The 72,089-nt window shown below is 36.8% G+C and overlaps 2 protein-coding genes across 2 annotated transcripts; one reads left to right on the top strand and one right to left on the bottom strand.

Annotated features, from left to right (window-relative positions):
• Window positions 1-19,127: 19,127 nt before the first annotated feature.
• On the bottom strand, window positions 19,128-62,168 carry LOC308608831 (charged multivesicular body protein 1B2-like; the record flags this gene model as incomplete). The annotated part of the gene is made up of 10 exons (XM_081222165.1): window positions 19,128-19,172; window positions 19,582-19,654; window positions 22,376-22,419; window positions 27,193-27,300; window positions 27,387-27,455; window positions 27,843-27,989; window positions 33,945-34,048; window positions 61,429-61,529; window positions 61,715-62,007; window positions 62,157-62,168. The coding sequence occupies 10 exons, from the start codon at window positions 62,166-62,168 to the stop codon at window positions 19,128-19,130; spliced, it is 996 nt and encodes a 331-aa protein (XP_081078291.1).
• On the top strand, window positions 25,511-26,794 carry LOC308609044 (heterogeneous nuclear ribonucleoprotein D0-like). Its single transcript, XM_081222524.1, has one exon. It carries the CDS (start codon window positions 25,526-25,528, stop codon window positions 26,591-26,593), a length of 1,068 nt encoding a protein of 355 aa, XP_081078650.1. The 5' UTR covers window positions 25,511-25,525; the 3' UTR covers window positions 26,594-26,794.
• Window positions 62,169-72,089: the final 9,921 nt, after the last annotated feature.

The raw sequence follows: 72,089 nt of genomic DNA, 5'->3' as shown, positions 1-72,089 counted from the left end.
CCTCCTGTTTCAAAGACACTTTTGATGAAATCTTAATTTTATTTATTATTCATTTTTATTTTTAAAATGTTTATTTTTAATTGTAGATACAATCACATATCACTAAATTTACCATCTTGTGGTTAGCACTCTGGACTTTGAAAAATAATTGTAAAGTTAACCACATTGGTATTAAGACTTCACTGAAACAGAACAATTTAAGGCAATATGGAAAAAATGAAGAATGAAGATTCTTTCTTGGATCAGCTACAAAGACTGAATGCTTCAACTCCAAAGTACACCATTGCCTTTGAAATCACTTTCACGTTTTTATCCATTGTTTAAGGAGATGCACAATTGAAATCCTGTCCTTAGATAGGGTAGGTAGGAGCCCAAATAATGCCAGCAGATTCCCCATGTGTTTGCACAATGCACTAACTAGAGCCAAAAGAGGATGCCTCAGACATCCTATAAATGTAACCGACAAGAGGGGAAAATGGGTAGGAAAAATATCTAAGCATTAATTATACCTCCTAAAATCCTCAAAGTCTTCAAGGGTCAATAATATCTGGATCCTACCCCAAAGGCTAGGAGAGATGGGATTATGGTGAGGAGGGACTGCCAACCAGACACATCTTTAGGGCCTAGTCATCTTGGGAGGGTCTCAGAAAGATCTCTAGGAATGCCTACAAGGCAAAAAGGAGAAATAAAATCATAGCTTGGATGCATGAGTCTGTAGGAGAGTAGTCATCTCTATTACCTCCTGCAATGTAGTGGTTAAATATGTGGATTGTGAAGCCAAGCTGGTACAAATCCCAGCTCCCCACTTTAGCTGTTTATTGTTGAGCAAATTACTTAATATCTCTGTGCCTCAGTTTCCTTGCCTACAAATTGGGAATAATAGCATATCTTTATCTCATAAGGTCATTATGAAAATTAAATAAGCTGATATTTGGAAAATGGTCAGTGCCTATTATAGAAAGAACTATGAGAGTGTCTCTTAGTTAAATAACTTGGTGTTCTTAGAAACAGATTCTTTAAAGTAAATGTTGATGTGACAGTTATTAGAAATATGATAAAAATATATTGAAGGATGCCAACTAAAAGCAAGAGTATGAGGCATGTAAAGAAGTTAGTAAAAGGTGGCATCTGTTTTGTGTGTTAGCTCCTTCACCAATCAATGGTGTGGGCCCTACCTCATGCTCAGGCTTGCCTATGCCTCTGACTGGATGACAATCAAAACAAAACCAGGATTAAATGATTACAAAACAAAGCTCCTGGGGACTAGGATGGAAAGAATTGATGAACAGAAAATTCAAGAGCCAAGGAGCGTCAGGAGTAGATGGCATCAGGAAGTTCAAGAGCACCAGGCAGGTTTCTTGATCATTTTCTACTTCTCCCCCAGAGAGCCAGCCATTCTCAAACCTGTTCAGTCCCTTTGCTCTTGCTCTCTTGCTACTTGAAACACCCTCCCTTTCCTCCAGCACCCATTCTGCGAGGTCCATTTCCTTCACAAAGCCCTCTCAGCTTCTCAGATTCTTCAAAGCCACAACTGCAATATAATGAAGTGTTAAAAACACTGAAGGGAGACAGAGAGTTTACACCTTTGCCTCTGCCACTTTCAAGCTGCCTGATCTCTGGAGAGTTACCGAATGTCTCTGAGGTTCAGTTTCTTCAGTTAAGTAGGAATAAATAAATACCTACTTGATCAGGATCTTATGGGAATTAAATGAGACAATGTATATACAACACAGTATAATTACACAATAAATGACAGTTCTATATTTTTATTGTAATTTACCCCTTCTCTGAAATCATGCTATTTGTACTCTTAAGGCTGAACATTTTGTACTTTGTATTTTAATTATTTGTTAAATCACTTATCTCCCTATGAGCCCCTGCTGACAATGATCACTTATGTATGAGTCAAAAAATTCTATTTGCAATTGATAGAAATTCAACTAAAACTGGTTTTATCAATGAAAGAAATTTATTTATAACTGAAAACTCTAGGAATACTCAGGGACTCAAAAATGTCACAAGCATTTAGTCTCTCTTTTTCTTTCTCTTTATGTATATCTGGGTAGCAGAGGGGTATGGGGTGGGTAGCCCTTAGCAGATCTATTCCTATATCTAACCAGCTACAAGTCCAATGGAAAGAAATGGTCTCTTTCCAATAGTTCCAGCAAACGTTCTGGAGTTAAGTCTTAGACAAACTTACCCTTCCTAAACCAAATATCTATAGTTTAGAGGGCAGTGATTCTGATTTCCCAGATCTGGGTCATGTGACAACCCTACTTACTACAGAGTGATGTCAGCCATACTGGGTTCACACAGACTGAGAGTGAGAAAGGGATGTTTCCCCAGAGGAAAATCAATATGTGTGACTATAAAAAGAAGGAATGGATGATTATAAAGAAAAATAATACTGACACATTGTAAACCACACCCTCTCTCATAAATGTGGAAGGCATCATAGCCAATATCCTTGGTCTCCTGCAATCAGTCTCATCCTAAGTGGCCTTCAAGTCCATATACACACAGAAGACTACATACTGCACAACTATAAAGGGAAATATCTTAAAGCATCTATCTTGGATATCAGATCACATTCGATTCCCTCAACTTCCACTTCTAGTCCAAATAGAGTAACAGGGGCCAGATTTACTCTCCCGCTTGAAACAAACAAGAAAGACAGACAAACTATATAAAATAACAGTTTTTAAGATACTAGATATCAGGCAAAAAAGGGCAGTGATATCTGAGAGATGAAAAACAAATGAGATAAGCTCTGTGATTGCCCCAGGTTATTATTTTGAGAGAGTTTCCAGGCCACAGAACAAAGAGAGGGAACACAAGCAGAGAAAATTCCCTGTGTTAAGGAAATGGAGCTGAAAGTACAGGGAGATCAGGTTGGCTAGAGTTCACAAAACAAAGTACCAGAGAGGAAAGAGCTACAGAGAAAGAACCCTGAAGAGTTGCAGAGGGTATTAAGCAGAGTATTCATCAGTGAATGCATGTAAGTAAACTACTGGAGAAATAATTATCTGATAGGATTACAAAGAAGAGTGCTCACACAGGGCTAGAATTAGTGCATATTACTACCAGTGATATTGGAAAACCTATAATTTATAGGCAAATAGGTACTCAGAAGGCATTTGCCTCAGTGGTGAGGAATAATGTCTTGAGTCTATATTCCAAACTAAATGCTATTCTTGTCCTGCCTAAAAAATCTTACAATGAAGATCTGGAATGACCAAAACTCTTTTCAAGTAACTTAATGGTAGCCCAGAGTAAAGTTCAAGAATATTTATAAGAATACAAAAATATCCAGCATTGAAAAAGGTAACATTCACATTTGATATCCAATCAAAAACTACCAGGCATGAAAAGAAGAAAAGGCATGCCATAAATGAGAAACATTAATCAAACAAAAGTGATTCAGAAGTGACATACATGTTAGAATTAGCAGAAAAGGATGTTAAAATAGTTATTGTAACTATATTTCATATGTTTAAAAAGCTGAGTAGAGACATGAATGCTATAAAAAAAGATCCAAGTTAAACTTCTAAAGAAGAAAACTACAATGCTTGAGATTTAAAATTCACTGGCTGTGATTAGCAGCAAATTACAAAATTTCACATCTCAGAAGAAAAAGTTAGTGGACTTGAAGACACTGCAATACAAACTATTCAAAATAAAACAAACAGAAATTAGAATCTGAAAATGTGAAAAGAACATCAGTAATCTCTGGAACAACTTCAAGAGATTCCCAATATATGTGCATTTGAAGTACCCAAAAGAATGGAGGCAGAAAAATATTTGAAGAAATAATGGCTAAAAAGTTTCTAACTATTGTTAATATCATACAAGCTTTGTTGTGAGGGAAAACAGAAAAAATGCTGTTCTCACAATGTTTGCTTGTACATGTCAGTAAGAAAAGTGGCCATTTTGATCCCATGCAGTAGTAGAAGCAAATCAATTTTAACAACCGACTCTCTGAAGACAAATAAAATGAAAAACTCCTGATTTGTCTCGGTGTATGTTTCCCATCATGGCCAATTTCAAGCTACTTGCTCACAAATTTTCTAAAAACGTAACAATAAGCTCTCATGAGCCTGTCCCAGCCAGCTTCAGCATACCACTGATTCTATGCTATCAAAATGCGGGTATATATTTATCTTATTCCTGCCAAGTGGTTCTCTTTTGCAAAAAACATATTTAGAACTGTTGTTTGGAATTTAAACTCTGAAAAATTATAGGGCACACATATGATCTAGGGGCTATAAATGAAACTGCTCTAACTTTGAAATGGGATTTCTAGTGGCACTCCACACCCCCTTCTTCTTTATTGAATAATTTAGCCTTTCTTTTGGCCTTAATAAATCTAAACACCTGCTGCCTGAATCAATAGAAATCTGATAGGACATTAAAATTTCACCATGGATATTGAGTATGACTGCAGAAGATGAAAGGCCAGACCTTTTGGGATATCCAGAGTGACTCTATTTGTTAAATTCTTGAAAGAAAGTTAGTGTAACTCTCATAGATTTTATCAACTTCCAGGTCATAGCAATTCGTCTCAGCCCTTTCTAACAGACTGGAACTAACGTGTAACACTGTTGGAGGGCAAATTAAGGTTTCTCATGATGATTTTTAAAGGAACTATTGATATAGACTGACTTTTAAATTAATTCATTGTTTACTTATATCTTTTAGTGTGTGTGGCAGGGAAGGAGAGTGGAGATGCTGCTGGATTAGATGTTTTGCTCTTTTCAAATTATTGTTGGATAGGTACTAGGTGCTTTCACACATGCAATCTCACGTATGAAATGGGATAGTGATAATAAATAGAAAATTGTGGGATTTCAGGCACCATACCTTAAAAGTCAGGGAGATAAATTCTCATAAGTGTTACTTTTTTTTTGGGGGGGACACATTTTTATTGCTTCAGAACAAATGATTACATTCAAAACATACACATATATAAACCCTTCCGTGTCCTTCAGATCTTGAGTTCTCCTTCATAAGAATGTCACATTTTACAGAATTATATTTAAAAACACAGCCTGTACTCTCTGAAGGATGGCCAGGTACCAGGGCACATTTGATCCTTGCATCAGCTGTTACTTTTAAGTGACCACACACAATCCTGCATTTTTAGCCAATTCCTTTGGCCTATCTGGCATAAGACCAGCCTTAACCTTAGGACTTGACACACCACCCTCCCTTCAAACCACCTGTAACCTCCAAACAGTGAATTTTTTAAACTATAATCTAACCTGACAAGAAACAAAGATGATCATGTCTCATCTGTAAGCTACGTAAGAGAGGGGAGATAAGTCCTGATCTGAGTATGCAAGTTTTCTATTAAGTGTGTCAGGGAGTTGAGACCATATCATGCTATACATTTTTTAATAGATCTTTATTGGAGTATAATTGCTTCACAATACTGTTAGTTTCTCTTGTACACCAAAGTGAATCAGCCATATGCATACATATGTCACCATATCCCCTCCCTCTTGAGCCTCCCTCCCACCATCCCTATCCCACCCCTCTAGATGGTCACAAAGCACTGAGCTGCTCTCCCTGTGCTATGCAGATGCTTCCCACTAGCTATCTATTTTACATTTAGTAGTGTATATATGTCAATGCCACTCTCTCACTTCGTCCCAGCTTACCCTTCCCCATCCCTGTGTCCACAAGTCCATTCTCTATGTCTACAACTTTGTTCCTGCCCTGCAAATAGGTTCATCAGTACCATGTTTTTTTTTAGACTCCATGTATATGCATTAGAATACGGTATTTGTTTTTCTCTTTCTGACTTACTTCACTTTTTATGACAGACTCTTTGTCCATCCACTTCACTACAAATAGCTCAGTTTCGTTTCTTTTTATGGCTGAGTAATATTCCATTGTATATATGTGCCACATCTTCTTTATCCATTCATCTGTTGATGGACACTTAGGTTGCTTCCATGTCTTGGCTGTTGTAAATAGTGCTGCAATGAACATTTTGGTACATATCTCTTTTTGAATTATGGTTTTCTCAGGGTATATTCCTAGTAGTAGGATTGCTATGTCATATGGTGGTTCTATTTTTAGTTTTGTAAGGAACCTCCATACTGTTTTCCATGCTGGTTGTATCAATTTACATTCCCACCAACAGCAGAGGAGGGTTCCCTTTTCATCACACCCTTTCCAGAATTTATTGTTTCTAGATTTTTTGATGATGGCCATTCTGACTGGTGTGAGGTGATACCTCATTGTAGTTTTGATATGCTTTTCTCTAATAATTAGTGATGTTGAGCATATTTTCATGTGCCTCTTGGCCATCTGTATGTCTTCCTTGGTGAAATGTCTATTTAGGTCTTCTGCCCGTTTTTAAATTGGATTGATTTTTTGATATTGAGCTCCGTGAGCTGTTTGTATATTTTGGAGATTAATCCTTTGTCTGCTGTTTCATTTGCAAATATCTTCTCCCATTCTGAGGGTTGTCTTTTTGTCTTGTTTATGGTTTCCTTTGCTGTGCAAAAGCTTTGAAGTTTAATTAAGTCCCATTTGTTTATTTTTGTTTTTATGGGTATGTTCACCTTCAGTTGACAGATGAAGAAACTGAGGCACAGGAGCTAGATAACACTTTGTCAATGTGTTAAGCATGTTACATGGATCACCTCCCTTAGTCTTTTCAATGACCCTTTGAAGACCTTTATGGTAGGTAATACAATTATTCACATTTTACAGTACAGATAAAGATATTGAGGCACAAAGAGCTTCAGTGATTTGCCCATGGTCACCTTGTAGCAAGTGCCAGTCTGGTTTCAGAGCCTTGCGCTTAAAAATTATGTCATATATTGATTGTCTCTCTCATAAGAGCATAAATGGAGTCTTCCCTTTGGGAATAGGAGATAAGGATTGAAGAAGAAACATCCAGAATTAGCTGCTCTGCCACATGTGGGATCTTCCCAGACCAGGGCTCGAACCCATGTCCCCTGCATTGGCTGGCGGATTCTTAACAACTGTGCCACCAGGGAAGTCCTAGGTGGGACTCTTTAAACATTACATTAAATTGGTGAAATTTATTTTCAATTTTTAAGCTTTCCAGGTGATTCTAATGTGTAGTCAGGGTTCAGAACAAATGTTGAGTCTTGGCTGCATATTGAAATAATCGAAAGCTTTTAAAAATTACCCAAGTGTCCAACTTCCAGGAATTCTGAAGTAACTGGTCTGGAGTTTGACCTTGACTCTGGGATTTCTATAAGCTCCCAAATGATACTAATGTAGAGCCATGATTGAAAGTCACAGATCTAGAGTTAGCTGAGATACACTACAGACTCCATCATTTAGTAGCTTGGGCTAATAACTTAATCTCACTGACATAGTTTCTTCATCTTAAAAATAGAGGAAAAAATAATACTTTGTGGATTTATTCTGAGAATTAAATGAGATATGCCTTGTAATGGGTCACTATCTGGCACGCTTACTACTATAAAAGAAAAATAGCTATAATAATAAGCTACTATGCAGGATAAAAACTAACTGATAAACTAATTCCTACTAAGGAAATGGCTCTCAAACTTTAGCATGCATCAGAATCACCTGTAGGCTTGTTAAAACACAGATTGCCTCTCCCCACCCATTCTTTAGGTCTAGGGTGGGACCAATAATTTGTTTTTGTAACAAGTTCCCAGGAGATGCTGCTGCTGGTGGTTTGAGTATTACACTTTTAGAACTACTGTTTGAGCTTTAACAGTTTAAGTTTCCCCTCCAAAAGAGTACTGATGCTTTAATACACCCCAAGGATATTATTATGGTGGAACTTAAGATACCTCAGTTGACAGTAGGGACATATTCTGGGGCAGGAGACATCCTTGTAGGAAGCTGACTATTCCATTTCATTTTTAAAATTTTAATTTTTTTTTTACTTTGGGGTATAGTTGTTTTACAGTGTTGTGTTACTTTCTGCTGTACAGAGAAGTGAATCAGCTATATGTATACATATATCCCCTCTTTTTTGGACTTCCTTCCCATTTAGGTCACCACAGAGCAGTGAGTAGAGCTCCCTGTGCTATACAGCACATTATCATTAGTTATATATTTTATACATATTAGTCTATGTATGTCAATCCCAATCTCCCAATTCATCCCACCCCCCTTTCCCCCCTTGGTATCCGTATGTTTGTTCTCTACGTCTGTGTCTCTATTTCTGCCTTGCAAACAGGTTCATCTGTACCATTTTTCTAGATTCCATAATTTTAAGGTGAGTCCTTGTCAGCTTCTCTGCTGTTTTCCAAAGCAATGGACAGATCAGAGGCTGCTCTCAATGGGATTTTTGTAACAGAGTAGAGGAAGCTTTGGAAAATTTTTTTTTCTTTCTAGCACTATTTAATGAGAGCTGCCCTTTCCATTCCTTCACATTCTCCTTTAATTTGGAAACTATGCTGTTAAAATGGCACACATTTATAGAAGGATTAAATTCATGTCTGAAAGTATGTTAAGGCTTGTAAAACACATCAAGATGGTTGGGATCTGACTATTTCCCACTGAAAAGTGTCAGAGAAATTACGTTTTCCAGTATGACTGGGGAGGTTATGACAAATAGACCAAAGATGGCAAATTTGTGCCCCAGTCTTGACAGCTACTGAGGTCCTCATTTCTGTGAGAGATGACACACTCTGAGACCAATGGGGAATTTGGCAAAGCTTGTCTTCAGCATACTCTTCCCACCACTCCTTTTAGTGACTACCCAAACCTGGCTTCCTAATTCTCCAACACTCTATTTCTGGGCAGTGGGCATTATCCATGTTAAACCTCACCCAAGTCAATATCTATTTTTGACTTAATTTCTGTTTCTCTAATATCTGGCTATGCTGAATTTAGATACAGAAATTCAATATGAGTATGTGAATAGCTGATACTGCTTAATGGGATATTTATTTCAAGGAATTTGTATGAAAAGAAGAAGCTCAAAGGAATGCATCAAATAGTGGAAAGTGAGGCATTGTGACTGATGGCAGAGTTTTGTTTGTTTGATTTGTTTTTGTTTTTTTTAAGTTTTTTTTTGATGTGGACCATTTTTAAAGTCTTCATTGAATCTGTTACAATATTGCTTCTGTTTTATATTTTGGTTTTTTTGGCTGCAAGGTATGTGGGATTTTAGCTCTCCAACCAGGGCTCTAACGCACATCCCCTGCATTGGAAGGCGATATCTTAACCACTGGACTGCCAGGGACGTCCCTGTTCTGTTTTCAATATGTGTGTGACATGGTGGGGGTGGGGGACTTTGAAACTTTTCTCACATATTCTCTCCATTCTTGGGAGCAGGTAAGATAATTTGCTTGCTAGGTGGTATTTGGGCAATAGGGGCCAATATTCTCTAAAGAGAAAAGAAAGTAGGGAGAATCCTAGAAGCTTAGGACCAAAGGTAGGTGGGTTTGACATGGAGAGACCACTCAATATCTTTGCCTCCAGATACTGTTCTATGAAACAAAGTTAATAATATCCTGCCCTGCTTTCTTCTTTTAGGGTTGTGAAAATGAATCTTTCATGGCACATGTGAAAGCATCCTGTAAATTAGTAGGTGTTAGAGAAATTAAAGTTTTTGAATAATGATTATGATGCTGAAAATAATAATAATAAATCCTTGCCATATGAGTTTTAACAAATAAGATAGCAACTAATTTGGAGGGGCCAGAAAACAATAGGTTGAATGTTAGTAAATTTTTCACTCTAGAAAAGTTATACTGAATTAATTTAAAAGTGCTTTTTTGATGTAAATTAATTAAAAAATATCATTCCTCATATCTTAGAGCCAAGAAAGCTCACTGATTTGATGTGGATATAGCATATTTTGTAGATATGTCCTTCTCTAGGTCTCAATGTCCCCATCTGTTCCATGAGGACGAGGCCCAGACATTCATAGATAGCATGGTTTTCTGGGTATTCACAGGGAGGACAGAAGCCCAAGATGAAGAAGGTTGCCACCGTAGCCTCCTCTCCTGTCCAGGAGGGGTAGTCCGAGGGCCAGAGAAGAAACAGTGACCCTTTGTAGAGGTCTGTACTCTGGAGGGAGGCTACATGGAGAACCCTGGGCGGCTCACTGCTGCCCCCTCCCAGTGAGCTGCTTTCAGTGGAAGATTCACAAGTTCTAAAGACACTCCAGGACAGTGAAACAGTAGTCCACACTGGCTCAAAGCTCCAGGCAGTAAGTATGAAATGATTGCTCAATCAATAGCACATATTCCAAGGCCTTGAAATGATCCAGGATCACTTCTCTTTGAATCATCCACTGGGTAAAAGAAGCAGCTAATTTACAGGAGAGCCTCCCAGCCCTCGGCCACCATGTCCCAGTACTGAATTAAATGAGTAGAGACTGTTCATGCAGAGGCTTAACACAATGAAACTGTATGTTCAACCTCAAAGGCCCTAACAGCCTGCCATCCTCAGAAAAGCAGTGACTCCTAGCTGGTCAGACTGAGCTTCCATGGTTATCCAGCACAACTTGTTCCAGGTGAAAAAGCAAAGGGCTGCAAATGAAGAGACAATCATCTCTGCATAAGGTGGGCATCAAGAGTAGTTCCATTGTTGCACTGGGGCTTAATTTAGGGAATGAAGTTGGTCAAGTGGGTAACAGAGAACCTGTTTCTAAAATTTTTTTCTCCACATAAGCAAGAATAGGGATGCTTCAGACAGGGATAGCCTTATAAATAGATGCATTATAATCTCCCACTGAAAAATATCTTCTTGTAAGCCTTGCAATCATGCCCCAGATTCTACTGGCAGCACTCGTGTTAAGCAGTGCTTGTGTTAAGCATTGCCTTCTTCCTAAGGCCTTAAAATGGAAAGCAGTTATTAAGAGCCAAGTTTCCAATTGGGACTCAGCTATTTACTAACTCTTCATCCTAGGCAAGTTGCTTAATTTCTCTAAAGTTCAGTTTCCTCATCTTAAAAACAGGTAAAGAATGGTACCTTCCTCTAAGGGTTGTTGTGATGATTATAGAGATAATATTATTAAGTGCTTGACACATGGAACATTTTTTTTTTAAATGGTAGATGTTATTATTACCTAAAATCCAAATTCTTTTGCAGGAGAGTTCCCAAAGTCTCCATGAGTGAGTTTGGCTGATGCCTCCTTTTCAGAGTCAGTTTGGCAGAGTGTAACACAATGGGCTTTGGATTCAGATGTGTGATTAAATCTGGGCTCTGTCACCCTAGCTCTGAGACTCCGACTAAGTCACTTTACCTGTCTGAGCCTCAGGCCCAGTCTGTTGTAAAATGGGGATTAACATCTCACTTTATGGGACTGTTGTGAGAATTATGAGATATTTGTGACATGACTGGTACATAGTAAGTGCTCAACATGTTAATTCCTTCTCAGGAAAGCAATGGTCTCTGACACATGATGAGAGGGAGGGTGCTGAAAGTAGGGTGATCGGTGTTAAAAGGAAAGCCAGGAAACTGGAGACAAATGTATGCCTTCTGGGCTTGACTTGAGATTTGAGTAGTCTACCATCAAGATAATGGAAAAGGTGTAAGGACCTAGTGACATAAAAATGTTAGTACACCATAATAAAAAAAAGTGACATGGTATAAGCATATATGGGCTTAAGGGTCAATGTACAGGACAGGGCATTTAAGGTGTTTCCCATTCTCACTGTATCCTTCTGAGGGCTTCCTTATCCTTTGGTGACCATCCCATTCAGCAGTATATAAAGGGCTTGTCAATTGGCATGAAAACTTTGCCCAGTAGGGGGCCTAGAGAGATGGTAACTGGCTGAGTCCATCAGATCCTCTCTTGAATTTGGTAGTGAGGAAGGAGTATTAGGGACATGGAAAACAGAAAAAGATTGGTTATGGCAATTATGGGTGCTGACTGAAGCCATAGAAACAGGTAGAGTAAGCTAATAATGGTGATCACCAAATGCTGTAACATTAGGGGCAGGAGAAACATAATAGTTTCTGAGGGGAACTTTTAGTAGAGGTATTGATAATCCATCTCTCTTATTAGACTGCTAGAGCTACTGCTGTATCTTGAATATGTAAAGGTTCCAGTTACCTGTGAGGCCTGGTTGTATGGTCATCAAAATGGTGTACTGACCTCTGTATTTCTCTACATATTTTTATAATAAATCCTCTTTAGCAGACGTGATCTAAGCTTATCTAGGTTCCTTGCAAACTAAAATAACTTAAATATATTGGTGTGAATTTCAGCCCTGCCACTTACTAATTTCTTCATCTGTAAAATGGAAGTGACAATTAAAAGAGTTAGGAGCATTTAGAATAGTGCTTGGCATATAGCAGATATTCAAAAAGTGTTAATTACTATCATCATTACTTTGGACAAGGCCTGAATTTTTGTTATCTGTAAAATGGGATTATATTCACCTCATGAGGTTGTTGAGGGGATTAAATGAAGTAACAGGTAAAACAGTAATAGTTATATACCCGGTACTTAATATATGTTGGTTATCATTTCCCTCCCCTCAAAAACAAAACCTCTAGGGCTTCCCTGGTGTCGCAGTGGTTGAGAGTCCGCCTGCCGAGGCAGGGGACAAGGGTTCGTGCCCCGGTCCTGGGAGATCCCATATGCCGCGGAGCGGCTGGGCCCGTGAGCCATGGCCACTGAGCCTGCGCGTCTGGAGCCTGTGCTCCGCAACGGGAGAGGCTACAACAGAGAGAGGCCCGCGTACAGAAAAAAAAAAAAAAAAAAAACCTCTAAATATTTTGAATCATCGAGCATCCATCTGGGCAGTATAAGTAAAGACAAGTTTGGGCCTTGTGCATAGTAAGTGCTGAAAAAACAGTTATTTAATGTGAAAATTTCCTACTTCAATGAGTGTTGCCGTTTTGAACCTCTTTCTCACTCTCTAATCTCACACACAACGTCAGAAGAATTGGGGTGTCTCAGATATGGTTCTACTTGGAGATTTATAGCAACAGGAAGGTTTTTCCACAGGGTCCAGACCTTCTTGGTCAGTTAAAAGGAAGCAAGAGGGAGGAGATATGGGGATATATGCATATGTATAGCTGATTCACTTTGTTATAAAGCAGAAACTAACACACAATTGTAAAGCAATTATACTCCAATAAAGATGTTAAAAAAAAAGCAAGACAATTTCAAGTCCTTTACAAGTGGAATGGTGGTGTTATCTTCACCCGAGCTAAGTAATGCCTCTACTTTATGAAGCTTACAATGGGTGTAACATGAATGGGAATAATGAACTTAGCTTTCGATTTCCTTTCTTCTGTAAATAGGCAATTCCACCTCGAGGGCCTCAAAAAGGCATAATGAGCTGGGAAATCGCTATAGATTTTGGTAATTGGAAATCTTTCTTTTCTTCTCATTACCTGGAAAAGTATCCTCCATCATCTTTCATTTAACCCCAGAATGGCTCTTAGACTTTGTTTGATTGAATCTAAAGAAGAAATTATCAAGATTCCATATAATTATTGTTACTTCAAACCCAAATCCCTTTATAGAAGTAACATAAAATCACTGTGCGATGTTTTCCAAAAGTTTTAATCTTTTTCCTGCCAATTATTTCATGTCATTTTGATAAAGCAAAAGCTAAACATGTCAAGCTCTGGCATGATCAAGTTTGAGTAAGATTTCTAAGAAATGGACACAGAGTCATTTTATGAACCTTCACTTGGAACATGGGACCCAACTTTATTTTAATGACCAAGCAAGATATTGAATGAAGACATTTTTTCCTTCCCTAAGTTAGAGAACAAACATTAAACAGAATAAGTTATTTTACTAGGCATACATTTTCCTTTAACATTCTATTTGGACTTTTCTAACTGAAGGCTGGAAGGCTTTTACCGGTCTGGCAGACGAAATAACTCATGAGTTAGTGGTTAATATATAAATTATTAAGCACCACAGGTACAACAGTCATTTATTTGTAGTGAGGCACTTTCAAGAACTTTGTACCTGCTAGTACAGTAGAGAAGTAGTATACTGACAAGAATATAGACAGTATCATCAGTAGGCAGTAGGCTGGATAGATTTTATTCTTGTAATTTTAGTCAAATGACTTTTACCAATATATCTTTTTGCTTGGGAGCTTTTGCCAGTGTGGAAAATGAAAAGCTTGAGTATGAATACAACTTAGTTAACTTTGCAACAAATTGATTCCATTTGTTAACTTATGGAAAAACGGCTATGATTTCCAAACTGAAATAAAATCATTTTTTCTGATAGCTCAAACTGGAGAAGAAAGAAATAGGACAAGAAAGAACCAATCTCCACCTAGAACACCTATTTGTCTCAGGATGAACTACCCTCTAGTCAAGAATTTGATTAGTTGCTTTTACTGTCTCAGCAATAAAATCAGAAAATTATATACTGGGAATAGAATGTGGATGAGGTATAACAAGACTTCTCTTGTAATTCCAGTTAGAATCCAGTACAGTACAGTGTCCTGAGCACTGAATTTGAAGTTAGACATATCAGTAATAAAGTCCAAGCTCTGTTTCTCAGTTGCTGTATGACTCTTCACCATCTACTTCAACTATCAGCCTATTTCCTGTTCTCTAGAAATTGGGATAACAATCATCCAACTGCTCACAGTATTTTGAGGATTAAATAAACCACAATATATCAAAGTACCCAGAACCATTCCTAACACATAGTAGATGCCCAACAAATGTGGTAGATCTGAACCTCTCTGGTTTCCTCTTCTGTAAAATGAATTATGGGGTGGATTAGATGTTCTCTAGCTCTCCTGAGACAAAAGACTCTAAGACTCATAACATCTTAACACTGCATTTAGCAATCTTTTGGGTGAATAGTAGAAAACAGAAAAGAATGGAGGTAATGTACTGTACTACAGCAACTCACTTCAGTTTATGCAACCAATGTACTCTAAAAAGATTTGTAGAAAGGGAATATAAGGCCCAGATGGGGGTAAGAGAATTATCTAAGTTAGAAGTCAGTATCAGAGCTAGAGCTAGAAATCCAAATCAATCACTGTAGATCAGATCTGGGGCTTTTTCCTCTACAGTCTACACTAGAGCCAATTTAAGACTCTCTTGGAACAGTTATTTACTAACAGTTATTTACTAACTTGAGCAAATCCACCGAAAATTAGGCTAGGTTTGTCTTTGGCAACCTATCAATCATTTTCTTATTTTCTTTATAGATAACTAGTACCCTTAAGACTCTCTTCAGATAGTCCATCCAGATGTTCCTTTCCCATAACTTTCTAAATTGTAAAGAAAACTCATCTCTCATCATAATTTACCTGTTTTATCTCCTATTTGTTTCTTTGTAGCAATGACTGGTAATAAATTAGCAGTTAAAATAATCCAGCCCACAATGCTTACATAAGAAAGTGGAAAATTTTAGGCATTGAGGCATATAGGAGTAGGGATATAATTTTTGTCAGGGGTCCTTTTTAAGATTGCTTTAAATAATAGCCATATCATCTAAAGGGTGAAGGTGCAGCAAAATGTTTCTGAGCTTTTAACCTTATACATTTTACCAAATGATATAATCAAATACTTAGAAAAAATTCTGGAGAAAAGTAGATTGATAGGGAACTAAAACTGAAGGTAAATGAAAGGTGCTGTGATGTCTACTTTTCATGATAGTATAGTTTGATGTGTTACTTTTCAATGATTGAATCACTTATCAAAGTAGAAATATAATTTGTACTAACAAGGTAAGAAAGAGTTCACAGGTTGTGGGGCTGTTGGTCTAAGAACAAATTATAAGAAAGAAAAATTTATTATAAGATAATAGATTAATCCAAAAGCAAAACTTTGTGTCTATCAGAGAACAATAGTTTTAAAAGACAAATCTGATTCAGTTGTTAAATAAAACTATGGGCAGTTATCTTTAGATCAGTGTCATTTATATTTCTAGATGTAAGTAAGCCATATTTGCAATTTAACAATTTGCATTCAAGTCAAAAAAACAAAAACAAAAAAGCTACAATTCCCACCGATGGAAAATAAGAAAACTCTATTTAATAGACATTTTTAGTCTGTAATAATCTCTTCTATGCTTCTCTGGGATGTTCCAAATGTAAATAAATAAACTTACCCTTTAAGTAGAAAAGACAAAGCATCAATGATAAACAAAATGGAAGATTACCACATTGAAGTCACATCATATAGTCAAATGATGAATTACCAAGAAAGTTAAATAGGTTTAACCCAAACATAGCAAAAGAGTAATTTCTAATTTCATTAACCAGTGAAAATAATCTTCATTTATACATGCTCTCTTTTACAATAGGAAACATCACATATGAATGGTGAGTACTTAGCAAAAAAACGAATCGATGGAAAAAGGATTAATCTCCAAAATATATAAACAGCTCATGCAGCTCAATATTAAAAAAAACAAAGAACCCAATCCACAACTGGGAAGAAGCCCTAAATAGACATTTCTCCAAAGAAGACATACAGATGGCCAAGAAGCACATGAAAAGCTGCTCAATATCACTAATTATTAGAGAAATGCAAGTCAAAACTACAGTGAGGTATCACCTCACACCAGTTAGAATGGGCATCTTCAGAAAATCTACAAACAACAAATGCTGAAGAGGGTGTGGAGAAAAGGGAAGCCTCTTGAACTGTTGGTGGGAATGTAAATTGATACAGCCACTATGGAGAACAGTATGGAGGTTCCTTAAAAAACTAAAAATAGAATTACCTTATGACCCAGCAATCCCACTACTGGGCATATACCCAGAGAAAACCATAATTCCAAAAGATACATGCACCCCAATGTTCATTGCAGCACTATTTACAATAGCCAGGTCACGGAAGCAACCTAAATGCCCATCAACAGACGAATGGATAAAGAAGATGTGGTACATATATACAATGGAATATTACTCAGCCATAAAAAGGAACAAAATTGGGTCATTTGTAGAGACATGGATGGATCTAGAGACTATCATACAGAGTGAAGTAAGTCAGAAAGTGAAAAACAAATATAATATATTAACACATATATGTGGAACCTAGAAAAATGGTACAGATGAACCGGTTTGCAGGGCAGAAATAGAGACACAGATGTAGAGAACAAACATATGGACACCAAGGGGGGAAAGCAGCGGGGGGTGGGGGTGGCAGTGTGATGAATTGGGAGATTGGTATTGACATATATACACTAATATGTATAAAATGGATAACTAATAAGAACCTGCTATATAAAAAAATAAATTAAATTAAATTAAAAAAAATTTTTTTAAAGAGCCTCCATAATTGCACTTTGAACGAAGATTACCTAAACAGATGTTCTCTTAATAGAATTTCATGAAATACTGGCATTCTTTCATGGATCAATCATACATTAAGTAAGGAAAAACACCTTACCTACTTGACCTAGATTAGTAGTACACTTTCTAAAATCTAACTTGGTCACTTCTCCACATTTGAGACTGCTACATCAGAAAAGTGCAGGCACATGTTAATTTGTTCATTTTAGTTGGGTAAAATATAGATATTCCTGGGGAGATGGCAAGTAGTACAGCTGGTCATCAAATACTTTCCCCCAAGGATCCTGGCCTTCCAGAGTCTAGTCTTCTTTACAATCTTATGAGTTTTCTGCCCACCCTGCATGTTATGCTCCCAACCTCCATTAGGCTGGAAGTTATTTGTATAGCTGGGCAAAACATTTTATTCCAATTTATTTATTTTCCACTTCACTTCTTCCAGTTATGAGAGTTGTTTAAGGTAAAAGAATGAACACATTTAACCAGGACTTATAGTACAGTTGATCCCTGAACAACACAGGTTTGAATTGTGTGGGTCTGCTTATACACAGATTTTTTTCAATAAATACTATAGTACTACACAACCTGTGTTTTGTTGAATCTGCGAATGTGGAACCACAGATACAGAGGGCCAACTATAAAGTTATAGGCAAATTTTCAACAGCAAAGGGGGCTTGAAACCCATAACCTCTATGTTGTTCAGGGATCAACAATAGTTGTAACTTGAGTTGGTTCAGTTTTGTTTTGTTATTTTTTGTTGGTTGGTTTAAAAACACAGGCCAAGATTTTTGAAAACCAATCAACAATTCTGTGAGAAATGTAAATGATATTAAGGCCATGCAAATTAATCTCCTTTTAAAATACAACCTAACAAGGGTTGAGTGCAAATTAGGGAATCATTAAAAATGTGTTTCACTTTCATTTGAAGGTATGAAATGTTGAATTTCTTGGAGAGTCTTAACAGTGATATTTACCAAAGAGAAAAATATTTAATGAGCAAACCTTAATTTCTTTGATTTAATTTTGCAGATTTTTTATCAATGAAAAATTTTTTATTTAAGGAATTCAATTAATAGTCATTAAATTACTAGGTAAAGATTCTCATAGTAATCTAAATTTAAAAGTTGATGAATACAGATTAAAAGTCAACTGAATTTCCGCTTGAATACCAAAAACAAACATAAAACACAAAAAGTAGCACTGTCCATTGTATGACGCTAAATGAGGTGTTTTGGGTTATGTAAACATATTAAGTAAACATATTTTCCCTGTTTTTATTTTTATGCATCACATGTGAATGTAGACAGATATTTAAAACTACCTTGAGTTAAAAAGAAACCAAAACTTTTATTCTATACTTTATTCTGTAGTACGTTGGTCCTCGATTTTTTTTTTTGCGGTATGCGGGCCTCTCACCGTTGTGGCCTCTCCCATTGCTGAGCACAGGCTCCAGCTGCTCAGGCTCAGCAGCCATGGCTCACGGGCCCAGCTGCTCCACAGCATGTGGGATCTTCCCGGAACGGGCCACGAACCCGTGTCCCCTGTATCGGCAGGCAGACTCTCAACCACTGCACCACCAGGGAAGCCCTGGTCCTCAATTTTTTAATGTAATTTTTGAGTAAGATATTTCACATACAGCAAGTTAATGCTAGCTCAGTCTAAGACACCTACAAAAAAACATCTCTTGCACTTTTCAACATAATATACAAAACTGTAAAATCTGTCAAGGTGGAAACTCTCTGGAATTAAAGTACTGGAAAGTACAGCAAGATAAAAGAAAGCATTATATACAAATAGTGTTAAGCATTCTGTAATGTATGGCATTCTTAGTGTAATTTGAGTGAAACTTATCTATACATACACACAAAATATTTCAGAAACCAGTGAAGTAAACAAAAGTGCCAGTTCTTTAAATTACACTTGATCACATAGACGAGCAAGTCTCTGTGATAGTTCATCCTGGAGAAAGCAAAGATTAAAAGTCACAGGGCTGTGACAAATATAAATCACTAATATTTTAAATAGCTCATATTCAAATAAGGTTTAAAATCTTGTCTCAAAAATTCACACAAAAATATTAAGAATTTACTTTTTCTAAACATTTCAAAATAAATGGAGAACTTAATAGAGCAGAAGGCTATGAAGGGGAACAAATTCAATCGCTAAATGAAATATGCATGCAGTGTCCATCATTAAAGAGTTAAAGGCTAATTACATCTTGCTTATTTACGATGATGTTATATTATAGTAGAAAAATACTCTTTATAATAGATAAAAGGAGAATATATTTGCTTATATATAAATATAAATACACATATTTAATTCATTCATCAAGTTCATACAAATCAAGATAAAATCCAACTTCTACCTGTTCCATGGAAGTAACACTTGTGCCAAAAGAACCTGTTTGACCTTGTGGTAGTTCCATACTGAGATCAAGGCTACAATTTTAAAATAATTAACATAAATGAATGTTAATATAAACATTTTTCTCCTTATCTAATTATAACAAGCTTATAATTGTTATTATAAATTACAAAAACATGCTTATTGCAAATTTGAATATTCTACTTAGCATTTTACCTTAATTTAAATAAACATAATACTGGTTCCATTTTATAGATGCAAATAGAACTTAAAAATATTCTGGGGACTTCCCTGGTGGTGCAGTGGTTAAGAATCCGCCTGCCAGTGCAGGGGACATGGGTTTGATCCCTGGTCCTGGAATATCCCACATGCAGCGGAGCAACTAAGACCGTGTGCCACAACTACTGAGCCTGTGCTCTAGAGCCCATGCGCCCAGAGCCAGTGCTCTGCAACAAGAGAAGCCACCACAATGAGAAGCCCTCGCACCACAATGAAGAGTAGCTCCACCCCACGCCGCAACTAGAGAAAGCCCATGCACAGCACAAAGACCCAATGCAGCCAAAAATAAATAAACTAATTAATTCAAAAGTGCATATTCTGAATGTCCACCTTAGGATAAATGAATTACTAATTTTAAAGAGCTTTTGTTGAGCCCTAGTGGCAACCCATGTGGATGATAATCTTATGATAGAAAAGTGAATAAAATATAGGATAATGATCTGGTCATCTGAACAAAAAGAAAGACCAAAACAATGGTTATCCAATGTACTGAATTTACCGGAGATTACTATATGTCTTCTACTGTAAAGAAAATTAATGTGTCAAAAAAAGATAAAACAGGCTAGACATATGTAGTCTCAGGATCAATATCCATATCTAACATTTGAGCTAACTTCAAGTTCCGTGTTTAGATCCTGAGCTACCCTTGCTAGAAATCATTACTTGCATCTACCCATGTAACTGAAGTTTAGAAAAGTTAAGTATGCTTGCCCAAGATCACTCTAGTGACAGATAGGATTCAAATCCAGGTTTGTCTCCTTCCAAGGCCACGATTTTAATCTCCATTATAAATACTCCTGTAGGATACAAACTACTCTTTCTGCCTGTCTCTAGATGAGTGTATGCCAACTCCAGTTTGAAAACACTACAGTGAATACAGTAACTTCATCATTAGGAGATTCTAGAGACAGATTGTTATTTAAAAGGTAAAGATATGGTATACTAAAATTTTACTATGCTAAAACAGAATTTTGCTATACTTAAACATCTATAAGGATGGGTATTTTGACATCAATGGTTCTACCTATTTCTACTGCTCCAGTCACCACACATTATTGACAGAAGTAATCACTTGATTTTGACTCCCTACACTCAAGGAACATTTGTCAATGTATGGAGGCATTTTGGGCTGTCACACCTGGGGGGAGGGGTGATATTACTTGTGGGTAGGTGCCAGGGACACTACTAAACATCCTATATACATAGGACAGCCCCTAGGATTATTAGCCCAAAATGTCAACAGTGTCAAGTTTGAGAAATCCTACTCTAAATCTTATAAAAAAGTTGTCCTCTGAACTTGATTTCCACTGAGTGTCAGTAAGGTTGTGATATGGCAATATTCGTTTTATGAGACCTCCCTTGCTCTATTTTCAAGCCCAATCTTCTTATTTCGTCTTTGGTACAAACAGAAACAAGTTCTTAGCCTCATATTAATAAAATGGAGTCTTCTTACACATGCCTTAGTCTCTCCTATAACACTTTAAAATCATCCTTCTTACTCCTTGTTGGATATGGGCTATATTAGGATACTAACAAAGCAAATAGTGTACCACTTACCCCCCAGCCCTGTTCTCAAATATTGCAAACCTGATTTATTAACCTAGGTTTTAATCCACTAATGAGAGATACAACAGTGAACTAAAGAGCTGATAACTAATAAAGTTCTTTCTAATTAAGCATTAGTTTCGACACTAGAATAATATTCATCAACTCTATTTTCCAGGTGTCTTCAAGAACCTTATTTCAACCTACTACTCTACCTTTGAAGATAAAGCATAAAACTTTAGTAGCACCCAGTTGTAATCTTTATCTTTGAAAAAAATATTTTTAATTCTTTACTATAATGTTCTCTTGAACTAAGTAAAATACCAGAGAATACTGACATAACATGACTTCTGTAGCACAGATAATATTACAGTCAAGTCATTCCCCTCAAACATGAAGAGCCTAAAATAAATAGCCTAACAGATACCCTATTTCTAATAGCTGTGCCAGAAAGGGTGTTAATTATTTACTTTTGTAAACAACAAATAACCATCTACAACAATGAAATGCTGCCATCTTTTGAACTCCTTGGATGTTTTGCACATATTGCTCAGTTTGCAGGACTCAAACTGGGCTTAAGACTTAATGGCCTGATCATAGTAAAATTCTTTTGGAAGATCATATTAAAAAAATTAAACATTTGATATATGCTGAACACAGACGGTACAGAGGAAACTTTTTAAACACTCCTGCCTCCCTCAGCCACCTTCTTTCATTTCTTATCACACACTAACCGAATCTATCTCCAGAGATTTTTAAGAAAATACTAAGATGATTGGAACAAAGTCACATTTTTGTGAGCATGACAAAGAGCTGGATGTTCTAAAGGTCCTTGAAGCACTAAATTCTAGGATCAAAAACCTAACTCTGACCATTGGTGGTAAAGACATATTTTTATCCACATTACATAATTGTAGGACTTGTAGATATTAAATCAAGATTATTTAAAAAGCATCTGAATAATTTCTTACCCAGCTTCATCTGCCATTTCTTGAAGCAGCATATCCACCTGGTTCTAGAATAAAAAAATGAGAATTTGTATTTGAATGGTATTTGCTTTTCGGGTAGTTTTTGTTTCTGACCTAGCTTTAAAAACGGGGAACTGATCTACAGTTTTTAAAAGAAAGTTAAAAAAATTGTTTTACCACCAGAGGGAGCTGAATTATCTCATAAAATGATTTATTTATGAATAATGTTAAGTTATAAAGCCTTAAACTATGAGGTTATGTGAAAAATATTCACAGTGATATTCACATATAATTTGAATCTGAGTAATGTAGCTCTCTAATGGAGCGAACCAACTTTGTTCATATTTAAAATGTAACAGATTTAAATTTTAGATTAATCATAACTGTCCTTTCTGCTAGTTGATGCAAATTTGATATTAAGGATTAATTTTTAAAGTATCTAGAGATGAATAAAATATAAGTATTGAGATATTTACAACAGTACAGGAGTTCTCAGGGAATACAGTCCAATTAATTTAAAAAAAGCTTGTTTTTAACTTATTTAAAATATTTAGAACATACAGGTAGGAGCTCTAAGATGTAGTTACAGCTCTACCACAAGGTGCCAAATTTTAAGCAAACCTCTAATAATGCTGTTGGGCCTTAGTCTCTCTTGTCTTTCATTCACCTTCAAAATACAAAGAAGTTCAGAAAATAATAGATCAAATACTTCTGTGCATTTAGATTGTGTTGTTTTTACTTCATATCTATAATACCATTATTTGTGTTTTTAAAATTTACTTAAATGGCATTATACTAAGTATACTATCCTGCAACTTGTTTTTTTAATTCAACCTTATAAGATCTAATTATATTGAGATCTAGAGCTCTAGTTCATTAACTTTCACTCCTGTATAGTACTGTAATATAAAATATTCTCAACTGTATTTATCCATTTTATTTCTGGACATTTAGACATTTTCCCCTAATTTCTCCTGATTATAGACAATAGTGCAATGAACATTCTTATGTAGAAGTATGTTTATACACATGTAGGTTTTTTGTGTATAAATTTAAAAATAGAAGTACTAGGTTATAGGTTATATGCATTTTCATATACTCTGATTTATTCAACAAATACTAACTGAGCACCTACTTTATGCCAGATATCATTTTAAGTGCTAGGGATACATCAGTAAACAAAAATAATTAAAAATATCCCTGCCTTCATTAAGCTTACATTCTAGTGTGTGCACATGAAAGGGAGGGGCAAATAAAAACTTTTAAAATTATGTGGTTTATCAGAAGGTGATATGTACAATGAAGAAAAATAAAGCAGGGATGGTAGATCCACGGTGGATGTGCCACTGGTGTACTTCTAAGTAGGATGATCATAAAAAACCTCACTGAGAAAATGACATTTGAACAAAGAACTGAAGCAGGTGGGGGAGTGGGCAATGAGGATGAGTGCAAGACAGATGAAGAAGATTCAGGCAGAGGAACCTGCAAGTGAATGGCTTTGAGGAAGAAATGTACATGGTGTGTTTGAGAAATAACAAGGAGCCCAATATCTTAGTAGAGTGATGAGCAATAATAGGAGATAAGGTCAGAGAAGCAGGATGAGGCAGATCCTAGAGGGCACCATCGGCCACCATAAAGAATTTGGCTCTTATTTTGAGAGACATGTAGAGCCACTGAAGGGCTCTGAGCAGAAGAATGACATGATCTGACTTGTTTTATCAGGATTGCTCTGGCTGCTATGTTAAGAATGGACTGTAGATATTACCACATTGCTTTTCCAAAGTGAATATGCCAATTTAAATTCTAATTACTCATTAGCAAGGTATGAGAATTTGGGCATCTAAGCATGTCCATTTCTGTTGTAAATTCTGGTTGACTCTTTATGAAAAATGTTTTGTATATACTTGAATATCCCCAGCACCTAGCACAATACCTGACACAGGAGAAGGTGCTTAGCAAATGTTAGGTGAATGAATCTCAAGATTTTTCAGAGCTAAAAGGCATTTAGATATCATCAAATCCAACCCTACATTTTACAGCTATGAATACTGAGACCCAAGGTATTGAGTATCTTAAGGTCCCAAACTTAATTAGTGGCAGAGTAGGGATTAGAAATCCAAGTGTCCGGACTTCAAGTCATTTTTCCAGTTACCTTGTGTTTTCCTAATCTTGACCATAAAATCACCTGGAAATCACCTAAGGTGCCTGAATAAGAATCAGAAACTCTAGGACAGTGCTTCTCAAAATCAGGGCATAAATATCACCTGTAAATCTTATTAAAATGATTCCAATTCAATATATCTGTGGATAGGGTCTGAATTTCTGCATTCCTAATAAGCTCCCAGATGATACAGATGTTCCTGATTTTTGCACCACACTTTGGGGAAGCAAGGCTCTGGAGGAGGTATAAAAGTAATGGCTAAATATATGCTCTCTATAAGACATACACATGAATACTTTCTTCTTAACTCTAAAACCTGAATATAAGCTTGTTCTCTTATTATTTACCTCTTAGTGAAAGGCATCACCTTCAGTAAAATTTTGATGGATGGCTATTGATTTTCCTCCTAACCTGTTTTGTAAATTATCCATATTATCATCTTATGTAATGATAACAAGTTTTTTGTTTATTTGATGAACAATATGATAGGTGCTGGGATCAAAAAGAAGAGTGGTAATGATATAAATCTTCTATTTTAATATTCAAGTTTCACAAAAACTTTATTTCTGGCTCACGTGACATCCAAACTAGCTTCAAATTTAATTTTCTCTGTAGCACATCTCTAAGTTGCAGATGCAACAACATCCTAGAAAACATCCTAGTTTTCTGAAAAATAATTGATCTTGTAATTTACTATTTGTTCATCTTGATCTGTGCCTAATAACATAACTAAAGAGTAGGCAGGGCCGCTGCTTCTTATTCTTTTTTAGTGCGGCGGACGAGAGTGGGAGTGCGCGCCGCGCGAGAGTGGGAGGCAAGGCGGGCAGGCCGGGGAGAGGCGCAGGAGCCTTTGCAGCCACGCGCGCCTTCTCTGTCTTGTGTGCTTCGCGCGGTAGAGCGGGCGCGCGGCAGCGGCGGGGATTACTTTGCTGCTAGTTTCGGTTCGCGGCAGCGGCGGGTGTAGTCTCGGCGGCGGCGGAGGCAGTAGCACTATGTCGGCGGAGCAGTTTGGCGGGGACGGGGCGGCGGCGGCAGCAACAGCGGCGGTAGGCGGCTCGGCGGGCGAACAGGAGGGAGCCATGGTGGCGGCGGCGCAGGGGGCAGCGGCGGCGGCGGGAAGCGGAGCCGGGACCGGGGGCGGAACCGCGGCCGGAGGCACCGAAGGAGGCAGCACCGAGTCGGAGGGGGCGAAGATCGATGCCAGTAAGAACGAGGAGGATGAAGGCCATTCAAACTCCTCCCCACGACACTCTGAAGCAGCGACGGCACAGTGGGAAGAATGGAAAATGTTTATAGGAGACCTTAGCTGGGACACTACAAAGAAAGATCTGAAGGACTACTTCTCCAAATTTGGTGAAGTCGTAGACTGCACTCTGAAGTTAGATCCTATCACAGGGCGATCAAGGGGTTTTGGCTTTGTGCTATTTAAAGAATCGGAGAGTGTGGATAAGGTCATGGATCAGAAAGAACATAAATTGAATGGGAAGGTGATTGATCCTAAGAGGGCCAAAGCCATGAAAACAAAAGAGCCTGTTAAAAAAATTTTTGTTGGTGGCCTTTCTCCAGATACACCTGAAGAGAAAATAAGGGAGTACTTTGGTGGTTTTGGTGAGGTTGAATCCATAGAGCTCCCCAATGACAACAAGACCAATAAAAGGCGTGGATTCTGCTTTATTACCTTTAAGGAAGAGGAACCAGTGAAGAAGATAATGGAAAAGAAATACCACAATGTTGGTCTTAGTAAATGTGAAATAAAAGTAGCTATGTCGAAGGAACAGTATCAGCAACAGCAACAGTGGGGATCTAGAGGAGGATTTGCGGGAAGAGCTCGTGGAAGAGGTGGTGGCCCCAGTCAAAACTGGAACCAGGGATATAGTAACTATTGGAATCAAGGCTATGGCAACTATGGATATAACAGCCAAGGTTATGGTGATTATGGAGGATATGACTACACTGGTTACAACAACTACTATGGATATGGTGATTATAGCAACCAGCAGAGTGGTTATGGGAAAGTATCCAGGCGAGGTGGTCATCAAAATAGCTACAAACCATACTAAATTATTCCATTTGCAATTTATCCCCAACAGGTGGTGAAGCAGTATTTTCCAAATTGAAGAATCATTTGAAGGTGGCTCCTGCCACCTGCTAATAGCAGTTCAAACTAAATTTTTTGTATCAAGTCCCTGAATGGAAGTTTGACGTTGGGTCCCTCTGAAGTTTAATTCTGAGTTCTCATTAAAAGAAATTTGCTTTCATTGTTTTATTTCTTAAAAAAAAAAAGAGTAGGCAGGACGCAGAATATCTGCAAAGAGATGACCTAACTGGGGTTAGGATAATACCTAATACCCACTGGCCTCAGTGAGTCTCTAGGTCAATGCTTTCATCAATAAAGACCACTGGCAGCAGAGCAGAACCAAGTTCCATACTCTCTAGACATGTGACCTATAATAAATCTTAGAACTTCAAAACAAGATAGGAAGTGTCATCTTCTAACATGTCCTTAGGAATCCAGGGTCAGAGCATAACTTCCTACTTGTATTTTGGGGATATACCATATTTACTTCACATTCTAGAGATGATTTAGGTTCACAAAGCCATTATATTTTGAAGTTGGGTAATTTTTACAAGTTAGTGTAAGTAGAGAAACTATTCTTACTTGTGGTATTGTTAGGGTTGTAGTACTACTCATTGTGTCTTCCATTTGTTGCGTTTGAACATCCAGTGTTTCAAACTGCTGTTCAAATTTGTCCATCAGGGCAGAAATCTGCAAAAATAAATATGGTCATAAGAAAAAACTTACTCTGAAAAGATCCTATCTGAACATCAATTTATTTATTTATTTATTTTTACCTTTTCAAGGTTCATACTCCTCAATGTAGCATCCATAGACTTAACTACACCTGCCATGGACTTGGTTACCTATTGGGAGTATAAAAAAAAAAAAAGACTGAGAATCCTATAATAAAAACAACCTCAAAATTTATGTAGTTTCTTATATTACTTGTAGATCATCTTATAAAATTTATCTACCGTTTCCTTAACAGTAAAAGTACACTATGTATTTCTGGTCTAGGCATCGACTATCTTTTATCTTTGACTATTCATTGGAAGACAACTAATTAGACCTTAGCTGAAAAGCTACTGCCAAAATCGATTTCCTCACTAAGCATCTTGACTATCTTTCTCCTGCTCGGGAATGTGAGTACTCTTGTAGCACTTTGCAGTAGATTTAGATTTCTGACAACTCTTAATACCTCCAATAACTTAAATCAAGAGTTCCTATTATTTACAGATATTAAGGCTTACCTTGCCCATTGTTACTGCAGTTTGAACTCTGGCTGCCACAGCATCAACCCTAGCACTCATTCTCAAGAAATTAATTGTTTGGTTCTTCTGGCGGATTGCATTTTCAGCATGTATTCTTGCAACTTCTGTATTGCCTTTCTGAATGACCTGTTTTAAACAGAGCAAAAGTAAACAGTGAAGACAAACACCAAAAATAAATATAGGGAGCAAAAGTAGATATTTTAGAAAGAGGAAAACAATGCCCAACTAACATATTTTTAATATTTAAGAGCTTTTACAATTAGTATTTTTAGGAAATAAAAGGAGAATTAATAGTCCTTTAATTTTTTATTTATGATTAAAAGATATATACTCATTAACGTTTTAAGAAATTAGAATATAAAGTTTAAAAAAGTTCCCATAATCACTCAGCCATTACCACTATTAATATTTCAGTATAAAGTATTCCAAGTACATAAACCTATTTATTGAAATATTACAATATAAATTACAAGAGTACATGCATCAGAGCATACTGTTTTCTCACCTAATTAAATTTTTTTAAGTCAATAAATATATAACTACATCATCACTCTAAAGACTGTGTTGAAAGAAAAAAAAAGACTGTGGTGTATGGATGCACCATTAATCAGGGCTTTGCTCGTGTGAGGTACAAACACTACTGATAGTACATACAATGATTTTAGATGTTACACAGACATAAGTGTCTTCATTTTAATTATGCATTTATTTAAATGTATATCTGAAATGGATATAACTAGCACAGATCCATGCTTTCTGCTATACTGTAATAGCTATGGCCAGGTGTGAAGTTAAAAGTCAATTTAAAGAAAAATGTTAAATAGCTCAGATGGTACCCCAGTATAGCAAAATCGATAGGGTACATAAGTGACTGAAATTAGAGCACATGGATCAATTAAGATCCCTGTTTGCTGGGTATTTAGTTTGTTTCCAATTCTTCAATAATATAAACACCAATGTGATAAATACATTAGTATATGCAACCTCAAACACTTTCCAAGGTTTTTTTCCTAGTTAACATCCATAACCACATATAGCTACAATTTTTTTCTCATGATGAGAACTTTTAAGATCTCTTAGCAACCTTCAAATATACAATAAAGTATTATTAACTGTAGTCTCCACGCTGTACATTATATCCCCAGGACTTATTTTATAACTGATAGTTTGTACCTTTCAGCCATCTTCACCCATTTCACACACACCCGCCCACCTCCTTCCTCTGGCAACCACAAATCTATTCTCTTTATCCGTGAGTTGTTTTTTTTTTAAGGTTCCACATAAGTTAGATCACATGGCATTTGCCTTTCTCTCTCTGACTTATTTCACTTAGCATAATATGCTCAAGGTCCATCCATGTTGTTGCAAATGACAGGATTTCCTTGTTTATGGGTGAATAATATTCGACTTTATATATATATATATATATATATATATATATATATATATATATATTCCAAATTTTCTTTTTCCATTCATCCATTGATGGACACTTAGGTTGTTTTCATGTCTTTCTTTAAAAATTAATTTATTTTATTTATTTTTGGCTGCATTGGGTCTTCGTCATGGTGTGCGGGCTTCTCATTGCAGTGGCTTGTCTTGTTGCAGAGTATGGGCTCTAGGCGCGCAGGCTTCAGCAGTTGTGGCATGTGGGCTCAGGAGTTGTGGCTCACAGGCTCTAGAGCACAGGCTCGGTACTTGCAGCACATTGGCTTAGTTGCTCGGTAGCATGTGGGATCTTCCTGGACCAGGGCTTGAACCCATGCCCCCTGCATTGGCCGGTGGATTCTTAAGCACTGCACCACCAGGGAATCCCCTCATGTCTTGGCTATTGTAAATAATGCTGCAATGAACATGGGGGTGCATATATCTTTTTGAGTTAGTGTTTTTGTTTCCTTCAGATAAACACCCAGAAGTGGAATTGCTGGACCATATGGTAGGTTCTAATTTTCAGTTTTCAAGGAACCTCCATACTGTTTTCCATAGTGGCTGCACCAATTTATATTCCCACCAAGAGTGCACAAGGGTTCCCTTTGCTCCACAACCTCTCCAACACTTTTTGCTTTTTGTCTTTTTGATGACAGTCATTCTAACAGGTGTGAAGTGATATCTTATTGTGTTTTGATTTGCATTTCCCTGATGATGAGTGATATTGAGAACATTTTCACGTACCTGTTGGCAAATTGGTATGTCTTTTTATGAAAAGTGTGTATCAAGATCCTCTGCACATTTTTAAATCAAATTGTGTGGTATTTTGCTTTTGACTTGTATAAATTCTTTACATATTTCAGATGTAAACCCCTTATCATCTGTATGGTTTTCAAATATTTTCTCCCACTCAGTAAGTTGCCTTTTAAATTTTTTCATGGCTTCCTTTTCTGCACAGAAGCTTTTTTGCTTGATATAGTCCCACTTGTTTATACTTGCTTTTGTTGCCTCTGCTTTTGGTGTCAATTCCAAAAAATCACTGCCAAGACCAGTGTCAAGGAGTTTACCATCTCCGTTTTCTTCTAGAGTTTTATGACTTCACGTTTAAAGTTCAAGTCTTTAATCCATCTTGAGATAACTGCTGTATATGTTGTAAGACAGTGGTCCAGTTTTATTCTTTTGCATGTGGCTGTCCAGCTTTCCCAACACTATTTACTGAAGAGACTGTCCTTTCCCCATTGTATATTCTTGGGTCCTTTGTTGCAAATAAATTACCATAAATGTGTGGGTTTATTTCTGATTTCTCTATTCTGTTTCATTGATCTATGTGTCTGTTTTTATGTCAATATCACACTGTTTCATTTACCACAGCTTGGTAATATAGTTTGAAATCAGGAAGCATGATGTTTGAGCCTTGTTCTTTCTCAAGATGGCCTTGGATATTCAGAGTTGTTTGTGGTTCCATACAAATTTTAGGACTGTTTGTTCTATTTCTGTGAAAAATGCCATTGGCATCTTGATAGGGATTGCACTGAATTTGTAGATTGCTTTGAGCAGTATGGACATTCTAACAATATTAATTGCTCTAACCCATGAGAATGGAATATCTTTCCATTTATTTGTGTCTTCTTCAATTTCTTTCATCAATGTCTTATAGTTTTCAGTGTAGTCTTTCAGGTCCTTGGTTAAGTTTCCCTAGGTATTTTATTTTTAATGAAATTGTAAATAGGATTGTTTTCTTAATTTCTCTGATAGTTCATTATTAGTTATAGAAACACAACTGACTTTTGTATATTGATTTTGTATCCTGCAACTTTATTGCATCTGTTTATTCTAATGGTTTTTTTGGTGGATTCTTTTATATATAATGCCATGGGTTTTTTATATGTAATACATGTTATCTGCTAATAGAGACAGTTTTACTTCTTCATTTCTGATTTGGATGTCTTTTCTTTTTCTTGCCTAATTGCTCTGGCTAGGACTTCCAGCAGTATGTGGAACAGAAGTGGTAAAAGTCGGCATCCTTATCTTGATCTTAGAGGAAAACCTCTTAGCTTTTTTCCTTGAGTATGATGTTAGCTGTGGGCTTGTCATCTATGGCTTTCATTATGTTGAGGTACATTCCCCCTATATCCACTTTGTTGAGAGCTGTTATCATGAATGAATGTTGAATTTTGTCACATGCCTTTTCTGCATCTATTGAGATGATTATATGATTTTTATCCTTCATTTTGTTAATGTGGTATATCACCCTGATTGACTTGTGGATGGTGAACCATCCCCACATCCCTGGAATAAATTCCATTTATTCATGATGTATGACCCTTTTAATGCATTGTTGAATTTGGTTTGCTACTATTTTGTTGAGGATTTTTACATCTATGTTCATCAGGGATATTGGCCTATAATGTTCTTTTCTTGTAGTTTCCTTGTCTGGTTTTGGTATCAGGGTAATGCTGGCTTCATAAAGTGAGTTTGGATGTGTCTCCTCCTTTTTAATTTTTTGGATGAGTGAGTTTGAGGTTGATTGGTATTACAGTTGACCCTTGAACAACATGGGGCTAGGGGTGCCAAACCCCACTCACTCAAAAATCCATGTATAACTTTACAGTTGGCCTTCTGTATCTACAATTCTGCATCTACGGATTCAACTGACCATGAATAGTGTAGTACTATAGTACATCTTGGTTGAAAAAAAATTGTGTACAAGTGGACCTGTGAAGTTCAAACCTGTGTTGTTCAAAGGTGTACTTTAATTCTTTAAATGTCTGGTATAATTCACCAGTAAAACCATCTGGGCCTGGACTTTGTTTGTTGGGAATATGCATGTTTTAATACTGCTGTGCTTGCTGGAGATTTGAAAATTCAAAAATTATTTTTAGATTATTTCTAATTTCTTCAATATATAAAAATGTTAGACCAAAATCTTTTTTATGCTTTCTCTTTCCTTGAAATAGTTGGGCTTATACTTTTAGAAAAGGATGATGCTAATACATCAATTTTAAGTATTTTTTTCTTCTAACTCAGCCTAACTATTTCTATCTCCTTTTCTGAAAGTTTTCTTCCCATAAAGTTTTCTCTATTAAGAGCATAGACAAAATACCCAAAGTGACTCAATTTAAGTGTAGGATATACGCTATTACCTACCAAAGATCAGAGTAATTTAATAAAATATTAAAAATAGATATATAAATACACATGTGCAGAAGAGAGTTAACACAGCAAGCCTGAGTCTGCTGTCCTTTGAAAGGTCTATTTGCAAGTTTGGCATGTAACTAGCATCTAGGAACTTGGATTTGGGGAAGGTTTCCATCTTTCCCAGAACAGTTAAGAGTGGCTCACTGTGCCTAAACTCTTTATACAAACAATGTGGTTTATGCCAAACACTGGATTTCCTTCTGGGAGACTGGAACTTTGGTGTGTGCTAGGCAGAGGATCCCTGTGTGACTACCAATAAAAGCCCTGGACTCCTAGTCACAGGAGAACTTCCTTGGTAGACAACATTTAACACATGTTGTCACAATTTGTTGCTGCAGGAATTAAGCTTGTCTTGTGTGATTCCACTGAGAACTCTTGGAAGCTTAAGACTGGATTCCTCCAGACATCGCCACATGTGTTTTCCCTTTGTATCCTTTAGTGTAATATGCCATAGCCATGAGTCCAACTATATGCTGAGCCCTGTGAATCCTAGCAAGTACACAATACACAAGTCACAATATACATTAATGCTATGTACTATGTATATATAAAACTTATATTCAATGGAATATTACTCAGCCATAAAATGAAATGAAATTGAGTTATTTGTAGTGAGGGGGATGGACCTAGAGTCTGTCATACAGAATGAAGTCAGTCAGAAAGAGAAAAACAAATACTGTATGCTAACACATATATATGGAATCTTAAAAAATAAATGGTTCTAATGAACCTCAGGGCAGGACAGGAATAAAGACGCAGATGTAGAGAATGGACTTGAGGACACAGGGAGGGGAAGGGTAAGCTGCAACGAAGTGAGAGAGTAGCACTGACATATATACACTATCAAATGTAAGACAGCTAGTGGAAAGCAGCCGCATAGCACAGGGATATCAGCTGGATGCTCTATGACCACCTAGAGGGGTGGGATAGGGAGGGTGGGAGGGAGACGCAAGAGGGAGAGGATATGGGGATATATGTATACAAATAGCTGATTCACTTTATTATACAGCAGAAACTAACACATGATTGTAAAGCAATTATACTCCAATAAAGATGTTAAAAAAAACAAAACCTTAGCGACTACAGAAATTCAAATGAGCCAAAAAATGTGAAATATTATTCTTACATACAGGCTTTATACTTCTCAGTAACAGTGGTTCTGGCTACAAACCAAAGGACAGTCATTAGATGTAGGCAATAGAACAGTTAGGTAACAGTACAGTTATACTTTGTATTATGAGCCATACTTGCACACATAAGTAGAAATAAACAAGAAAAGCCATTATTAATTATGTCAGATAATAAATAATTTACTTACATAGATATTTGGCTTAAAATGCTAAAGCCAGTAATCTTTCTTCAATGTAAAATAAACTAAAACAACCACTCTTCCATCATATAACTATGCTCATTTCATGAGTTTAAGAAAAAGTAAAAAGATTAAATATTACTTACCCTTTTAATCTTGGCCTTTTCAGCCTTTTCTTCTTTATCACATTTCTTGGCATTCCTATTAAGTTCTTTTGCAGCAAACTTCAAGTTAAATAGGTGTTCGGAAATTATATGTTAAGGTTTAAAAAAAAAAGTCACTTCCCAACCTAATTACCTGAAAACAAGATGTTAAAATTATAAAACTTATCAGATTATGCTATTTAAACCAAATATTCACAAAGTATTTGAGAAAACAGAACAATTTTTATCTCTTCCACATTTGTTTTGTTAAAATTAAGTTAATTATTTTAAGAAATAATTTTAGAAGAAAATAAATAAGAAAAAGAAATAAAACTTAAAAATTTTAAGAAACTTAATTATTTCTATTAAAACAAACTTATGGTTATCAAAGGGGAAAGGTGGGGGAGGGATAAATTAGGAGTTTGGGATTAACATACACACTACTATATATAAAATAGATAATCAACAAGGACCTACTGTATAGCACAGGGAACTCTACTCAATACTCTGTAATAACCTATATGGGAAAATAATCTGAAAAAGAATATATGTATATGTCTAACTAAATCACTTGGATGTACACCTGAAACTAACACAACATTGTAAATCAACCATACTGCGATATAAAATAAAAATTTTAAAAATTAAAGTAATGGCAAGAAAGATTAATTACAAAGGGAAAAAGAGCAACTTTATAGTAGAGAAACCTGGCAGATACCACCGTACCAAGGATAATATCACCAGTAATAAAACATTTCAACACCATTTACCTTCTGAAATGATGAACTGGGAAGAGTACAGCATACTTATATGGTGGTGGTGTCAAAAACATAACCTCAATTTACTCCAGAGAAACTGTCAGGCAATCCTGAACTGAGAGAGACATTCTAATGTAAGACACAACTGACCAGTGTTCTTGTCAAGCATCAAGTTCATGAAAAGCAAAGAAAGACTGAAGAACTGTTATAGAATGGAGAAGACGAAGGAGCCATGCCAACTAAATGCAATGCGTGATTGGATTCTGAAACAGAAAAAGGACATTAGGGGAAAAACTGGTGAAATCCAAGTAAGATCTGTAGTTTAGTTAATACTGTAGTGATGTGGACTTCCTTTGGTTGATGATTATGTTTATGTAAGGTGTTAACATTAGGAGAAGCTTGGTAAAGGGAATAAAAGAAATCTCTGTACTATTTTTGCAATTTCTCTTTAAGTCTAAAACTATTTTAAGATTAAACATTTTAAATTAAAAACAACAAAAATATAATGGGAATAAGACCCAAATAAGCAATACCACAAATCTTCCATTTTCATGACACAAGCAAAAACAAATATAAAGTAATGCACATGAATCTGACAAAGCAATGTGGATTATTTCAAAACCAACTGCTTTGTATCATGATTAAATCACTATTAAGAATAATTCTATGTGTTTTCTGCCCTTTAGAAAAAGGTAAAATCTATTTTTTTAAACCCTGATTCTATATTTCTTTGGGACATTTATAAAGGATGCAGGGTTCATTTTTTTGAAAGGCCCACATACACTATATAGTTTAAAGAGCTAATAACTGTTGGTTTGATTATATCACTATCAGAAAATAAACATTATTCGATTATTTACCAAAGCTAAACCATAAATTAACCTTGTTCATCTCTCAAAGGCTTCATGGTTCTAATTTAACACCTTATATTTATGGATAATGAGAGGGATGACTTGCTACCGTGAGTATTTTTCATCAACAACAGATATAACTAGAATTGTTAAGAAAATAAGTATATATGTATGAATTTCTGGGTAGTTTTAATGTATCATATACGTTACATTTTTAAGTTAAGATTTATCAATTTCAGCTAGGTAACTGAGAAAATTACAGCTCCTTTTATAAATAGGGTTTTTTAACCTAAGCACTACTGATATTTTGGGCTAGATAATACTTCGTTGTGGGGGATGTCCTATGTATTCTACGAAGTTTATCAGCATTCCTGGCCTTTACCCACTAGATGACACTAGCAACCCCTCTGTTCCCCGAATTACAACAACCAAAAATGTCTCCAGACATTATCAAATGCTACCTGGGGAGGGGGGCAAAATCGAACCCTGCAGAGAACCTGAATCACTGAGATAGATGGAAATAAAGAAAAAAAGAATGAATTTTTTATTTTTCAAATCATCTCCCAAATAGAATTGCTGTCTCTGTAGAAAAAGTCACTATTGTTAAAAGCTGAATTAAGAAGCCAGCTATTTTAGAGGAATTCATATAATTTATATATCCATTGTTTTTAAAGAATGTTTTCAGTTTCCCTTAAACCTGAACTTTACTACAAACTGCAAATACTGAGGACTGACTACCTACTATAGCCAACTCTAATTTAATATTAAGGGTTAAGAATGGTCATGATATAAAATATTAGCCAAAAATATTAATAGGGGATCCATTACAAGTCAATTTAATACCATAAAGCTTTTCCCCCTTTATCCTAAAAAGACATGAACCACTTCCATTAATATGGAGGCCTACATATTTATAATAACACCTTGAAATACTGGATAAACTACAACAAATTCCCTTTTAAATACAGAGCTTAGATTGTAAAAATGGAAGGAAAATCCTCAGGAAACAGAAACAAGGAGGAAGAAGTAAATATCAGTAGTAGGTAAGCACTGAAGCCCCTGAAGACAAAGCCCCCTGTGGAGCCCATGAGATGAGACACTGGAACTGAATTTTCTGAATAAACCTAGAATCTTAAAGGCTACAACATTAGCATAAGGGTGACATAGAAAGAAGTCTTATCAGCTGGCAAAGGAAGATGAGATGACAATGTTAACTGTCATTATGGGCCTTGGCTCACAGCTGGGGGTGGAGCAAACTACATAAAAGAAAATTAAACAAAGCTGAGGAGAAAATTAGCAAACTGGAGAGGCCCGCGTACCACACACACAAAAAAAAATTAGCAAACTGACTATAGACCTGAATTAAGATTAGAGTGAAAAAATAAGGTTAATATGAAAGAGAGGACAAGAAATAAAGAAAACAGAATAAAAAGGTCTAATATCTGCAATACCACAAAGATATAATAAAGACAATGTGCAAAATGTTACATTCAAAGAGATAATACTTGAGAGTCTTCCATAACTGATGGGAATAAAATCTTTGGACTCAAGAAGCATAAACAAACAAAAAATCAAACAAAAAAACAATCCCAAGCAGGACATATAAAAATCAATCCAGAGAGGCGGAGTCAAGATGGTGGTGTGGGAAGACGTGGAGTTAGCGTCTCCCCACAACTAGGGAGCCTGCCAGCTGTTGGTGGTGTATTCTAATGCCCAAGGAGACGGGAGGAACCCCAGAGTGAACCAGCTGGCAGGATCTTGGTTCACAAGCCTGGGGTTAGGCGGAAGCTACTGTGGTGGGAGCTCCAAGTCCGAAACACTGGACTAACAGAGAACCTAAGACCCCAGGGAATATTCATAGGAGAGAGGTTGCACAGAGCTCCCCATCTCAGCACCAAGACCCATCTCAGCTCTACCCAGTAGCCTACAAACTCCAGTGTTGGAAGCCTCAGGCCAAACAACCAGTAAAACAGGAGCACAATTTCACTCAAAATAAAATAAGATGGCAAAAAATATGCCACAGATGAAGGAGCTAGGTAAAAATCTACAAGACCAAATAAATGAAGAGGAAATGGGCAATCTACCTGAAAAAGAATTCAGAGTAATGACAGTAAAAATGATCCAGAATCTCAGTAATAGAATGGAAGCACAGATTGAGACAATACAAGAAATATTTAACAAAGATCTAGAAGAACTAAAGAACAAACAAACAGAGATGAACAACACAATAACTGAAATGAAAAATACACTAGAAGGAATCAATAACAGAATAACTGAGGCAGAAGGACGAATAAGTGAGCTGGAAGACAAAATGGTGGAAATAACTGCTGAGGAGCAGAATAAAGAAAAAAGAATGAAAATACTTCAGAACAAGCACAGACACCTCTGGGACAACACTAAATGCAACAACGGTTGAATTATAGGGGTCCCAGAAGACAAAGAGAAAAACAAAAGGTCTGAGAAAATATTTGAAGAGATTATAGTTGAAAATGTCCCTAACATGGGAAAGGAAATAGTCACCCAAGTCCAGGAAGCACAGAGAGTCCCATACAGGACGAACCCAAGGAAAAACACAACAAGACGCATATTAATCAAACTAAAAAAATTAAATTCAAAGAAAAAATATTAAAAGCAGCAAGGGAAAAACAAAAAATAACATATAAAGGAATCCCCATAAGGTTATCAGCTGATTTTTCAGTGGAAACTCTGCAGGCCAGAAAGGGGTGGCAGAATATACTTAAAGTGATGAAAGAGAAAAACCTACAACCAATATTACTCTACCCAGCAAGGATCTCATTCAGATTCAATAGGGAAGTCAAAAGCTTTTCAGACAAGCAAAAGCTAAGAGAATTCAGCACCACCAAACCAGCTTTACAACAAATGCTAAAGAAACTTCTCAAAGCAGGAAACACAAGAGAACAAAAAGACTCGCAGAAACAAACACAAAACAATTAAGAAAATGGTCATAGGAACATACATATTGATAATAACCTTGAATGTAAATGGATTAAATGCCGCAGCCAAAAGACATAGACTGGCTGAATGGATACAAAAACAAGACCCATATATATGTTGTCTACAACAAACCCATTCCAGACCTAGGGACACATACAGACTGAAAGTGACGGGATGGAAAAAGATATTCCATGAAAATGGAAATCAAAAGAAAGCTGGAGTAGCAATACTCATATCAGATAAAATAGACTTTAAAATAAAGAGTGTTACAAAAGATAATGAGGGACAGTTCATAATGATCAAAGGAACAATCCAAGAAGATAAAACAATTATAAATGTTTATGCACCCAACATAGGAGCACCTCAATACATAAGGCAAATGCTAACAACCATGAAAGGAGAAATCGACAATAACACAATAACAGTAGGGGACTTTAACAATGGACAGATCATCCAAACAGAAAATAAATAAGGAAACTCAAGCTTTAAATGACACAATAGACAAGATAGATCTAATTGATATTTATAGAACATTCCACCCCAAAGTGGCAGAATACACTTTCTTCTCAAGTGCACATGAAACATTTGCCAGGATAGATCACATCTTGGGTCACAAATCAATCCTCAAAAAATTCAAGAAAATTGAAATCATATCAAGCATGTTTTCTGACCACAACGATATAAGATTGGAAATCAATTACAGGAAAAAAAATTGTAAAAAACAAATACAAGGAGGCTAAACAGTGTACTACTAAATAACCAAGAGATCACTGAAGAAATCAAAGAAGACATTTTTTAAAAATACATAGAAAAAATTGACAACGAAAACACAATGACCCAAAACCTACGGGATGCAGTAAAAGCACTTCTAGGAGGGAAGTTTATAGCAATTCAATCTCACCTCAAGAAACAAGAAAAATCACAAAAAAAACAATCTAACCCTACACTTAAAACAACTAGAGAAAGAAGAACAAAGAAAACCCAAAAACAGTAGAAAGAAAGAAATCATAAAGAACAGAGGAGAAATAAATGAAATACAAATGAAGAAAACAATAGCAAAGACCAATGAAACTAAAAGCTGGTTCTTTGAGAAGATAAACAAAATTGATAAACCCTTAGCCTGACTGATCAAGAAAAAAAGGGAGGGGAGGCAAATCAATAAAAATTAGAAATGAAAAAGGAGAAATCACAACTGACACTGCAGAACTACAAAGGATTATAAGAGACTACTAAAAACAACTAAATGCCAATAAAATGGACAACCACAAAGAAATGGACACATTCTCGGAAAGGTACAATTTTCCAAGACTGAACAAGGAAGAATTAGATAATATCAACAGACCTATCACAAGTAATGAAATTGAAACTGTAATTAAAAATATTCCAACAAACAAAAGTCCAGGACCAGATGGCTTCACAGGTGAATTCTATCAAACATTTAGAGAAGAGCTAACAGCGAGCCTTCTCAAACTCTTCCAAAAACTTGCAGAGGGAGAAACACGCCCAAATTCAATCTACAAAGCACCCGTCACTCTGATACCAAAACCAGAAAAAGATACCACAAAAATGAAAATTATAGACCAATATCACAGACGAACACAAATGAAAAAATCCTCAACAGAACACTAGCAAACAGAATCCAACAGCACATTATAAGGATCATAAACCATGATCAAGTGGGATTTAACCCAGGGATGCAAGGATTCTTCAATATATACAAATCAAACAATGTGATACACCACATTAATAAATTAAGGAATAAAAAACATAGGATCTTCTCAATAGATGCAAAACAGCTTTTGACAAAATTCAACACCCATTTATGATAAAAATTCTCCAGAAAATGGGCATAGAGGGAACATACCTCAACATAATAAAGGCCATATATGACAATCCCACAGCTAGCATCAAACACAATGGTGAAAAATTGAAAGCATTTCCACTAAGATCAGGAAAAAGACAAAGATGTCCACTCTCACCACTCTTATTCAACATAGTTTTGGAAGTCCTGGCACAGCAATCAGAAAAGAGAAAGAAATAAAAGTAATACAAATTGGAAAAGAAGAAGTACAACTGTCACTGTTTGCCAATGACATGATACAATGCATAGAAAATCCAAAAGATGCCACCAGAAAACTACTAGATCTAATCAATGAATTTGGTAAGACTGCAGGATACAAAATTAATGCACAGAAATCTCTGGCATTCCTATACACCAACAATGAAAAAACACATAGAGAACTTAAGGAAACACTCTCATTTACCACTGCAACAAAAAGAATAAAATACCTAGGAACAAACCTGCCTAAGGAGGTGAAAGACTGGTACTCAGAAAACTATAAAGCACTGATGAATGTAATCAAAGATGACATAAACAGATGGAGAAATATACCATGTTCTTGGATTGGAAGAATCAATATTTTGAAAATGACTATACTACACAAAGCAATCTACAGATTCAATGCAATACCTATCAAACTACTTATGGAATTCTGCACAGAATTAGAATAAAATATCTTACAATCCATATGGAAACACAAAAGAACCCGAATAGCCAAATCAATCTTGAGAAAGAAAAAACAGAGTCAGAGGAATCAGGCTCCTGGACTTCTGACTATACCACAAAGCTACAGTAATCAAGACAGTATGGTACTGGCACAAAAACAGAAATATAGACCATTGGAATAGGATAGAAAGCCCAGAGATTAACCCACGCACATGGTCACCTTATCTTTGATAATGGAGGCAAGAATATACAAAGGAGAAAAGACAGCCCCTTCAATAAGTGGTGCTGGGAAAACAGGACAGCTACATGTAAAAGAATGAAATTAGAACACTCCCTAACACCATACACAGAAGTAAACTCAAAATGGATTAAAGACCTAAATGTAAGGCCAGACACTATCAAACTCTTAGAGGAAAACATAGGCAGAACAATCTATGACATAAATCACAGCAAGATCCTTTTTGACCCACCTCCTAGAGAAATGGAAATAAAAACAAAAATAAACAAATGGGACCTAATGAAACTTAAATGCTTTTGCACAGCGAAGGAAACAATAAAGAAGACCAAAAGACAACCCTCAGAATGGGAGAAAATATTTGCAAATGAAGCAACTGACAAAGGATTAATCTTCAAACTTTACAAGCAGCTCATGTAGCTCAATATCAAAAAAACAAACAACCCAATCCCAAAATGGGCAGATCTAAATAGACATTTCTCCAAAGAAGACATACAGATTGCCAACAAACACATGAAAGAATGCTCAACATAATTAATCATTAGAGAAATGCAAATCAAAACTACAATGAGATATCATCTCACACCAGTCAGAATGGCTATCATCAAAAAATCTAGGGCTTCCCTGGTGGCGCAGTGGTTGAGAGTCCACCTGCCGATGAAGGGGACACGGGTTCGTGCCCCGGTCCGGGAAGATCCCACGTGCCACGGAGAGGCTGGGCCCGTGAGCCATGGCTGCTGAGCCTGCGCGTCCAGAGCCTGTGCTCCGCAACGGGAGAGGCCACAAGATTGAGAGGCCCACGTACCACAAAAAAATAAAATAAAATAAAATCTAGAAACAATAAATGCTGGAGAGAGTGTGGAGAAAAGGGAACACTCTTGCACTGTTGGTGGGAATGTAAACTGATACAGCCACTATGGAGAACAGTATGGAGGTTCCTTAAAAATCTACAAATAGAACTACCATATGACCCAGCAATCCCACTACTGGGCATATACCCTGAGAAAACCATAATTCAAAAAGAGTCATGTACCAAAATGTTCATTGCAGCTCTATTTACAATAGCCAGGATATGGAAGCAACCTAAGTGTCCATCAACAGATGAATAGATAAAGAAGATGTGGCACATATATACAATGGAATATTACTCAGCCATAAAAAGAAATGAAATTGAGTTATTTGTGGTGAGGTGGATGGACCTAGAGACTGTCATACAGAGTGAAGTAAGTCAGAAAGAGAAAAACAGATACTGTATGCTAACACATATATATGGAATCTAAGAGAAAAAAATGTCATGAAGAACCCAGGGGTAAGACGGGAATAAAGACACAGACCTACTAGAGCATGGACTTGAGGATATGGGGCGGGGGAAGGGTAAGCTTTGACAAAGTGAGAGAGTGGCATGGACATATATACACTACCAAACGTAAAATAGATAGCTAGTGGGAAGCTGCCGCATAGCATAGGGAGATCAGCTAGGTGGTTTGTGACCACCTAGAGGGGTGGGATAGGGAGGGTGAGAGGGAGGGAGATGCAAGAGGGAAGAGATATGTGAACATATGTATATGTATAACTGATTCACTTTGTTATAAAGCGGAAACTAACACACCATTGTAAAGCAATTATACTCCAATAAAGATGTTAAAAAAATTCCACAAAAACAAAAACTAGAACAATCATCATCCTTAACAGTGAATAATTAGAATTCCTTTTAAAATCAGTACAGTCATGCCTATGTATCCGTGGGTTTGCGTCTGCGAATAGAGGCCAATCTAAAAGATCTGCATATCTGCAGATTTGGGTATCTGTGGGGGGAGCGGGGTGTTGGAAGCAATCCCCTGCAGATACCCAGGGATGACTGTAAGAAGAATGTGACCATGATATATATATATATATATATATATATATATATATATATATATATATATATATATATATATATATATATATATATATATATATATATATTAAACATTGTTCTGGAGTCCTACCAAACATGATAAGAAAAATAAACGGTATATAGATTACAATTGAAATCATCAAAGAATCATTACTTGAAAATACCCATAGTCTCCAACCCAGCAATCCCACTCCTAGATAAATACCATAGAAAAACTGTCCAAGCTGACACAGGAAATATGTACAAGAATGATCATAGCAGTATTATTTATAATGACAGAAAAACATGGAAACAACCTAAATGTGCATCACTAAATAGAATGGATAAATTATGTGATATTTCTACAATAAAGCAATTATACTCCAATACAGATGTTAAAAAAAAAGGTACAGATGTTAAAAAAAAAAAAAAACTACATAGACTTCTGGGTAAGATGGCGGAAGAGTAAGATGCGGAGATCACCTTCCTCCCCACGGATACACCAGAAATACAGCTGCACGTGGAACAACTCCTACAGAACACCTACTGAACGCTGGCAGAAGACCCCAGACGTTCCAAAAGGCAAGAAACTCCCCACATACCTGGGTAGGGCAAAGTGGAGAGATTCCCGCACAGAGGATCGGTGCCGAGCGGCACTCACCAGCCCGAGAGGCTTGTCTCCTCGCCCGCCGGGGTGGGCGGCGCTGGAAGATGAGGCTCGGGCTTCGGTCACAGCGCAGAGAGAGGACTGGGGCTGGCGGCGAGAACTCAGCCTGAAGGGGGCTAATGTGCCACAGCTAGCCGGGAAGGAGTCCAGGAAAACTCTGGAGCTGCCGAAGAGGCAAGAGACTTTTTCTTCCCTCTTGGTTTCCTGGTGCGCGTCCTAGGAGAGGGGATTAAGAGCGCTGCTTAAAGGGGCTCCACAGACGGGCGCGAGGCGCGACTGAAAGCACGGAGCCCAGTGATGGGCGTGGGACGCTGGGGCTGCTGCTGCCACCGCCAAGAAGCCTGTGTGCGAGCGCAGGTCACTGTCCACACCGCCCTTCCAGGAGCCTGTGCAGCCCGCCACTGCCGGGGTCCTGGGATCCAGGGGCGGCTTCCCTGGGAGAACGCACGGCACGCCTGGGGCTGGAGCAACGTCACGCCGACATCTACCACAGCAGGCTCGCCCCGCACTCCGTGCCCCTCCCTCCCGCCCGGCCTGAGTGAGCCAGAGTCCCCGAAGAGGCTTCTCCTTTAACCCTGTCCTGTCTGAGCGAAGAACAGACGCCCTCCGGCAACCTAAACGCAGAGGCGGGGCCAAATCCAAAGCTGAGACCCAGGAGCTGTGAGAACAAACAAGAGAAAGGGAAACCTCTGCCAGCAGCCTCAGAAGCAGCGGATTAAAGCTCCACAATCAACTTGATGTACCCTGCATCTGTGGAATACATGAATAGACAACAAATCATCCCAAATTGAGGAGCCAGGAGTCAGTGCTGTGCCTCTGAGGTGGGAGAGCCAACTTCAGGACACTGGTCCACAAGAGACCTCCCAGCTCCACATAATATCAAACGGCGAAAATCTTCCAGAGATCTCCATCTCAACACCAGCACCCAGCTTCACTCAACGACCAGCAAGCTACAGTGCTGGACACCCTATGCCAAACAACTAGCAAGACAGGAACACAACGCCACCCATTAGCAGAGAGGCGGCCTAAAATCATAAAAAGTCCGCAGGAACCCCAAAACACACCACCAGACGTGGAACTGCCCACCAGAAACACAAGATCCAGCCTCATCCACCAGAACACAGGCACTAGTCCCCTCCACCAGGAAGCCTACACAACCCACTAAACCAACCTTAGCCACTGGGGACAGACACCAAAAACAACGGGAACTACGAACCTGCAGCCTGCAAAAAGGAGACCCCAAACACAGTAACATAAGCAAAATGAGAAGACAGAAAAACACACAGCAGGAGAAGGAGCAAGATAAAAACCCACCAGACCTAACAAATGAAGAGGTAATAGGCAGTCTACCTGAAAAAGAATTCAGAATAATGATGGTAAAGATGATCCAAGATTCTATTTCCCAGATCCAAAATCTTGGAAATAGAATAGACAAAATGCAAGAAACAGTTAACAAGGATCTAGAAGAACTAAAGATGAATCAAGCATCGATTAAAAACACAATAAATGAAATAAAAAATACTCTAGATGGGATCAATAGCAGAATAACTGAGGAAGAAGAACGGATAAGTGAGGTGGAAGATAAAATAGTGGAAATAACTGCTGCAGAGCAAAATAAAGAAAAAAGAATGAAAAGAACAGAGGACAGTCTCAGAGACCTCTGGGACAACATTAAACGCACCAACATTCGAATTATAGGGGTTCCAGAAGAAGAAGAGAAAAAGAAAGGGACTGAGAAAATATTTGAAGAGATTATAGTTGAAAACTTCCCTAATATGGGAAAGGAAATAGTTAATCAAGTCCAGGAGGCACAGAGAGTCCCATACAGAATAAATCCAAGGAGAAATACGCCAAGACACATATTAATCAAACTGTCAAAAATTAAACACAAAGAAATCATATTAAAAGCAGCAAGGCAAAAACAACAAATAACACACAAGGGAATCCCCATCAGGATAACAGCTGATCTCTCAGCAGAAACTCTACAAGCCAGAAGGGAGTGGCAGGACATAATTAAAGTGATGAAAGAGAAAAACCTGCAACCAAGATTACTCTACCCAGCAAGGATCTCATTCAGATTTGATGGAGAAATTAAAACGTTTACAGACAAGCAAAAGCTGAGAGAGTTCAGCACCACCAAACCAGCTTTACAACAAATGCTAAAGGAACTTCTCTAGGCAAGAAACACAACGAAGGAAAAGACCTACAATAACGAACCCAAAACAATTAAGAAAATGGGAATAGGAACATACATATCGATAATTACCTTAAATGTAAATGGACTAAATGCTCCCACCAAAAGACACAGATTGGCTGAATGGATACAAAAACAAGACCCATATATATGCTGTCTACAAGAGACCCACTTCAGACCTAGAGACACATACAGACTGAAAGTAAGGGGATGGAAAAAGATATTCCATGCAAATGGAAACCAAAAGAAAGCTGGAGTAGCAATTCTCATATCAGACAAAATAGACTTTAAAATAAAGACTACTAGAAGAGACAAAGAAGGACACTACATAATGATCAAGGGATCGATCCAAGAAGAAGATATAACAATTGTAAATATTTATGCACCCAACATAGGAGCACCTCAATACATAAGGCAAATACTAACAGCCATAAAAGGGGAAATCGACAGTAACACAATCATAGTAGGGGACTTTAACACCCCACTTTCATCAATGGACAGATCTTCCAAAATGAAAATAAATAAGGAAACACAAGCTTTCAATGATACATTAAACAAGATGGACTTAATTGATATTTATAGGACATTCCATCCAAAAACAACAGAATACACATTTTTCTCAAGTGCTCATGGAACATTCTCCAGGATAGATCATATCTTGGGTCACAAATCAAGCCTTGGTAAACTTAAGAAAATTGAAATTGTATCAAGTATCTTTTCTGACCACAATGCTATGAGACTAGATATCAATTACAGGAAAAGAGCTGTAAAAAATACAAACACATGGAGGCTAAACAATACACTACTTAATAACGAAGTGATCACTGAAGAAATCAAAGAGGAAATTAAAAAATACCTAGAAACAAATGACAATGGAGACACGACGACCCAAAACCTATGGGATGCAGCAAAAGCAGTTCTAAGAGGGAAGTTTATAGCAATACAATCCCACCTTAAGAAACAGGAAACATCTCGAATAAACAACCTAACCTTGCACCTAAAGCAATTAGAGAAAGAAGAACAAAAACATCCCAAAGTTAGCAGAAGGAAAGAAATCATAAAAATCAGATCAGAAATACATGAAAAAGAAATGAAGGAAACGATAGCAAAGATCAATAAAACTAAAAGCTGGTTCTTTGAGAAGATAAACAAAATTGATAAACCATTAGCCAGACTCATCAAGAAAAGAAGGGAGAAGACTCAAATCAATAGAATTAAAAATGAAAAAGGAGAAGTAACAACTGACACTGCAGAAATACAAAAGATCATGAGAGATTACTATAAGCAACTCTATGCCTATAAAATGGACAACCTGGAAGAGATGGACAAATTCTTAGAAATGCACAACCTACCAAGACTGACTCAGGAAGAAATAGAAAATATGAATAGACCTATCACAAGCACTGAAATTGAAACTGTGATTAAAAATCTTCCATCAAACAAAAGCCCAGGACCAGATGGCTTCACAGGTGAATTCTATCAAACATTTAGAGAAGAGCTAACACCCATCCTTCTCAAACTCTTCCAAACAATATCAGAGGAAGGAACACTCCCAAACTCATTCTACGAGGCCACCATCACCTTGATACCAAAACCAGGCAAGGATGTCACAAAGAAAGAAAACTACAGGCCAATATCACTGATGAACATAGATGCAAAAATCCTCAACAAAATACTAGCAAACAGAATCCAACAGCACATTAAAAGGATCATACACCATGATCAAGTGGGGTTTATTCCAGGAATGCAAGGATTCTTCAATATACGCAAATCAATCAATGTGATACACCATATTAACAAGTTGAAGGAGAAAAACCATATGATCATCTCAATAGATGCAGAGAAAGCTTTTGACAAAATTCAACACCCATTTATGATAAAAACCCTGCAGAAAGTAGGCATAGAGGGAACTTTCCTCAACATAATAAAGGGCATATATGACAAACCCACAGCCAACATTGTCCTCAATGGTGAAAAACTGAAACCATTTCCACTAAGATCAGGAACAAGACAAGGCTGCCCACTCTCACCACTCTTATTCAACATAGTTTTGGAAGTTTTAGCCACAGCAATCAGAGAAGAAAAGGAAATAAAAGGAATCCAAATTGGAAAAGAAGAAGTAAAGCTGTCACTGTTTGCAGATGACATGATACTATACATAGAGAATCCTAAAGATGCTACCGAATAACTACTAGAGCTAATCAATGAATTTGGTAAAGTAGCAGGATACAAAATTAATGTACAGAAATCTCTGGCATTCCTGTACACTAATGATGAAAAATCAGAAAATGAAATCAAGAAAACACTCCCATTTACCATTGCAACAAAAAGAATAAAATATCTAGGTATAAACCTACCTAAGGAGACCAAAGACCTGTATGCAGAAAATTATAAGACACTGATGAAAGAAATTAAAGATGATACAAATAGATGGAGAGATATACCACGCTCCTGGATTGGAAGAATGAATATTGTGAAAATGACTCTACTACCCAAAGCAATCTACAGATTCAATGCAATCCCTATCAAACTACCACTGGCATTTTTCACAGAAGTAGAACAAAAAATTTCAAAATTTGTTTGGAAAAACAAAAGACCCCGAATAGCCAAAGCAATCTTGAGAACGAAAAACGGAGCTGGAGGAATCAGGCTTCCTGACTTCAGACTATACTACAAAGCTACAGTAATCAAGACAGTGTGGTACTGGCATAAAAACAGAAAGGTAGATCAGTGGATCAGGATAGAAAGCCCAGAGATAAACCCACGCACATATGGACAACTTATCTTTGATAAAGGAGGCAGGAATGTACAGTGGAGAAAGGACAGCCTCTTCAATAAGTGGTGCTGGGAAAACTGGACAGGGACATGTAAAAGTTTGAGATTAGATCATTCCCTAACACCATACACAAAAATAAGCTCAAAATGGATTAAAGACTTAAATGTAAGGCCAGAAACTATCAAACTCTTAGAGGAAAACATAGGTAGAACACTCTATGACATAAATCACAGCAAGATCCTTTTGGACCCACCTCCTAGAGAAATGGAAATAAAAACAAAGATAAACAAATGGGACGTAATGAAACTTCAAAGCTTTTGCACAGCAAAGGAAACCATAAACAAGACCAAAAGACAACCCTCAGAATGGGAGAAAATATTTGCAAATGAAGCAACTGACAAAGGATTAATCTCCAAAATTTATAAACAGCTCATGCAGCTCAATAGAAAAAAAACAAACAACCCAATCCAAAAATGGGCAGAAGACTTAAATAGGCATTTCTCCAAAGAAGATATACAGACTGCCAACAAACACATGAAAGAATGCTCAACATCATTAATCATTAGAGAAATGCAAATCAAAACTACAATGAGATATCATCTCACACCAATCAGAATGGCCATCATCAAGAAATCTAGAAACAATAAATGCTGGAGAGGGTGTGGAGAAAAGGGAACACTCTTGCACTGCTGGTGGGAATGTGAACTGGTACAGCCACTATGGAGAACAGTATGGAGGTTCCTTAAAAAACTACAAATAGAACTACCATATGAACCAGCAATCCCACTACTAGGCATATACCCTGAGAAAACCATAATTCAAAAAGAGACATGTACCAAAATGTTCATTGCAGCTCTATTCACAATAGCCCAGAGCTGGAAACAACCTAAGTGTCCATCATCGGCTGAATGGATGAAGAAGATGTGGCACATATATACAATGGAATATTACTCACCCATTAAAAGAAACGAAACTGAGCTATTTGTAATGAGATGGATAGACCTAGAGTCTGTCATACAGAGTGAAGTAAGTCAGAAAGAGAAAGACAAATACCGTATGCTAACACATATATACGGAATTTAAAAAAAAATTGTCATGAAGAACCTAGGGGTAAAACTGGAATAAAGACACAGACCTACTTGAGAATGGACTTGAGGATATGGGGAGGGGGAAGGGTAAGCTGTGACAAAGCGAAAGAGAGGCATGGACATATATACACTACCAAACGTAAGGTAGATAGATAGTGGGAAGCAGCCTCAGAGCACAGGGAGATCAGCTCGGTGCTTTGTGACCGCCTGGAGGGGTGGGATGGGGAGGGTGGGAGGGAGGGAGATGCATGAGGGAAGGGATGTGGGAACAGATGTATATGTATAACTGATTCACTTTGTTATAAAGCAGAAACTAATAAAAATAATAATATTTAAAAAAAATTAAACACAAAGAAATCATATTAAAAGCAGCAAGGCAAACACAACAAATAACACACAAAGGGAATCCCCATCAGGATAACAGCTGATCTCTCAGCAGAAACTCTACAAGCCAGAAGGGAGTGGCAGGACATAATTAAAGTGATGAAGGAGAGAAACCTGCAACCAAGATTACTCTACCCAGCAAAGATCTCATTCAGATTTGGTGGAGAAATTATAACGTTTACAGACAAGCAAAAGCTGAGAGAGTTCAGCACCACCAAACCAGCTTTACAAAAAATGCTAAAGGAACTTCTCTAGGCAAGAAAGACAACAGAAGGAAAAGACCTACACTAACGAACCCAAAACAATTAAGAAAATGGGAATAGGAACATACATATCGATAATTACCTTAGATGTAAATGGACTAAATGCTCCCACCAAAAGACACAGATTGGCTGAATGGATACAAAAACAAGACCCATATATATGCTGTCTACAAGAGACCCACTTCAGACCTAGAGACACATACAGACTGAAAGTAAGGGGATGGAAAAAGATATTCCATGAAAATGGAAACCAAAAGAAAGCTGGAGTAGCAATTCTCATATCAGACAAAATAGACTTTAAAATAAAGACTACTAGAAGAGACAAAGAAGGACACAACATAATGATCAAGGAATTGATCCAAGAAGAAGATATAGCAATTGTAAATATTTATGCACCAAACATAGGAGCACCTCAATACATAAGGCAAATACTAACAGCCATAAAAGGAGAAATCAACAGTAACAAAATCATAGTAGGGGACTTTAACACCCCACTTTCACCAATGGACAGATCATCCAAAATGAAAATAAATAAGGAAACACAAGCTTTAAATGATACATTAAACAAGATGGACTTAGTTGATATTTATAGGACATTCCATCCAAAAACAACAGAATACACATTTTTCTCAAGTGCTCATGGAACATTCTCCAGGATAGATCATATCTTGGGTCACAAATCAAGCCTTGGTAAATTTAAGAAAATAGAAATTGTATCAAGTATCTTTTCCGACTACAATGCTATGAGACTAGATATCAATTACAGGAAAAGAGCTGTAAAAAATACAAACACATGGAGGCTAAACAATACACTACTTAATAACGAAGTGATCACTGAAGAAATCAAAGAGGAAATTAAAAAATACCTAGAAACAGGGCCTCCCTGGTGGCGCAGTGGTTGAGAGTCCGCCTGCCGATGCAGGGGATACGGGTTCGTGCCCCGGTCCGGGAGGATCCCATATGCCGCGGAGCAGCTGGGCCCGTGAGCCATGGCCGCTGAGCCTGCGCATCCGGAGCCTGTGCTCCGCAACGGGAGAGGCCCGTACAGTGAGAGGCCCACGTACCGCAAAAAAAAAAAAAAAAAAAAATACCTAGAAACAAATGACAATGGAGACACGACGACCCAAAACCTATGGGATGCAGCAAATGCAGTTCTAAGAGGGAAGTTTATAGCAATACAATCCCACCTTAAGGAACAGGAAACATCTCGAATAAACAACCTAACCTTGCACCTAAAGCAATTAGAGAAAGAAGAACAAAAACATCCCAAAGTTAGCAGAAGGAAAGAAATCATAAAAATCAGATCAGAAATACATGAAAAAGAAATGAAGGAAACGATAGCAAAGATCAATAAAACTAAAAGCTGGTTCTTTGAGAAGATAAACAAAATTGATAAACCATTAGCCAGACTCATCAAGAAAAAAAGGGAGAAGACTCAAATCAATAGAATTAGAAATGAAAAAGGAGAAGTAACAACTGACACTGCAGAAATACAAAAGATCATGAGAGATTACTATAAGCAACTCTATGCCAATAAAATGGACAACCTGTAAGAAATGGACAAATTCTTAGAAATGCACAACCTGCCAAGACTGAATCAGGAAGAAATGGAAAATATGAAGAGACCAATCACAAGCACTGAAATTGAAATTGTGATAAAAAATCTTCCAACAAACAAAAGCCCAGGTCCAGATGGCTTCACAGGCGAATTCCATCAAGCATTTAGAGAACAGCTAACACCTATCCTTCTCAGACTCTTCCAAAATATAGCAGAGGGAGGAACACTCCCAAACTCATTCTACGTGGCCACCATCACCTTGATACCAAAACCAGACAAGGATGTCACAAAGAAAGAAAACTACAGGCCAATATCACTGATGAACATAGATGCAAAAATCCTCAACAAAATACTAGCAAACAGAATCCAACAGCACATTAAAAGGATCATACACCATGATCAAGTGGGGTTTATTCCAGGAATGCAAGGATTCTTCAATATACGCAAATCAACCAACGTGATACACCATACTGACAAACTGAAGGAGAAAAACCATATGATCATCTCAATAGATGCAGAGAAAGCTTTCGACAAAATTCAACACCCATTTATGATAAAAACCCTGCAGAAAGTAGGCATAGAGGGAACTTTCCTCAACATAATAAAGGCCATATATGACAAACCCACAGCTAGCATCGTGCTCAATGGTGAAAAACTGAAACCATTTCCACTGAGATCAGGAATAAGACAAGGTTGCCCACTCTCACCACTCTTATTCAACATAGTTTTGGAAGTTTTAGCCACAGCAATCAGAGAAGAAAAGGAAATAAAAGGAATCCAAATCAGAAAAGAAGAAGTAAAGCTGTCACTGTTTGCAGGTGACATGATACTATACATAGAGAATCCTAAAGATGCTACCAGAAAACTACTAGAGCTAATCAATGAATTTGGTAAAGTAGCAGGATACAAAATCAATGCACAGAAATCTCTGGTATTCCTATATACTAATGATAAAAAATCTGAAAGTGAAATCAAGGAAACACTCACATTTACTATTGCAACAAAAAGAATAAAATATCTAGGAATAAACCTACCTAAGGAGACAAAAGACCTGTATACAGAAAATTATAAGACACTGATGAAAGAAATTAAAGATGATACAAATAGATGGAGAGATGTACCATGTTCTTGGATTGGAAGAATCAACATTGTGAAAATGACTCTACTACCCATAGCAATCTACAGATTCAATGCAATACCAGTCAAATTACCACTGTCATTTTTCACAGAAGTAGAACAAAAAATTTCACAATTTGTATGGAAACAGAAAAGACCCCAAATAGCCAAAGCAATCTTGAGAACGAAAAATGGAGCTGGAGGAATCAGGCTCCCTGACTTCAGACTATACTACAAAGCTACAGTAATCAAGGCAGTATGGTACTGGCACAAAAACAGAAAGATAGATCAAGGGAACAGCATAGAAAGCCCAGAGATAAACCCACGGACATATGTTCAACTTATCTTTGATAAAGGAGGCAGGAATGTACAGTGGAGAAAGGACAGTGTCTTCAATAAGTGGTGCTGGGAAAACTGGATAGGGACATGTAAAAGTATGAGATTAGATCACTCCCTAACACCATACACAAAAATAAGCTCAAAATGTATTAAGGACCTAAATGTAAGGCCAGACACTATCAAACTGTTTGAGGAAAACATAGGCAGAACACTCTATGACATAAATCACAGCAAGATCCTTTTGGACCCACCTCCTAGAGAAATGGAAATAAAGACAAAAATAAACACATGGGACCTAATGAAACTTCAAAGCTTTTGCACAGCAAAGGAAACCATAAACAAGACCAAAAGACAACCCTCAGAATGGGAGAAAATATTTGCAAATGAAGCAACTGACAAAGGATTAATCTCCAAAATTTATAAGCAGCTCATGCAGCTCAATAACAAAAAATCAAACAACCCAATCCAAAAATGGGCAGAAGACCTAAATAGACATTTCTCCACAGAAGATATACAGACTGCCAACAAACACATGAAAGGATGCTCAACATCTTTTCTCATTAGAGAAATGCAAATCAAAACTACAATGGGATACCATCTCACACCAGTCAGAATGGCCATCATCAAAAAATCTAGAAACAATAAATGCTGGAGAGGGTGTGGAAAAAAGGGAACACTCTTGCACTGCTGGTGGGAATGTGAATTGGTACAGCCACTATGGAGAACGGTATGGAGGTTCCTTAAAAAACTACAAATAGAACTACCATATGACCCAGCAATCCCACTACTGGGCATATACCCTGAGAAAACCATAATTCAAAAAGAGACATGTACCAAAATGTTCCTAGCAGCCCTATTTACAATAGCCTGGAGATGGAAACAACCTAAGTGTCCATCATCGGATGAATGGGTAAAGAAGATGTGGCACATATATACAATGGAATATTACTCAGCCATAAAAAGAAATGAAATTGAGCTATTTGTAATGAGGTGGATGGACCTAGAGTGTGTCATACAGAGTGAAGTAAGTCAGAAAGAGAAAGACAAATACTGTATGCTGACACATATATATGGAATTTAAGAAAAAATAATGTCATGAAGAACATAGGGGTAAGACAGGAATAAAGACACAGACCTACTAGAGAATGGACTTGAGGATATGGGGAGGGGGAAGGGTAAGCTGTGACAAAGTGAAAGAGTGGCATGGACACATATACGCTTCCAAACGTAGGTAGCTAGCTAGTGGGAAGCAGCCGCATAGCACAGGGAGATCAGCTCGGTGCTGTGTGACCGCCTGGAGGGGTGGGATAGGGAGGTTGGGAGGGAGACGCAAAAGGGAGGGGATTTGGGAACATATGTATATGTATAACTGATTAAATTTGTTATAAAGCAAAAAATTAAAAATTAAAAATTAAAAAAAATAAAAAAAATAAAAGAAAAAAAAACTACATAGAGGTGAAAGTGAAGATGACATAATGTATGAATCTGAAGAATCATCTTGAATAAAAAAGAAAACAGTATACCACACACATAAAATTGGAAAATATGCAAGACATTAATTATATCCTAAGAATGTACATGTATGTGGTCAAATATAAACAAATGCATGGAAATGATAAATATGAACTTTTAGACAGTGGGTGCCTTAGGTTGGGAAATAAGGGAGATGAGTTGGTAATGTTTTATTTCTTAAGCCCAGGGGCAGGTAATTGGTCTTTTACTCTTTTTTGCATTTGCTCTTGGGGGGGTGAGGATTAAAGTTACATGATTTTTGTAAAAAATTCATTTCAAATAAAAGGTTAGATTAAGAGTTTATAGTCCTGTTCCATGAGATGGTATCTTTGCAATTTAAAAAAGAGGGATGCTTGAAAATTAAAAGAAAAATAACCCAAAAGCATGTATTAAATAATACTGGTCTATGGACAACACTGTTAGGAATGTGTAGTAGTATTATAACTTGGATACGTTGAACCTGTTTGTGCTTGATATAAATTTCATATAAAATAGCTCTTCTCCAAGGCTGTTTTCAAACATTCTGGTCCTAAATTTTAAGTATACTCTTTGGAAACACTAATTTGAAATTTACAGTGTCAGTAGCTACTTACTCTTTATTCCCATGTTACTTTATATATGATGTACTTTTCTGTATTTCATTATAATTCTTTTTTACATGTCTACTTCTTTAACTAGACTATGGACACCCTGAGAATAAGGATGAATCCTAATTATCCTTATACCATCAGCTTAGTGCAGTGATTAACAGAAGTACTCAATAGTTTTAAGTAAATGAATAGTAGAAAAAATGTTTTACAATGGTACCTGATATACTGGGGAAAAAGCATCACTGATGTTGGGCAAGAGGACTCAATTACACATATAAGCTTATGAATAAGTTTACACTAATACAATGATGTTTATTTCTGTTGTATATTAGGATTCTACATGATTCCATTCAGGAAAAAAAAGGACTCTGCGGCTAAGAGTGAGAAAACCAATGTCATAGCAGATCCCAGACTTTTTAAAAAAATCCTTGGACTGGTATAATTAACAGAAAGAACAGAGCAACACCAAAAATGTAGGAAGGAGAGTCTCACAGTAAAGGACGGCTTTTACAATTGAAGACATTTGGCTTTGGGAAATACTTTTTACATGGTCTCTTCTTATTTTTCCCATTTTGACTCATAAATATAGTGTAAAGCACATGATTCCATAGAGGAGGACTACATATCTTAGACTACCACCAATGCCAAATATATTCATATGTGTCTATGTATCCCAGGCAACCTGTAAAACCAGTGTTTTTCTGATGATGTATCTTTTGTCCTAGGCCAGAAATCAAAACACTCCTCGGTCTAAAACCTTGCCTCTAACTCTCGGGTACCTTCTACAACCAGGGTATGCAATTCTTAAATTCAGGTGCCTGCTATTCAAATAATCACCCTCTGTATACACTACAGTGAGTGAATATCCTCTATTGCTAATGTGGAAAATAATGGCGTTGATTTAACCACTAAATTGAACTATGAACCAGAGTTAATATATTGTGAAATATTTTATTTTATTTTATTTTTATTTTTTTGCTGTACGCGGGCCTCTCACTGTCGGGGCCCCTCCCGCCACGGAGCACAGGCTCCGGATGCACAGGCCCAGCGGCCATGGCCCACAGGCCCAGCCGCTCCACAGCATGCGGGATCCTCCCGGACCAGGGCACGAACCCGCATCCCCCGCACTGGCAGGGGGACTCCCAACCACTGCACCACCAGGGAAGCCCCTGTGAAATATTTTAGATATTTTAGTTGGCTGTAAATCCTTGGAGTATTTTTCTATTTGGAAAAAATAACACTGGCAGAATAATCTCCTTCACTGACTAATCATAAATTCAATTTGGCAAAGTGGTTGCAGTTAAGAGAGTATTTCTTTTTCTTTGCCAACCGAAAAGACAATGACTGAAATACTCTTTTCTTTTTTTTTCTTTTTTTTTTTTTGTGGTACGTGGGCCTCTCACTGTTGCGGCCTCTCCCGTTGCGGAGCACAGGCTCCGGACGCGCAGGCCCAGTGGCCATGGCTCACGGGCCCAGCCACTCTGCGGCACGCTGGATCCTCCTGGACCGGGGCACGAACCCACGTCCCCTGCATCAGCAGGCGGACTCCCAACCACTGCGCCACCAGGGAAGCCCTGAAATACTTTATTTTTGATGGATTGAAGGTTTAGAAAGGCTGAACAGTAATACATATTAACGTGTATAGAATAAATAATGCATAAGGCCCTAAACTAGATCTTGGGTAATCCCAGCCTCCAGCAACTTGTGCTTCAGTGATGATGGCCTCCACCAGTTACCTGACTCTGTGACTTCACATACAGTTCCTTTGCCCAGTGTACCCTTCTTCCTCCCCTCCCTACCATCTTCCTCTTAACCACTATGAGGTTTATCACACACCACCATGTTCGCTTTTTTGCTAACATAAACAATGACTCTGAAAAGTTGGTCTCAAAGATCTCCATTAATGGCAATAGGTTTCCCTCCTCCTGCCAAAATCCACACAAAAGGAAAACACTAACTCACTTAGCCCTTGGGATTTATAAGAAAATCAATAAATCATCTGAACAATTATTTCAAATTTTCAGAAAGTAGTATTCCCTACCTTCTAACTCTATAAAATTAAAATTTAAAACATTACATCATACAGGTGTACCTCTTAATAGGAAATATATCTATGAACTAGACTTTTCGAGAAAATCTAAGCTATGTCCTCCCTAAAGTGATTGTGTTGATTTTTCCAAACTCTTTTTAAAGCAAAGATCTCAAATGGAATGTCAGTATATAGAAAGAGTAGCTCTGCATAACCCTAGGACTCGATCAAATATAACTGAAGTGCACTGTAAGTTCTGGAGGCACTATGGAAACGTGAACACACCAGAGACTTTGGAGCCGAGCTCAGATCCTTTACACTTACAAGCTCTGTAGCTTTCTTAGCTTTAATTGCCTGTTCTATAAAATGAGGACACTACCACCCGTCTTCCAGGATTGTTTTGAGGTTTTGAGATGATATATAAAATCCCCAGCACAAAGTTTGGTACATAGTAGATGTTCAATAAATTGTCATTACCACCTCATGATTTAGATAAGTCACGTATCTTAACTGGGCAATACGGCTAGTCAGGGAATAAAAAATCCCAATATGTCTTTAAAACATTCTATGTTGGGCTTCCCTGGTGGTGCAGTGATTAAGAATCTGCCTGCCAATGCACGGGACACGGGTTTGAGCCCTGGTCCAGGAAGATCCCACGTTACGGAGCAACTAAGGCAGCGCACCACAACTACTGAGCCTGCACTCTAGAGCTCGCGAGCCACAACTACTGAGCCCACACGTCACAACTACTGAAGCCCACACGCCTAGAGCCCATGCTCCGCAACAAGAGAAGCCACTGCAATGAGAAGCCCGTGCACCACAACCAAGAGTAGCCCCCTCTCTCCACAACTAGGGAAAGCCTACGCGCAGCAACAAAGACCCAACACAGCCAAAAAATAAATAAATAAATAAATTTAAAAAGAAAAGAAAAAAAATTCTGTGTGATTTCACTTAATAGCAATTACACTGCTGACAGGCAAAGGGGAGAAATCAGCTATGCCTTAATAGATTATTGCTTTAAAATTTAAATAAATAACAATCATTAGGGTTCCACATATTTATTATGCATACAGAAGGAAACCTTGCTCTAAGATTTCAATCTGCTTCCTCAAGAAAAATGGTTATAGTCAGTTAACTAGCAGAAATTCATAGTAGAACTCTTACGTCCTGCCTACCTCTCTGAAGTGGGTGGAGCAACACCAAGGGAAAGTAAGTTATCCCAACATAATAGGGCAGAAAGCTATTTGATTCCAAGTGCCAACAGTAGGATTTTACAATCCTTTACATAGAAGTAAAGGTTGAAAACAAAGGAGGTAAAAGGATGGAATAAGAATGTTCTACTAGCACCTGCCTGCTCCATAATAAAGCAGTGGTGCCATACCATAGATGGTTATTCATACAGTTGATGAGAAAAAGTGGCATTATATACACAACTTTCCTCTTTTTCAGCTCCCAGCATCTTAATCATCCCTTGTGTATGTCTGGGAGGTAGAGTTTGGGAACACAGAGACTCAGGGAGATCTTCAGAATTGAAAGAAACCTTAGAGATCGCTTGTCAACTTCCCTCATTTTACAGATGTGAAAACTGAAGCCTAGAGATGGGTAATTAACTGTGAATAGAAGAACAAGAAGGAATTCAAAGCCAGCTCAACTCTTATTTCTCTTTTTGAATTTTAACTTTCATAGTGAATTGCTCAGAACTGATCTTCAAATAGCATCAAATGATGAACAAGAAGCATTCCTTACATAAAATACTTCTTGTAAGGCAACATTATATTAGCAAGCCAGGACACACATTATAAGACTACTGTCAGGTGATGATATTTAAAAAACAAAATTTGAACTATTATTAATATCTTGGTTAAAAAATCACAATACATTTGTCAATACTAGCAAAGCCTCAGAGACTCTGATCTGTAATTCTGCTTTAGGATGTAAAGCCATTCACAATAGAGAGCATTTTTAAGGTAGCTGGCAATTTTTGCCTATAACATAGTCTCATCTGTCTAGGTGACTACAAAAGGAGACAATGATACCAGTCCAGTTCACAACATCCCTTTCTTTACTCTTATGTCTACAGTACCTATTATCTACTTCGTTGCTTCTCAACCTTTTTCAGGTTAGAATCCCCTAAGGAAAGAGATGTCAGAGACAAATATTTTCCCCAGGAAAAGGCACATTGCCATACAGCATAAACTAACATGATATTGTAAAACAAACGTACTGTAATAAAAATTTTTAAAAAATAAATAAATTTGGCTATTCCATCAAGTTGTTTAAAATGATATTGGATCTAATCCAACATAACTTCAGTGTATCTAACTGCCCAAAGACAGAAGTCACAATTACCATGCTAATTCAATTGTGTTAGCACACTTATTCTTCTTACATACTGTAACAATGAGATTTCTGCATTTCAAATAGGTGACAAATAAATGTTACTCAAGTTTCAGTTCAAGTTATTCATTTATGAAAGACAGGTCTGAGTCCATATGTCATTTTCTTCCTCTATACTCAAAGGAAAAGGTCTGGATTCTAAAAAAAGGACCAAAAGAACTAATCACTGCCAGATGGTATGAATGAAGTCCTCACTTCCTTTGATGGACTCAAGAGTAGTTATAGTTCATTTTTGTTATGTATTAAACTACTGATAATAGTACCATTAATTTTAATTATAGTCAGGCATACATACTTTTCAGTGAAAGAAAATTAGTAACTATCTTATTATTGGAAATCACATAAGGTAGGTTTTTAGGTGAGCAAAAGTAATTTGCATTATTAAAGTAGGAAATAAAAGCAGTTTTAGAGCTATTCCCTCAAACCCTTCCAAAAGATCTGGCGAAAAAGATAGCAAATTGTACTCTACTTTTTAACACTTAACATGTTCAAAACTTCATAATTTAGTAAGCCCTTACATTTCATTTTATCTTCACAAGACCTTTATAAGGCTGACAGGTCAGTTAGAATGTTCACAGATGACTAAACATTGCATAACAGAGGCTATACGAGTTGTTCTAACTCACATGTTTCTTAAAAGGCAGAACTGGGATTGGAAATTGATCTTCTGACTCATAATCCAGTGCTCTTTTATTATGGTGCTTTAATAAAAATCATCTAACACAACTACACTTCTATAAATTATATCCTTTAAACTGGGCCTTTTAGTCATCTACTCAGTTCATGAAATGACCTATTTCTGCACCTCCACAAAGGTTCACATTTTATTCTTGGTTTATCTTGGCCAGTTCAGCACCAAATATGTTACCAATATTCTCAGTACAGTTTACATAATTTAATCCTCTCACCAAATGTCTTTCTATATTTCAGACTTACAAATTAATGAATGAAAATAGTTTCAATATGAGCTATCAAAGAATTTCTATGACCCAATTTTGTTATTTTGCCAAGTTTCATTCAATAGCAAGATATCAAACTACTCTATTTCTGTAATGCCAATTTCTGGAAGAAGGACAGCGGCATGGAAATCCTGTGATGGTATTTCACTTGTGAAAAACAACCTCATCCTTCTTCAATCCAGAGCTTCGCACAGCTTGGTTCCTAACCTCGAACTCATTGCTTAAGTGGTAACACAGGTGCAACTGATATATTTTTGTGGCTTTAGGAAACTATGAGTTTCCTCACGTGCTAAATCAGATTATTAACAAGCAAGCAATCAACTTAGTTCAGAGGGCTGGTATTAAGAACTCATTGCCAGTCACCTCCATCCAGAAAAAGGAAGAAGTTCCACAAAAACTATTTGCCCTCGTTACCCATTCAAAACCTATACCTCTGCCCCAAACCTCTGGCAAACTGTCGCCTGCTTCCACACCACTCTCCTTCGATTTTTCAGAAGTGGATAAATTCACTGAAAGAACAGGTGACAGTAGCCTTCAACAAGGGAGAGTTCATGTTCAGTAATCTTCTCAAAGCAGCCCCACATCCCCTGATTCAGGATGGTTGCGGGGGCTACCAGGAAAACAACAAACAAAACAAAACAGGCTGCCAGCACCTAACAATCGGAGTCAGAACCCTCACCCCTCCTCAACTAGACCTAAAAGGTCACCACCAGGCACCTTCCGGGGCCCCAGGCTCTCCTCTCCCCCACCTCTTTAAACCCTAGCAGCAGCTTTTCAGAAAGGAAAGGATACTCTCCATATTCGACATGGTCCCACGACTTTTCTTGGGAGGCGACAGCCAGGGGCAGCAGCAAGGATTTGACGGCAGTGCGCTCGGAGCGAGACTCTAGCCCTGAGCTGCTTCCGGCCTGGCTCCTAGGTGCGCAATCCCACTTCCGGTTTCTGTGCGGAAGAAGGCGGGGGTGGCGTGGGCGTGGGGGAATGGAGCCGTCTGCATCCGAGGGGCGGGGCTGGGACAAAGACAAAATGGTTGCCTCCCTGAGAGGCGGTTAGGGTGTGTTGCAGTCACTTCCGTGCGTTGGGGGTCAGAGGTTAAGCCCCTCCCCCTCGTGTCCTTCGCTGCACTCTAGCCTAACCAGCTCCTAACGGTTTTCCTCACCAAGCTGACCATCTAGTTCTTTATTCTGTCCTACTCCAAACTCTCTTTAACCTTCTGCCGCACCTCTTTCCCTCAGATTTCACACTATCCGTGACCCCTCACTTTTGTTCTCAGAGCTTGTCTTACGGCTGAAGGAAGAAGGTATAGGGCTTTTAAAGTACTTTAAAGAAAAGTTATAATCGTATGAAATGAGGGATTAGCGGGGTTGGTAGTTTTTAGTTGTGACGTTCAGTTGAAGTGTTAAAAAGGATCATGATCCTAAAGTTTTAGGTTAGATGGGGAGGACGAAAAAAGTAAGCCGAGGTTTAAAAGGTGAAGTTTCTGTGAAATATATATTCGTAATAAATAGTTTATTATTATTTTATAATAGATGGTGTAAAATATGAAAATTACTACCAAATCTTTAATGGACGGGAGGTTAATAGAAATGCTAAATAGCGGTTAGCATTTATATGTGAGTTATTAATATATCCAAAGGTAATTTATTAGACGCTGAATCTCTAGATTTATGGGAAGGAAGGGGATCTTTGGTGTTGGTGTCGCTGCATTTCAATCCTAAACTCTTAGACATTCCAGGAAAGAGCTAAGAGATACCACTTGGGGGGGGGGCGGAAATAGCTAGAATAATTATACCCTTATGGAGGAATTTTATAAGCTTGGCATTTAAATTTTCTTATCGTTAATATTTAAATATGTGGGGGAAAGAATGAGTAAATAATTGGCTAAGCATCTTTCTATCTTTAGGATCATTTCCTGTTGAAAACTAAAATGGTTCAAAAAGCTAGTGTTTTACTCTTTTGTGTTGACTATTGGTAGGCTTCAGACTTATCGAATTATAAACCCTTAAGGCTGGAAAAACCTTTTTGAGTATAGTTCTGGGGAAGAACAATCTGTAAACCACACCCATAGATGAAACTGTATAAAGACTTTTATTTATATCTCTCCATATGTATGTATTTGGGCTGCAAGATTTACTTTTATGGAGACAGACAAAAGTTGACAGATTTCATTATTGTTTCATCACTTTCCATGCTAGGTAAACAACTAACTGTACTTCACAGTTTGAGAATTCTTTTTTTTGGTAAAAAGGTAAAAAAAAATGTTTTAAAAAGTTTGTCCCTAGATTTTTAATATGTGTTAACACAGCTCTTTCAATAAATCCACATGTTGACAGAACAATCCACTAAAGCTTAAGCATTTCCAAGTTTTATGTATTTTAGTTATATTCTTTTTTAAAAGAATAAGCCTTTCTTTAAAAGTGTTTTTAAAGTGTTTTTGCATATTGTAGAACTTCTTAGGTTGGGATCAGGTTTTTAGTAAAGTTAAAATCTGAAGAGATTTGTTCAGTTAGGAATTTGTTATTGCTGTCCATCTAAAGTAAAAATAAAAATACATAGCCTATATCTTTGATTTACTAACCACTTAGAAGATTAGGAAGTTTTTTTTTTATTTTTATGAGTTCTAAACTAATTTTTACTCCAAAAATTGCCCTCATATTATTCCTTGGACATCTTATTCCTTAAAGTTAGATTTAGTAATTCTTTTGATCTTAGGCACAGTAATAGAACTATTTAATGTATATGCATATTCAGTTGTAACTGCTGTTGAAAGCAAAGAATTGAAATCTGTTAAAATCATAAACTTGTTTTATGGCAGAGCAACTATATTACAGAGAAAGGAAATATATCAAATTTTAATTGTTTTTATTAAACATTGAATGCCTATAAAATAATATTTGTAAAACATGAGTACAGAATAAACAAAAGCAATACAACAACCTCCTGTGACTTGTCACCCATTATGAGAAAAGAAAATTACCATTCCCTATAAATTCCCTTATGTACTCCTTTCCTAATCACATTCCTTTCCTTCCCTCTTTCGAGGCAACTACTATCTCAAATTTATATATAATTTCTCTGTTTTTTAATAGTTTTACCAATAGTATTTGAAGCCCTAAACAATAGGTTCTTTAGTGTTGCATGTTTTTGAACTTTGTGTAAATGAAATCATAACTGTTTTGCTTTCTTCTTTGACTTGCTTTTGTAACTCATCATAATGTTCCTTATTTGTGTTACTACATGTAACCATAGTTCATTCATTTTCACTGAAATAGAGTATTCTACTGTATGATACCATAATTTATTCATCTATTCTCCTGATGATGGTTATTTGGGTTGTTTCCACATTAATATAGCCTCTAAGAATATATTGGTGTTATATTAACACATACCCTGATTAAACACTAAGATCAATAACTTATTTTAGTCTCCTAAACATATTAGTATGAAATATGGAAATGTTTAGTTTATCATAGTGTTAGTGTTTTTAAAGCCAGATGTAGTCTTTAAAACTATAATTTTACTCTCACCCTAGGCACAATTATTCATTCACTGTTCATTTCATTTAGTCATATTTCCTGTTGTTTTGGGTTATCTTAGATATTGGCTTTGTTTCTTCCACTCTACCAGATTTAGTAATACCACCTACCCTGTCTAACCTAGATAGGCAACTACCTTTTTCTTCTTTCACTCTTAGAACAAGGCTATAGTGATAAAGATGATAGGTATAGGACCTCCCAAACTGTTATTCTGGGACTTAGTTAACTCCATATAAGAAGGTTTAACTGAAACAAAATAAGTCACATATTGATAAACTCAGATATGGTAAAATTCACCTACTGAAATTTAGGTGTGTTTTAAGAGATCTTGAATTTTTACTGGGATAATTGACATGTAAAGAACCAATATAGTGTCTTAACTCAGCAGCTATTGAATGTGTTAAACTTCAGCATGAGTAAAGCTAATGTGATAATTATAATTCCCCCAGGAAATTGAGTTATTTTCATGATTCTTCATTCTTAGTTCTCTAAATATTTTGCAATCCATTGTATTACAAAGAACAAGCTTTCCTTTTTAAAGTTAAAAACATTTATAAAACAATTGCAGTTGAAATCTAAATTACTTAATTTTAAGAATTTAATTTAGGTTGTTTTGTGACAACACATCAACGTTTTTGTTATATTTTAGCAAACAATTTCAAGATGATTAAAAAATTAAATGGTACATGACAGTTAAACTTTCCTTGAAGTAGAAAGAAAGGAATACATCAGGAAAGAGAATGGTGCATTATATAGTACCTCTCAAACTTTAGTGTTCTTGTTAAAAATACAGATGGTTGGGCCTCACCTCTATAGATTCTGATAGAATAAGTTTGGAGCAGGGCTCAGAAGTCTATATTTTGCATCTGTTTGTGTACTGGAAATGAAAATTCGAATATAGAGAAATATAAATCTTATTATTCTGCCTAAAATAACTCAATTTGGATGGAACTTCATGGTTTACAAAGTGCTTCTTATATATCATTTTGTTTGATACTTAAAGTAACCTGAGGCAAACTGGCAGGCATTATTATCCTTTTTACCAATTAAAAAAAAAAGAAAAACAAAGCTCAGAGAGATTATATGATTTGCCTAAACAAGTTGCCTCTCACCGCTGAGGCCTCTCCCACCGCGGAGCACAGGCTCCGGACACGCAGGCTCCGGGGCCACGACTCATGGGCCCAGCCGCTCTGCTTCATGTGAGATCTTCCCGGACTGGGGCACGAACTCACGTCCCCCGCCCGCATCACCAGGCAGACCCCCAACCACTACGCCACCAGGGAAGCCCCAGCCTAAGCAAGTTTTGAGCAAATGGAGTCTGTATTCAATTCAGGACCCTTTGATTCCTAATCCAGTACTTTTGAATGCACGTGGCAGATTGGCCAAAAGGAATCATAAATAAGACCACTTCTCCTTGCTTTCTATAGCTCAAGTACCCATTTAGCATAAGAGTAAAATGAAGAATTATTCCAGCTGGCTGGCAGTCTTTCTAATTTCTATAAGCAGAATATTCAGTTTCTTCGAAATCCTAGCAAGGTATAAATGAGGGTCTTTCCTGTTCATAATGGAAAAACTATTTTCCTAGGCAGACAAAGAACACCTTGCTGGTTTCATTGTTCTCCTGTTTTTTATTTGATTTTCAAAATTTCATGGTCTAGCACTCATCAAGTGGCAGATGAAAGAGATTAGAGCTATAGACGAGGTAAAGCTCTTTTAGCTGAGGCAAATAGAAGATGAGGTGGGAATAGAAGTTTAAAGACAAGAGGAATTGATTTGAGTGGTTGCCATAGGTGACCTGAAAAGTTATCCAGTTTATAATTAGGAAGTGAGAGTTGAGCAAAAGGAGACAAGATGAGAATCTGAATGTAAGGTTTAAGTGAACAGAAAAATAATGAAAAAATAGTCGGGTAATTAGGAACAATCCCTCCACATATTTACCATTTCTATATTTGATAATTTCTAATATTTCCTTGTTATTTTAATAAGAAATGGTAATATTTGGTGATTGCAATGTATAGTTATCAGAAAGAACATTTCTATAGAAACTTTTATTGTAACAGAGCACTCAACACTAAAATTTCTCTTTACCAGGAAATCTTTTTAAACTCGAATAATCAGTGAGTTGATCCATAAAGGGTGATATTGTGAGAAAGAACAAAGCATTTGCTGTTATTAGAGATCTTTCCACTTCAGATGATTCCAAAATAGTTTTGAGAGTTGAATGATTCAGAAATTCTTTAATATAGGTGTAAGTGTTCACAGAGAAATTAACTTTTTATTTTTCTTTTTTAATTGAAGTATAGTTGATTTATATTAGTTTCAGAAATACAACCTAAGTGATTCAATATTTTATATACTATATTCCATTAATGTTACTATAAAATATTGGCTATATTCCCTGTTCTATACATTACACCCTTGTAGCTTATTTATTTCATACATAGTAGTTTGTACCTCTTAATCCCCTTCCCCCATCCCTCTACCCAGTGTTAACCACTACTTTGTTCTGTGTATCTGTGAGTCTTTTTATGTTTTGAAGATTCCACTGCATATATATATATATATATATATATATATATATATATATATATATATCTTCTTTATCCATTTGTTGATGGACACTTAGGTTGCTTCCATATCATGGCTATTGTAAATAATGTTGCTGTGAACATTGGTGTACATATATCTTTTTGATTTAGTGTTTTCCTTTACTTCAAATATTTACTCTGGAGTGGAATTGCTGGATCATACGGTAGTTCTATTTTTAGTTGTTTGAGGAGCCTCCATACTGTTTTCCATAGTGGCTACAAGCAATTTACATTCCCATCAACAGTGTACTAATGTTCTCTTTTCTCCACATCCTCTCAAACGTTTGTTATTTGTTGTCTTTTTGATGACAGTCATTCTGACAGGTGTGAGGTGATATTTCACTGTTTTTTTTGATTTGCATTTCCCTGATGATTAGAGTTGTTGAATATCTTTTCTTGTGCCTATTGGACATCTGTATGCAGTTTTTGGGGAAAATGTCTATTTAGTTCTTCTGCCTATTTTAAATTATTTTTTGATGTTGAGTTGTATGAGCTGTTTATATATTTTGGATATAAATCCTTTATCAGACATATCAATTGCAAGTATTTTCTCCCATTCAGTAAGCTGTCAATTCATTTTCTTGATGGTTTCCTTTGCTGTGCAATAGCTTTTAAGTTTAATTAGGTCCCATTTGTTTATTTTTGCTTTTGTGTCCCTTTCCTTAGGTGACAGATCCAAAAAAATATTCCCAAGAATTATGTCAAAGAGTGTACTGCCTATGTTTTCTTCTAGGAATTTTATGGTTTCTGGTCTTATGTTTAGGTCTTAAATCCATTTTGAGTTTATTTTTATATGGTTTGAGAAAATTTTCTAATTTCATTGGTTTACATATAGCTGTCCACTTCTCCCAGCACCACTTATTGAAGAGACTGTCTTTTCTCTATTGTATATTCTTGCCTCCTTTGTTGTAAATAATTGACCAAAAGTGCCTGGGTTTGTTTCTGGGCTGTCTATTTTGTTCCATTGATCTATGTGTTTGCTTTTGTGCCAGTACCATGCTGTTTTGACTACTGTAGATTTGTTGTATAGAATGAATTCAGGGGCGTGATACTTCCAGTTTTGTGCTTTTTTCTCGTTTGCTTTGGCTATTCAGGGTCCTTTGTGGTTCTATATGAATTTTAGGATTATCTGTTCTAATTCTGTGAAAAAAAATGTCATGGGTATTTTGAAAGGACTTGCCTTAAATCTGTAAATTGCTTTGGGTGGTATGGACATTTTAATAATAATAATTCTTCCAATCCATGAACACAGGATATCTTTCCATTTCTTTGTATCATCTTCAAGTTCCTTCAATGTCTTATAGTGTTTAGAGTGTAGGTCTTTCACTTCCTTGGTTAAGTTTATTCCTAGGTATTTTTTTTTCTTTTTGATGCAATTTTAAATGGGATTGTTTTCTTGCTTCCTCTTTCTCATAGTTAATTATTAGTGTATACAAAAGCAACATATTTCTGTATAATAATCTTGTATCCTGCAACTTTACTGAATTCACTTATTAGTTCTAGTAGTTTCTTGGTGGAGATTTTAGGGTTTTCTATATATAGTATTATGTCATCTGCAAATAGTGACAGTTTTACTTATTCCCTTCCATTCTGGATGCCTTTCATTTCTTTTTATGTTCTGATTGCTATGACTAGGACTTCCAGTACTATGTTAACTAGAAGTGGCGAGGGTGGGCATCCTTGTCTTGTTCCTGATTTTAGAAGAAAAGCTTATAAACTCATTTTTAATAAAGCTTTTCCTTATCTCTATTATTTTACCATCCAGGAGCTGTTTGAAGAAAACTCTTAAAAGAAGAAAAAGCAAAAATAAGAGAGTTTTATCAGAAGAGCAGGTGAATGAAAGGTAAAAAGCAAACAAGCAAAATACTAGCTCTCTTAAAAGACTGTCCTCTACTCCTGTACCCCATTTTACTGGCCACAGAACCTATACACTTAGCACCAGATACTACTTTTATTTAGTATTACTTTCTTACTACTTTTCATCCCAGATAATTTTGGAATCTCAAGTCAAAATTCTGTCAAAGTCCTTCCCCTGGTTTTAGAAATTTATCTAGTGATTGTTTAAAACAGAGTTAGCATGCTTTGTACATTTTTCAAGTCCTCTATATTTTAGTACTTATATTCTTTGATATTTGAATTTTATTTTCTTCAAAATCAGCTATAGTGTGGTCCACTGTTCTTACCTCTAGATCAAGGTTTCTCAACCAGCACTATAAACATTTTGGTCTGGTCAATTATTTGGTTTTAGGGGCTGTCCTACATGTTGTAGGATATTTAGTAGTATCCCTGGCCTCTACCACTTAGATATCAGTAAGCCCCTGCCCCTCAACTTGTGACAACCAAAAATGTCTCCAGAGATTGCCAAACATCCTCTAGAGGATAAAAATGACCTCCAGTTAAGAACCACTGCTCTAGCTCTAGAATGATCTAGCACTGCCTTTATATTAAACTGATAGGCACACAATGACAGCAGCAAAAACATCTTTAAGCTTACTCTTTTTCAGGAATAACCATAGCAAGATCAAAGCAACATAACATCTCTAAGTCTCAAGCCATTTTACTATAATTAGTAAAATTTATACCCAGGAAAGGATTTTTAAATCATTGCAAAATTTTTCACTTTGGAGGCAGCGGAAAGAGCAAGGCATTTGGAATCATTCAGAGCTGGGTTTGACTTTCTGGATCTTATACTGAATAGCTGCTTATCTTGGACAAGTTATTTAACCTATTTATGTGTCAATTTCCTCAGTTGCAAAAACAGGGATAATAGCATTTATTTCCTAGGTTTATTGTGAGATTATCTTGAATGTTGGAATAGTTAGAACAGAGGCTCTCAGACAGTTAGACATAGTAGCTAAGTAATGTCCTCTCTAGCCAAAAAACAAACAAAAAACAGAAAACAAAACCAAAACAATCCCCCCCCTCAACAAAGAGGTAAACATCATCAAGAAAAGTATCTGAAACAAAAGAGAAAACCATACTGACTGATTTAAAAGCATGCCTTTGGTGCTTGGAAAAATTTAGGCATTTATGTTAACCATTCCTTGAGAAAGAATTAATGTCAAGAGAAGGGCTAGAGAAAGACAGTTACAAGTGCAAGAGGGGCTTTGATCAGAATATACTTTTTAATATTCTTCTGTATAGAAACAATGGGTAATGTTGATTAAGTCAGTATGTACAATCATAGAGTGTATGGGTAGAGTAAATATGAATTTGCTTCTAGAATCTTGAGCAACTAAGAAGAGGTGATCTTTCTATGACTCATCTAACTCAATGTTAGAAGGAAGTAGTCATTGTTTTTTTTTTATTTTTAATAAGTTAAATAACAGTAAACATGCTTCTAATATTCAATGATTCTTTTTATAGTTTTAGAAATTTTATTTTTATGAGAAAATTTTTTAATTAAAAAATATAAAGAATAATATAGTAAACACCTATGTTTCCACCTCCTCCAAGAATGTACAGCAGTCAAGATTTTGTCACAATTCTTTCAAGTCCTTTTTAAAATAAAATAAACAATATAGATGAAGTTGAAGTCTCCCTTGACCACACTTACTAATCTTATACTCCCTCCTGAAGACAACTATTTTATGAGGTATTGTGTATCCTTTTTCATGCACAAATATACATTCATGGATAATATACAATATTTTGTATATTTTTTTAATTTACATAAATATTACATATAGTATATGTCCAGGTTCCATACTATTTTTTTTTTTTTTTTGCGGTACACTGGCCTCTCACTGTTGTGGCCTCTCCCATTGTGGAGCACAGGCTCAGTGGCCATGGCTCATGGGCCTAGCCGCTCCGCGGCATGTGGGATCTTCCTGGACTGGGGCACGAAGCCGTGTCCCCTGCATCAGCAGGCAGACTCTCAACCACTACACCACCAGGGAAGCCCCCAGTTTCCATACCTTTTACTCAGCATTGTTTTTGAGATCTATCTGTGTTGATGTATCTACATTTGTATATATAATAACCCATCATATTAATATGCCACATTTTATTTATCTATTCCCCTCTTGATGGACATTAATAGACTGCTTTCATTTTTTTTCAATTATAGGCTGTGCTGCTGTGACTCACTGTGTCTCACTATACACATTTGCAAGAGTTCTCTAAGGTATATACTGGAAGTGGAATTACTGGGACATAGGATAGAAACAGCTATTTTAAAATAAATAAAATCAATACTATTTTATATGTTAAAAGGTTTTATGTACTGAGAAATGAAGATTCAAAAAGGAGTTAAATTTGCATGGATTTTGTGGAAGAGCTGGCTTTTATTTGGGAACTGGTGCCTTAGAAGCCAGACATGCCTGCTTATTTCAAGAACAATTCAATGAAATAGATTGCCTACTGTGTGCTCAGCACTGCACAACTGACATTATCAGTAGCAGAATACTGAGCTGGATGGACTCTGAGTCTGATCCAGAATGGCTATTATTATGCTCTTATTCAGTAAGAAGGAAAGACTATCTACAGGACAAGATGAATGTATCAGGCAAAAGTCTACAAAGAATAAGTATGTCAGGTTAAGTGCCTATTTGATTTTCATAGCTCTGGTTTAGAAGGTTTGTCATATACTTCCATCCTCTCTGAACCACACAGTTTTAAAGACAATTGTTAGTCAGTTGTAGCTGAGATATACTAAAACTTAACATTTCCATGTGTATAGTACTTTCCTAAAATGGGTATTGGGCAAGGCATGTGAAGATATAGAGGGAAATATACTTACGTATCACTTGATCCATGATAAAACTAGAATAAAAGAGGCAGCCAGTTAAAAGACAAATTCTGATAAGAATGTAAAGAAAAATAAGAATTTACTTTTAAGTCAGGTCCTAAGCTGAAGCTTAATCAGAACTAGTCAATTATCCAGACAGAAAAAGTAATAACCTTCTATTTCTGTTTTTCAGATATAATTCTTTGTCAAAAAGAAATCATCCAATATTTCACATCTAT

This window comes from Mesoplodon bidens (genome assembly GCF_964165515.1).
Source record: "Mesoplodon bidens genome assembly, chromosome: X".
Taxonomy (NCBI): Eukaryota; Metazoa; Chordata; class Mammalia; order Artiodactyla; family Ziphiidae; genus Mesoplodon; species Mesoplodon bidens.
The sequence above is the reverse complement of the archived record's forward strand: the minus strand, read 5'-3'. Positions and strand labels throughout refer to the sequence as shown.

Excerpts from the sequence above, each read along its gene's own strand:
- LOC308609044 (XM_081222524.1), top strand. The coding sequence starts at position 25,526 with ATGTCGGCGGAGCAGTTTGGCGGGGACGGGGCGGCGGCGGCAGCAACA.